The sequence below is a fragment of the Arachis hypogaea genome, chromosome 17 (genome assembly GCF_003086295.3).
Source record: "Arachis hypogaea cultivar Tifrunner chromosome 17, arahy.Tifrunner.gnm2.J5K5, whole genome shotgun sequence".
Taxonomy (NCBI): Eukaryota; Viridiplantae; Streptophyta; class Magnoliopsida; order Fabales; family Fabaceae; genus Arachis; species Arachis hypogaea.
In genome coordinates, this window is record NC_092052.1 from 28,222,919 (window position 1) to 28,295,007 (window position 72,089).

General features: G+C 38.0%; 2 protein-coding genes and 1 long non-coding RNA gene across 3 annotated transcripts in view; all 3 read right to left on the reverse strand.

The window, feature by feature from the left end:
* Nucleotides 1-3,115: 3,115 nt before the first annotated feature.
* Nucleotides 3,116-3,631, reverse strand: LOC140180548 (uncharacterized). Its single transcript, XM_072221771.1, has one exon. It carries the CDS (start codon nt 3,629-3,631, stop codon nt 3,116-3,118), a length of 516 nt encoding a protein of 171 aa, XP_072077872.1.
* A 24,170-nt stretch (nt 3,632-27,801) lies between these two features.
* On the reverse strand, nt 27,802-44,042 carry LOC112765985 (uncharacterized). The gene is made up of 7 exons (XR_011875094.1): nt 43,882-44,042; nt 43,732-43,786; nt 43,497-43,654; nt 36,570-36,739; nt 36,420-36,474; nt 36,185-36,342; nt 27,802-28,201 (listed from the first exon to the last, which is right to left on the reverse strand). It is a non-coding gene; the product is annotated as an uncharacterized lncRNA (long non-coding RNA).
* Nucleotides 44,043-69,423: 25,381 nt separating this feature from the next.
* The window catches only part of LOC112765564 (uncharacterized), a 9,464-nt gene continuing 6,798 nt past the window's right edge, over nt 69,424-72,089 (reverse strand). The window contains exon 3 of the mRNA XM_072222657.1: nt 69,424-71,092. The gene's annotated coding sequence lies outside the window, so the exon portion shown is untranslated. The remainder of the gene's footprint in view (nt 71,093-72,089) is intronic.

Sequence of the window (72,089 nt, forward strand, 5' to 3'; positions counted from 1 at the left end):
TAACTTTTGCTTGACAATCCTGTCGTATGTCGGCCAATATAATCCAGCTCTGAGGATTTTTGAAGACACACTTCGGGCTCCGAGGTGTGTACCACAGATCCCTTCATGCACATCAGCAAGTGCAAGCTCGCCTTCTGTCTGCAAAGACATTTAAGTAATGGACGAGAGAAGCCTCGTCTATATAGGTGATTATTATAAATTGTAAAAAAGGAGGCTTGCCGGCGGAAAGTGTCGAGTATTTTCGACATCGCCTGGCAAGATCCCTGTCCGGAGATACTCTATTCTCCAATCTGCTTCTTGTGTTACACTTAAGATTTGTGTTATTTCAATGCTTGGCTTGAGCAATGTTGACTGATAAAGTGATGGCCTGTTTGGTTGAGTGTTGGCGAGTTTAGACAGAATGTCAGCTCGGCCATTACTCTCCCTTGGTATGTGCTGCTGGACGATAAGTAAGGAGTCGCAATATACCTTAAGTTCGGTGATGTTTAGGTCGACAGCGAGTCTAAGGCCAGCAATTAGTGCTTCATGCTCACTTTGATTGTTGCTTGCTTTAAATGAAAAATTGAGGTAATGTTTGATGACGTTGCCGTGGTTATCATCGAGAATGATACCTGCTCCACACCCTTGTGGGTTCGAGGACCCATCGACGTATAAGGACCATTCGGTGTAGTCTTCAGTTGTACTTGGTACCGAGAATTCGGCAATAAAGTCAGCCAAGAACTAGGATTTGATGGATGCTCGGCCTTCGTACTTGATATCAAATTCTGATAGCTCCACCGACCATTTAACTAGTCGGCCAGCCAGCTCAGGTTTCTGTAGGACTTGCCGCAAAGGATGATCTGTCCGAACATGGATTTCATGGCTCTGAAAATATAGTCGAAGTCTTCTGGCGGAGAAGACCAGGGCTAGGGCCAGCTTCTCAATGCTCGGATATCGAAGCTTGGCATTTTGTAATGTTTTGCTAGTAAAATAGATCGGAACCTGTTTCTTTTTCCTTTCTGCAACAAGAGCGGAACTTATAGACCAGTTAGTGACAGATAAATATAAGAATAATGGTTCCCCTTGTAGGAGGGGTTTGTAAAATTGATGGTTTTGAAAGAGTTTCTTTGAAGTTGTGAATGCTTGTTCACATTCATCAGTCCATTGGAAAGCTTTTATCTTTTTTAAAGTTTGGAAAAAACATAAAGATTTAGAAGCTAGGCAAGGTAAGAATCTAGAGAGTGCAGCAAGTCTCCCTGTTAACCGCTGGACTTCCTTGATGGTGTGTGGACCTGTCATGTCTAAAATAGCTCGGCATTTTTCTGGATTTGCCTCAATACCTCGGCTAGTGAGTAGGAAGCCGAGAAATTTGCCCCTCTGGACCCCAAATGCACACTTCTCGGGGTTTAACCGCATGTTGTATTTTCTTAGTTGTCCGAAGATTTCTGCGAGGTCATCAAGGTGATTGTTGCCGATCTTTGTCTTGGCGACCATATCGTCAACGTAGATCTCGATGTTTCTGCCGATTTGTTTAGTGAAGACTTTGTCCATTAGACGTTGATATGTCGCACCTGCATTCTTAAGGCCAAATGGCATGACCTTATAACAATAGTTTCTATATTCAGTAATAAAGGCTGTCTTATTTTGATTAGAGGGATGCATTTGGATCTGGTTATAACCAGAATATGCATCCATAAAGCTGAGTTTTTCAAAATCAGATGCATTATCAACTAAGCAATCAATAGAAGGCAAAGGGTAGGAATCTTTGGGACATGCTTTGTTGAGATCGGTGAAATCAACACACATGCGCCATTTAACGTTATGTTTTTTAACCATGACGACATTCGCCAGCCATGTTGTGAATCTGATTTCTTGGATGAAGCCCACGTTGATGATCTTCTTGGTTTCTTCCAGGCAGTGACGGATCCAGAAAATTTTGGTAATTGGGGCAAGATTTATATAACATGATAATAATTTTTATAATAAAAATAATATGTGTATATAAAAAATTAAATATTAAATTATCTATTAACCACTATATATCTACGTATAAATACATGTATTGTTTAACTTATTTTCAATGTGTATTTTATATTTTAATATATATTTTATACAGATAATTATTTTTTATGTACATATAGCATGATTATTGTTATGACTATATTTTGTTATTGTAAAATATGATTACCCTTCAAAATATCTAATATACAAATTAAAACACTAAAATAGTAATTTAAATAATAATATATAATTTAAAATTCTATTCTTTTAGGTTTTATATTTTTAAAAAGTTAAGTAATTTTTCTCTTAACACTACCATCAAAATTTCTCTCTTTCCATATATATTACTAAACAACTATATAAAAATTCACTTCCCAACACAATTAGAAGTCGATTCTTATTGATATTCATAGTTAAAAAAGTTCTTTTAATTAATATAGTTGCTACACAAAAATTAAAGCTAATTTGAAGAGAAGATAAATAATATTCTTTTGAGTTGATTTTTAAAAAAGAACACTAATTTCGTTTAAATGAGAATTGATCATTCTAAATTTCTAATGAATATCTAATATAAAATTTTTAAATTGACGATTAAGTACCAAAAGTTGAATAAAAAATTATCGTGGCGTCAAATTTAATAATCTACTAGGGGCAAATAAATATTATTATCATATACTACTAAAAAAATTTCAAATTGTAGTGGGGGCACTTGCCCCCACACCAATGCACTTGGATCCGTCCCTGCTTCCAGGGAGGCTTGTTTTCGGTCATGGCCGAGATTCTTCTTTTTCTGTGTTACTGGTCGGACAGATGGGTCTAATGCCAACTTGTGCGATATGATAGATGGATCAATGCCTGGCATATCAGCTGGAGTCCAAGCGAACAGGTCGGCATTTTGCTGTAAGAATACTCGAAATGAGGATTTTTCTTCTGAGGATAATGTTGAACCGATGTATGTGAATTTGTCCGTGCTTTCTGTGAAATAGATTTTATGCAGGTCTTCTGTTGGGGTTGGCCTTTCCAGTGTTCCCGCTCTGGGATCAAGGTCGGCCAGCATTTGTTGGTCGTTCATGTTGCCGATGTTGTGAACATGGGCTTTTGTGTTTCGGTTAGGTCTTTTGAGACTATTGTTGTATCACTCCCTAGCTTCTCGGGCATCACTGTGAATGGTTGCAATTGTGTTATCCTGCAAAGGGAACTTAACACAAAGATGAATTGTAGATACTATAGCGCCGAACCTATTTAAGAAAGGTCGGCCAAGTATTAAATTGTAAGGACTGAAGCAATCAACAACTAAGTATTGAATGTCTGAAGTTTTTGACGAGGGAAACTCACCGAGTGTGGCTTGTAACCACACAGAGCCCATAACCGGGACTCGCTCACCTGAGAAACCTACCAGGTCTCCAGTAAAAGGTTGGAGGATGTTGCTGCTCAATTTCATCTTCTGGAATGTGGAGTAAAATAGGACATCGACACTGCTCCTAGGGTCCAGCAACACCTTTTTTACTAGGAGATCTCCGAGTTGCAGGGAGATTACGACCGGGTCATCGAGATTTGCTGTACTGTTGTTATGATCGGCTGTCTGGAATGTTATCTGCGGGGAGTGTGGTAGTGTCTGCTGTTGAATTTGATCGGCATTGATGGAAAGCATAGCTCAGTAAGATCTTTTTCTTGCCGAGCTTGTGCCTCCTCCACCTGCAAAACTTCCAGAAATACAGTTAATTATATGTGTTGGTTGTTTGGGATGGTTGTTGTTCGGTCGATTTTTATCTCGGCCATGTTGTGTGGCCAAGCTTTGGTCTCCAGAGGGGGGTGCTCGCCGCTGTATGTGGCCGCCAATGTATTTGTCCAGGTGACCTTGCCGAGCTAGTCGCTCCAGTAGGTCTTTGGCGATAACACAGTCGTTGGTAGTGTGTCCGTGCTTCTGGTGGAAAGAGCAGTATTTTGATCGGTTTGCGCCTTTTGAATCTGGGTAACTGCCGGCTATTCTTGGTGGCTGGATTAATTTTGAATTCAAGATTTCCTTGATGATATCATCGCGCTTAGTGTTGAATTGAGTGTAGGACTCATATCGCGAAGTCAGTTTGAAGTTCTTCTTTTTGTCTCGAGTTCTGTCGTCATCTTTGTAATGAGACTTTTCTGTTTTTCGAGCTTGCCAGTGTTCCTCGATGTGGATCTAACCTTTTGCCTTTTCGTGGAACTCGGCCATAGTCTTAGGTTTGGCTACAGCAATAGTTTCCTGGAATTTTTTTGGTCGCAATCCACTTTTTATGGCGTGTAGTTCCACTTCAGGGTGGAGGTTGGGTATACTTATGGCTATATTTGTGAAGCGCGTCATGTAGTCCTTGAGGCTTTCGTGCTGGCCTTGCTTGATTGTGTTCAGGTAATCGGAGTCATGTAGGTAGATGGCCGATCCAGCAAAGTGCTCCTCAAAGAGCTTTGATATGTCTTGAAATCGAGAAATAGAACCTGCAGGTAAAGAACAAAACCAATCAAGTGTAAGACCATCTAAGTAAGATGGAAAGCAACGAAATAAAACTTTATCATATGCACCGTTTACTATCATATGGAGGTGAACTTCTTGATGTATTTCTTCGGATCACCTAACCCATCATAGGGTGTTAGGGTGGTCGGCAGAGTAAACCTCCGGGGTAGCACGAAGTTCATCACCTTGGCCATGAATGATCCAGGGGAGCTTTCCTGATCGTCATTCTCATTGTCTTGCCGAGCTTCCTCATCATGCTCGGGTTGCTTCTCTTCCTGCCGAGCAGTGTCTGAGACGTGTGTTGGCCCTGACTGTTGCTCGGCTTTTTCTGTTCGTTCTTGCCGATCATTGTTGTTTTCGATTCGAGTGTTATTCAAGTTGGCAATTTGCTGTGCCATTCTTTGGTTCTCCTCAGTCATGCGCTGGTTGGCTTGCTGTAACTCGGTCACCATCTGAAGGAGTTCGGATGGTGTTCATACTCTGGGTCGAGCTACCCGACTTGGGATGATTGGCGACAAAGTGACCGACCTCTTCAGGTCAGGCTACCCGACCTCTTCTCAAAGAGGTCGGTCAAATCAATAGGAGAGCCCAATAAAGGGCCCAAATAGAGGAACACGACCCAAATCCACAGGCCGTCCGAGCCTATAGAGATAAGGGCGGTTCCCTTGAAGATAAGCTGACCTCAACTCAAAAGATAAAGATAAGATAAGATAACTAACTTATCTTATCTAAAAAGGTCACTATCACACCATTATAAATACACTGGAGCACCCAGGTATAACTCATACTCTGATTCTACTAAAAACCTGCTTAATACCCGTGCTAACTTAAGCATCGGAGTCTCTTGCAGGTACCCCCACCCTCCGGTGACCAAGGATCAGCAGTGCAGCAAGTCCAACAAGTCGGACACAACAGCTCTGGCCGCCACCAGCCAGCCGGACACGCCATCTCCAGTACAGAAGATCTCATCCGAGATCGACCTCCAGTTTCGGGTAACCCTCGGAACATTGGCGTCGTTGCCGGGGAACCTGGAAGTCATCCTAACACCATGGCGGACAGTCATGACAACGACCACGATTCAGATCTGGAAAATAGAACACCGCACAAGAACGCGGACACTATGCTAAAGGACACTCCGGAATCCAATGGGGACAAAAACTCATCAAATCCGGGGTAATAGAAGCACTTCAAGACCGCTTAAAGCAACTTGAAAAAGAAACCCAACAACAACGAGAGGTCAGGAAGGATCTACAAAGAGAGGTACGGCGGCGTCGAGAATTGGAAGATAAACTACTGCAATTAGAAGCCGATCTCAAATCAAAAGCTCCTCGGACCACTCCTGAGGAAAATTCACGCAAAGAACAAGATCCATTCACCAGGGAAATCATGAAAACCAAAATTCTAAAAGACTTCAAACTCCCGGATATGATTTTGTATGATGGCACCACAGATCCCAACCATCATCTCAGCAATTTCAGAAGCAGAATGTACCTCACCGACGCCTTAGATGCCATTCGCTGCAAAGCTTTTCCAACAACTCTCACGAAGACAGCAATTAGATGGTTCGACAACCTACTTTCAAAGTCCATTTCAAACTTTGATGACCTGGCCAAAAAATTCCTAGCCAGATTCTCCATCCAGAAAGATAAGGCCAAGCACGCCCCCAGTTTACTGGGGATCAAGCAAGGAGATCGGGAGAGCCTCCGCAACTACATGGAAAGATTCAACAAAACATGCATGGACATACAAAGCTTACCAACAGAGGCCGCCATCATGGGACTCATCAATGGCCTACAAGAGGGACCTTTTAGCCAATCTATATCAAAGAAGTACCCTACCTCCTTAGACGAAGTACACGAGCGAGCAGAAAAATATATCAACATGGAAGAAAACGCTCGGTTGGGAGAAACCTCAAAATCCGGGACCCCCTACCGAGATAAAGACAAGGAATCCAAAAGAAAAGAAGATCGACAAGGGGAGAAAATAAAAAATACCATAATTACACCCCTCTCAGGGCATCCCTGGTCGACGTATATAAAGAAGTCTGCCATACAGAGAAAATCCCCCCAGCGCGGCCACTCAAAGGCAAAAGGGGAGGAGGAAACCGGAAGGAATACTGTGAATACCATCGAGTCTGAGGGCACTCCACCAACGAGTGCTTCGACTTAAAAAATATCATAGAAAAGTTGGTAAGAGAAGGAAAATTAGATCGATTTCTGGCCACCCGAGATGATGACCAAAGAAAGAGACGAAGGGACGAAGATACCGGACGAACTGAACGATCACCGTAGACACCAGAGAGACACGTCTACATGATACAAGGCGGATTCACAGGAGGTGGGATCTCCAAATTATCTCGCAAAAGATATCTCAAAGAAGTATATCATGTCGAGGGAAAGGAGGAAGCACCCGACATCCCTGCGATAACATTCACTAAAGAGGACGCATCCGGCATCATCCGGGGACACGATGATCCCATGGTCGTCACTATCATACTGGCAAATGCTAATCTACATCGCACATTAATAGACCAAGGGGGCTCCACCGACATCTTATTCAAAACCGCCTTCGACAAGCTCGGCTTGGAAGAAAGGGAGCTTAAGGCATACCCAAACAGCTTGTTCGGACTGGGAGATACCTCAGTACAACCACTGGGATACGTATCACTACACACAACCTTCGGAAAAGGGAACCAATCCAAGACACTCAAGATAGACTACATTGTGGTCGACATGAGTTCAGCCTACAATTCCCTAATAGGTCGGGCCACATTAAATCAACTTGGCGCAATAGTCTCGACCCCGCATCTATGCATGAAATTCCCAACTACAGAAGGGATAGCTACAATAAAAGCAGATCAAAAGATGGCGCGCCGCTGTTATAACGAAATTCTAAACCTCAGAGGCAGAGGAGAAGAGTTTCATACAATTGAGCTTGGCGGAGTTCAGCGACGAGAAGAACTCCGTCCGCAGCCAGAAGGCGAGATAGAGAAGGTTCAGATTGGAGACACCTCGGACAAAACAACTAATATCGGAACGATCCTAAGAGGAGACTCAAAAGAATTACTGATACAATTCTTACGCGATAATGTCGATCTCTTCACATGGAAAGCCGCAGACATGCCAGGCATAGACCCCAAGCTAATGTGTCACAAGTTGGCGGTCTATCCAGGATCTCGGCCGGTACAGCAGAGACGAAGAAAACTTGGACCAGAACGATCCCAAGCTGTAGAAGAACAGGTACAGGCACTACTGGAGGCAGGATTCATAAGAGAAGTTAAGTATCCGCTATGGCTAGCCAATGTCGTCTTGGTGAAAAAATCAAATGGGAAGTGGCGAATGTGTACCGATTACACCGATCTCAACAAAGCCTGCCCAAAAGATCCCTACCCACTTCCAAGTATCGACGCTCTGGTAGATGCTTCTTCCGGATATAGATACCTCTCGTTTATGGACACATACTCGGGATACAACCAAATCCCCATGTATCCACCAGATCAAGAAAAGACCTCGTTTTTAATGCCGAAAGCAAATTACTGCTACATCGTGATGCCCTTTGGTCTCAAGAACGTAGGAGCTACTTATCAAAGGCTGATGAATAAAGTCTTCTCAGACCACATCGGAAAAATCATGGAAGTCTATGTGGACGACATGTTGATAAAGACACAAAACGAAGAGACATTATTGTCCGACCTAACTCAAGTGTTCGACACTATAAGGAAGCACGACATGCGACTCAATCCTGCAAAATGCACCTTTGCGGTAGAAGCAGGCAAATTCCTAGGTTTCATGCTCACACAAAGAGGAATTGAAGCAAACCCGGATAAAAGCCCCACCTGCATCAAAGAAGTGCAGTAACTCAACGGGAGATTGGCCGCCCTATCCAGATTTTTAGCAGGGGCAGCGATAAGATCTCTCCCCTTCTATGCTACTTTAAGGAAGGGAAAGCAGTTCGAATGGATGACAGAATGTGAACAAGCCTTCCAAGACTTCAAGGAGTTCTTAGGACGGCCGCCTATCTTATCTCGACCACGAGAAGGAGAACCGCTCATATTATATCTCGCAGTAGGAAGCCGGGCAATAGCCTCAGCACTAGTCAGAGAAGACGAAAGTGGGCAACAACCCGTCTACTTCATTAGCAAAGTGCTATAGGGATCCGAGCTGAACTACCAGAAAATAGAAAAGTTTGCCTATACTCTCATACTAACATCTCGACGACTTCGCCCGTACTTCCAGGCTCACACCATTAAGGTTCGAACCAACCAGCCCATAAAAGGAATATTGCAGAAAATAGATTTAGCAGGCAGAATTTTACAATGGGTAGTCGAGCTATCAGAATTCGACCTCCAATATGAAGCTCGGACGGCCATTAAATCACAGTATCTGGCCGACTTTATCGCAGAATTCACAGATGCCCTGGAAATTCCCAAAGAATGGAATCTCTATGTGGACGGTTCTTCAAATAAGACTGGAAGCGGCGCAGGTGTGATAATAGAAAGCAACCAAGGAACCCAAGTTGAGCTCTCCCTTAAGTTCAGGTTCCCGGCTTCAAACAACCAGGCAGAATATGAAGCGTTATTAGCTGGTTTGAAGCTGGCTAAAGAGGTTGGAGCTCAAAAACTCAACATCTACAGTGATTCACAAGTAGTCACCTCACAGATAACGGGGAGCTACCAAGCCAAAGATCCCACCATGAAAAAATATTTGGATAAAACCAAAGAATAGCTCGGACTCCTCGGGGAATATAAGATCTGCCACATACCCCACGAGCAAAACGTCCGAGCCGACACACTCTCAAAACTAGCCAGCACCAAACCAGGGGGCAACAATAGAAGCCTCATCCAAGAAATGCTACAGAACCCTTCAATCTCGGAAGAGAAAAAAGTCCTAGCCATAATAAGTCAGGACCAAGGATGGATGACCCCCATAATTAACTACCTCAAAACAGAAACACTCCCCACAGAAGAAAAGGAGGCAAAGAGATTAAAAAGGGAGGCACAGTACTGCACTATTATAAACAACATCCTGTACAAAAGAGGGATCTCAATACCACTGCTAAAATGTGTGCCGACCAACAACATAAAGGAAGTGCTAGAAGAAGTACACGCGGCATGTGCGGCAACCATCTCGGAGCACGAGCTCTTGCCAAAAAAGTACTCCGAGCGGGATTTTATTGGCCAACCTTACAAAAAGAAGCTATAGATTTTGTAAAGACATGTCCACCATGTCAGAAACATGCCAACTTCCACATTGCCCCGCCAGAAGAGCTCATCAGTGTAACATCACCCTGGCCATTTGCAAAATGGGGACTTGATCTTCTCGGACCCTTTCCCCAGAGATCAGGACAAGTAAAATTCCTCATAGTCGAAGTAGACTATTTTACAAAATGGATCGAGGCAGAGCCCCTAGCCAATGCCACCGCTCAAAGAAGCCGGAAATTCCTATACAGGAACATTGTCACGAGGTTCGGGGTTCCATACTCCATCACCACAGACAATGGCACTCAATTCACAGATGCAGGCTTCAGGAGACTAGTTGCCGACTTGAATATAAAACATCAGTTCACCTCCGTCGAACACCCTCAAGCCAATGGACAGGCCAAAGCTGCCAACAAAGTCATATTGGCTGGATTGAAATGGAGACTACAAGATGCAAAGGGAGCTTGGGCCGAAGAACTTCCACAAGTTCTATGGGCATATCGAACAACGCCACACTCCACGACAAACGAATCACCCTTTCGACTAGCATATGGAGTGGAGGCAATGATCCCAGTAGAGATCGAGGAAGGGTCATCCAGAGTAGTCCACTACAATGAAGAGGCCAACTCTCAACTTCAGAGGGAAGAACTCGACTTACTACCTGAAATCCAGGAAAGAGCTCGGATCAGGGAAGAAGCACTAAAACGTCGAATGGCTTCCAGATATAATCAAAGGGTAGTGCCGAGAAGTTTCACGGAGAACGATCTCATCCTAATCCGAAATGATATTGGAACAACTCGACCAGGAGAAGGAAAGTTGGCAGCAAACTGAAAAGGACCCTACCGAGTTGTAAAAGTACTTGGGAAGGGTTACTACAGACTGTCCGAACTCGATGGACGAGAGCTTCCCAGATCATGGCACGCCTGCAACCTAAGAAGGTACTACAGCTAGAAAAAGTAAAAGATCTCACTATTGGATGCACTCTTTTTCCTGAAAAGATTTTTTAATGAGGCACCAAATTGAGACTCAAACACTATTCGACATAAAGGGATGAAAAATTCCCACATGTATATATTTGCACTTTCCTTTGAATAAAATATATTTTAGATATTCTACAATTTTTCAAGACGCATTAATCTGAAGCATTCATCGTCCGATTATAAAGCAACAGATCGGCAGAAAGTAAATAACAATTTCACTGCACGATCACGATAAAGACAATCGTCCGATAAAGGTGAAAACGCGATTCACCCAAAAGACGATCTAAAGATAGCAACCACCTTCTACAAATCGGCAAAGATGAACACAGAATAATGTAAGAAGTTATCGAAAGTGATCCGAAAAAGAACCTGACGAGGTCTTATGGATTGCTAAATAATAACTTAAAGACTGGCCGACATTAAGAAGTCGGACCAAGTCAACCCAAGTTATAAGTAAACCCTGGAAAGAGGTATGGCCAACCCTATTAAAGAGGATTACTTTAACTTAGAAGGGCCCGGCATGACAAAGTCAGCCCAAAATAAAAAGTTATAAAAGCAGTCCCTGAAAGAGACCTGACAAAGGTCCAAAAAAGAGGACTACAAAAATAACTTAGAAAGAGATCGACCTAAAGAAGTCGACCTCCTACAAACAAGTTATAGAAGTAATCCCTGAAAGAGACCTGACAAAGGTCCAAGAAAGAGGATTACAAAAATGACTTAGAAGAGATCGACCTAAAGAAGTCGACCTCCTACAAACAAGTTATAGAAGTAATCCCTGAAAGAGACCTGACAAAGGTCCAAGAAAGAGGATTACAAAAAATAACTTAGAAAAGATCGACCTAACGAAGTCGGCCTCCTACAAAAACCAAGTTATAAAAGTAATCCATGAAAGAGACCAGACAATGGTCCAAAAAAGAGGATTACAGAAATAACTGGAAAGAGGACCAACGCAAAGAAATCGGTTATGAAGTACTAAAAATACAAGCAAGAGCGAGAAAACCGAAAAAGTAAGTTGGACCCACAACCTCAAAGGATCCAAGCTATAAAGTACCAAGCAATCCAAAGAGGTCAAGCCGCAAAATTCCAACACCCTCAGAAAACAGAAGAGATACCAAGTCAGGCGCAAAAAAGCATGATAAATCTACAAAGTTATAAAGCTTCAGAGGCCACCAAAATTTACCTAAAAAGGCTAGCAAGCTACTTTTGTTTTTCAAAGTAAAAGTTGCTATGCAAGCAACTAAAAAATGTCAGCAATTAACAAAACAAAGTTTAAAAGCCCACAAGCTGGGCCAACTGCATAAATATCCAGAAAGAGATCAGCAAACATCAGGAGCCTTTTTGGTAGCATCAGGACAAGGAGAAGGAGGGCGAGTTTGAATAGGCACAGCATCTACAGTCTCATCCTCCCAGTTCAGAATCTGGCAATTCGGATCAGACACAACCGGAGGAACAGAGGAGGTCGACACCTTGGCAGAGGACACAGGGGGAGGATCAACATCATCATCACCCTCGTCATCAGGGACAATCTTGCCATCCCTGACAACATTATCCAGGCTGAAGAGAGCAAGGTCGGCCTCGGGAGCAATGACCCGAACTTGCTCCTTCAGGTTCTCGTAAGCAGCAGTCACGCTGCGAACGAGATGACCTTGAAGCTCAGAATAATCTTCCCGGGCACTCTCCAGCTCCCCCCTCAGGCGCATCACCTCTCGATAAGACGTAACGTAACTATCCTTATGCATCATAGCCGTATCCTCGGCCAGCCTCATAGAAGCCGCCAGGGAAAGGGAACTCGCCTTCTCAGTCTCCAAATCCTTCTTCAACTTGGTAACCTTTACCTCAAGCTCCTCCTTAAGGCCCTTCATCCGATCGAACTCTTGCTTGCCTCCTCCATAAATTCTTTGGTGGCATGGAGAGGAAGATTCTGGGCAGTTCGGTACAGAGCAGCTCCCATATACGCCATCTTAATGCTGTTTTGGGTCATAAATTCTAGATGGCGAAGGATGGACACATCATCCATGGGAAGGGCACCATAGGGGCCAATTTGCTGATCCACGAATTCAATTGCATTAAAGTCGGGAGCATCAAGGTTAAAAGGCTCGGCTGTTTTCTGTTTCTTATTAGGAGGAACGCCAGAAGGAGCGACAGAGGTCAGGGGAGGATCAGCCAGACGAACTCGGGGAGTGGGGATCACCTTCCTCGCCCCAGGAGAACTCGGCATGGACGGCCTCACGCGTACTTGGGAAGACCCCTCCCAAGCCGCTTTGGTCGAGATGTTTTTGGCAGCAGTCGCCCTCTGTGCTTTTTTAAAAGCCTTCATAGACTCATTATTCTTCATTGCCTCTGCAAATAAAATACAACAGTAAGAAATTAAGCTGCAAGTCGGAAAGGCACTTACAAGCAATATAAACAGATAATAAAGGGAACGCAAAATACCCAGCTCAGTTTGAATAAGAGAGGGATTAGTTAAAAATTTCTTTGTATCAAGATAGTGAGGTTGACCCCAGTGTTCTTCCAAGACAGTCACAAAAGCCCGCTCAGCCTCATCCAACATATCCCACGTGTATCTGGACACTCTCACATCTTTTTGCCATTCCAAGGGAAAGGTGGGCTCATCATTTTCATCCAGAAAAAAAGGCCGAGCTCCTTCAACAGCTCGGACCTTGAAAAAGTAGTTTTTAAAATCACGAAATGATTCGTCAAACATGGAAAAGACCTTCTTTCCCTGGGAAGATCGAAAGGAGACCCAAGCCGCCTTCTTTTTTACCACTCCAGGCTTCGTCAAGATAAACAGATAGAAGAAGAGAGATTGCGAGGCGGGAATACCAAAACCATGACACAACAATTGAAAATTTTTTATGAAACCCCAGGAATTAGGGTGAAGTTGAGAGGGAGTAACATTACAGGACCATAATAGGTCGGTCTCAAAATCCATAAAAGGAAGGGTGATACCCAGCTGACTAAATAACAAGTCATAAGCATAGAAAAAAGGGTGATCTCTAACAACCCGAGTAGAGAAACAAACTCTCTCTTCAGAAGAGAGAGGGACAAGTTCATAATTCTTCTCATCACCAGGGTTACTACAGACCCTATGAAACTGCCTAAGCTGCGCGTAAAACTCGGAATCAACCAAAGAGACACACATAAGAACCATTGAGTCCACCCAATCGGTCATGCCCTCGGGAACCTGGGAAGACATTTCTACAACGTTATTGCGAGAAGACATGAGGCCAACTAAATCCTACAATAAGAAAAGAAGATTGGATTACTAAAAAACATCTCGGACGAGGGGCAAAACAACTCGACAGGCGAACAAACAGAAAAGAAAAACCCCAAGACTCAAACCAAAGTCCTGGGGAATCCTTTGGAGGCAGAGCAAGGTTTCAGAAAAAAGCTACAGCTTACGTCCCGACATTTCTCAAACAAGAAAAGAAGACCCCAAATAGCAAACATCTCAAAAAGAAAAAACACAAAGTCATCACTATCCTCCTACAGTCTATCAGTAAGGAGCATCACCAACATCAAACATGCCAAAGCAGAAATCGTCAAAGACGCAACCTTTTTCTCAGAAATCAAACAAAATCATCACTACAAAGCTTCAAAATCAAAAGCACAAACAGAAACGGTGATAAACGTGCAAACATCAAATAAAGAGGAAAGACGAAAAGGTTCATGCAAAAGACAAAGAAACTCCCAGAACACACATTACAACAGCAATCTGGCACAACAAAAGCAGAAAGATCCAAACTTTCTCCAAGCAAAATTAAAACTTCCTCAAAACCAGACATATAAAGAAACAGAGGAAGAAAAATCGAAAGAATAGAAGAAAACCTCGAAAGAAAGTTGAAGAGCAGAAGCAACAAAACCACCCCTCGAAGCGGAAAACTACGAAGATGGAAGGAGAAATCTGGAAATCATCCCTCTTCAACAGAAAGCAGTAGCAGAACAGACGATGCGGGACGAAACTACGAACTCCAGGCAAGAAACAGAACATGAGAGAGTAAAGGGAGAAGTTACGAAGAAGAGCGAAGAAGAGAAACCTTTTTTGATTGAGAAATTCAAAATAAAAAACCAAGAGAAAATGGGGAAATTAATACCAATTAATGAAGGTGTTAAACCCTCTCACGTTTCCAAGAACAAAGCGCTATCATAAAAGCGCGCATTTTTAGAAGAAAACGTTCCACATTCAAAAGATTCTACAAAAGGAAGAAATCGACAAAATGCTTGAGTTCGGCTTCGCCAGAGAAGGACCGAAGTCAAAGACTCGACCTCAACAAAAAGACCGAGCTCAAGCAGGAGCACTGTTCATACCCTGGGTAGAGCTACCCGACCTAGGATGATTGGCGACAAAGCGACCGACCTCTTCAGGTCAGGCTACCCGACCTCTTCTCAAAGAGGTCGGTCAAATCAATAGGAGAGCCCAATAAAGGGCCCAAATAGAGGAACACGACCCAAATCCACAGGCCGTCCGAGCCTATAGAGATAAGGGCGGTTCCCTTGAAGATAAGCTGACCTCAACTCAAAAGATAAAGATAAGATAAGATAACTAACTTATCTTATCTAAAAAGGTCACTATCACACCATTATAAATACACTAGAGCACCCAGGTATAACTCATACTCTGATTCTACTAAAAACCTGCTTAATACCCGTGCTAACTTAAGCATCGGAGTCTCTTGCAGGTACCCTCCACCCTCCAGTGACCAAGGATCAGTAGTGCAGCAAGTCCAACAAGTCGGACACAACAGTTCCGGCCGCCACCAGCCAGCCGGACACGCCATCTCCAGTACAGAAGATCTCATCCGAGATCGACCTCCAGTTTCAGGTAACCCTCGGAATAGATGGTGTGGGTGGAAGTTGTTCAGCCATGACTCAGGCGAGAACCTCAAGGCCGATGATATATAGAAGGATTATATTCTTGGCCCCACGGTGGGCGCCAATTGTTCTTGTATGGATACCTGGAGGGAGAGCTTGGTCTCGAAGAATCGACACCGGGTTGTTATCTTCGGTGACGACCTTTGAGCTTTGTGGTAATCCGAGCTTTACTCCAAGAGGCTGTCCAATCGCGTAGAGCTTTGAGCAAGAAACAGGGGGAGTGTACCTGCAAAGGCACTCCGAAGTTTAAGTCAGTATTGAGAATTCAATGTCTCCTTTTAGAATGGAAGATCATACCTTTTATGGGTGGAAATGTGCAAGTCAGTTATGCTTCTGCTTTATTGCCTGTATTAAAGTGCAATAATAAGGGTGAAATGTTAGGTTGGACGTTTCACTTTTGGGAAGCAGTCCGTTAAGCTGAGTTGTAATGTACGTTGCCGATTAATGGCGTTTATTACCGATTAATGACTGTAATGCCAAACTATAACGCCAGCTTTCTGAATAATAACGTGAATAATGCCGAGTTATGAATAACAATGCCGATTTATGAATGTTAAATTTGTAACGGCCGGATCAATTCTTATTGTGAATATGCTCTCTAATAGATTGATATTTTACTTCAATGCATTTTATTTTAGAGTGCAAAACGAAATTCTAAAAATGTTAATGACGCTCATGTTGTCACACATTAAAGAAATATTGAAGACATTCAACTTATAGTCAACTAATTGAGTTTTTTAACCAAAGAAGTTGAGAGTAACAAATAGAAGCAGTAGTATACTCAACATCAGCCATAGACAACACCACTATTTGTTGTTTCTTGCTGGTCCACACGCTTAAAGTGTTTCCAATGGTATAGCAAATACCATTGGTGCTTCTTCTATCTAAACTATCACCTACAAAATTACCATATGAATATCCAACTAAATTAAAAAATTCAGATTTAGAATACCATAACCCATAATTTGTAGTGCTAAGAACGTAGGGAATAATTTTCTTTACAGCATGTAACTGAGGACTTTTTTATGTTGGAATTGAAATCTCGAATACAGCCTCATGTTGAAGTTTATATCAGGTCTTGAGGCAATTAGGTACATCTGTGAGCCTATCATTATTCAATATTTTGTCTCATCAGTATCCTTTGCATTTTTATCTTTATTTAGCTTTATAGAAAGATGCATAGGGGGTGCTCATTGGCTTAGCAAGCTCTATTCCAAACTTGTTTACCAACTCTTTGGTATATTTTTCTTGATGAAAAAAAAAATTCTATCCTTTATTTGTTTTATTTGAAGCCTGAGAAAGAAAGCAAGTTCACCCAGAAAACTCATATAAATTCATTTGTCATTAAATTTGTAAACTCTACAGAAAGAGTTTCATTAGCAGATTCAAAGACAGTATCATCAAGATATACTTGTATTAAAATAAAATTGTCATTGAAATTCTTTATAAATAGAGTAGGGTCAGTTATACCCTTTTGCAAATTATTTTTAACTTAAAAGGACCAAGTCTCACATACCAAACTCTAGGAGCTTGTCTCAAACTATAAAGAGCTTTAGATAGTTTGAAAACAGAAAAACTTTTATTTTCAAATTTTGGGGGTTGTTCGGCATAAATCTCTATCTATAATTCCATTTAAAAATGCACATTTTATGTTCATTTGAAAATAGCTTGAATCTTTGGTGTGTAGCGTAGGCAAATAGCAATTTGATAGCTTCTATTACCAGAGTAAAAGACTCATCAAAATCAATTTTTTTTTCTTGGACAAACCCCTGAACTACTAGTTGGGCTTTATTCTTTGCTATAGTGTTATTTTCTCCCAATTTGTTGCTAAAAATCCACCTAGTTTTGGCTACTTTCTTTCCAATTGGCCTAGGCACTAGCATCCACATCTTTTTTTTTTAATTATTGCAACTCTTCTTCCATTGCTTTCACCTGAAATGGATTATCAAGAGCTTTTTCAATGTTATTAGACTCAATAGTTGAAATAAAATGCCATATTGTTTGAATTCAGAATTTCTAGTGATGATCTTATAATTCTTTCCATTGATGGATCTCCAATAATAAATTTATGAGGATAATTCTGATGAGATTTCTATTCTTTAGGTTTAGTTTGAGTACTAATTATTTCAGAATCAGATACTTCATTATTTGTTTAGTCTCTCACACTAACAGAAGATAGAAAAGAAAAGAATAGATAGAGCGACACCAGCATGTATCCTGATTTAACCTCGAAGTGCTATAAGGTCTACATCCAGTCTCCACCACAATAATAGTAGAATTTTACTATATCAATTTCAAGATTATAATCACTAATATCAAGAGCAAGACAAAGACAAACAAACTAAACCATTTCTATGCCAAGACGAATGAAGCAACAATTTCTTGCTTCACAAACAAACGCCAAGACAAATCAAATCACTAAGACCAAACAAAAACATCAATGACAAATCATCGAAAGGAGCATATGCTAGGCTTCCACTGTGACTGCCATTGGATTGAAAACTTATAACATGGCGGTGATGAAAGGGCAGGAACAAGTAGTAAAGTTACATGGTCCCTTCTAGTTACTACAGTTGTGGTTGTGGGCATTTGAAAGAGTTAAGGACATTAGTCCGCCACCTCATTCTAAACCCTTGAAGGTTTTTCCAGGTCTGAAGGAGTATCTTATGTAAGATTCTTACACAAGGGATGAGAGCGAAGAAAGCACATATGTCTCCCTTCTCGACCAGACAAAGGAGATATGAATTCCATTCAAGCGGGTAAGGACTTTACTCTATCTTCTCTCCAGATCGGGCCCTCTCCTTTGCATTGGGAAAGACTGGAAAAGTTCATCATTCAGTGGTGGGGTCGGTCTTTATAGAAAAGTGGGCGTCACCCAACAAGTGGCAAATTTGGATGGAGTCTCGCTCATAGATAGAGGAAGAGTACGTGCGCTAGCGTGCTACAGTTTACGCAGTTGTCAAGGAAGTGACTTGTTGATAGGGGAGCCGACAATTGAAGCCCCGGTGAACGGCGGCAGCAACTCTAACTATCCTAAAGTAGCGAAATTTCTTCTAACTATTTTACTTTTTCTTTTTAATTTATGACTTTTCACTCATAGGCTTTTCAAATAATCTCTTATGAAACCATATGCCTTTTTCTCTTTATTAGGAAGACTCAAACAAAAAATTGAATATATCAAAATAAGATCAAAATGGAAAAAAATGATATATATCAAACATGTAGTGTATGATTTTGGAATTTTCTTCTCGTCTTTCCCTGAAGGCTCATCTTCTTTTATAGCAAAACTAAAGCTTTATGATTCACACTAGCTGTTGCTGTCCATTAACTAATAATTTTTGTGATTGTTTACTTTTTTATTTGGCAGCAACAATCTCTTCCATATTCTTTTCATATCTTGCTCTTAATGGTTAATTCTTTTTAAATATAATCAAATCAATATTTATACCAATAAAAATCCTAAAACTTTATTACACAAATAATCAAACCATAAATTAGAATCAATTATCAATAAATCAACTAAATATTTGTCATCACAATAAATAAAAGTACCATAAAAGTACTTTATGGACTTAAAATCATGATACTTTTACGTGTTTTAGGTTCAAATTTCTGAACTCTATGATACACATATTAGTACAACGATTTATAGAAGATTAAAACTTGGTCAAACTCCACGATTTACATAATAGATGGGAGCGCAAAATTGTAGTGCATTGATTTTAGGACAATATGATAGATTTGTAACTAATTTCGATTAAATAAATAAATTATCCTAAAATATATGGTATATGATATCTAAAACTTTAAGAATGATTCTACTAGTTTAGTGGTTGAAAGAATGTATTTTATACTCTTAAACTCAGTTTCAAATCCCATTTTATCCATGTTAAATTTATTTTGTTCGATGAACTTTTTTTGTTGTTCTTTCTCATTTTTATTTGTTTTTAATTTTTACATCTATTATTATATAAAAGTACTTTCATTTTTATAATAATTTGAAACTGATGAAAAGTATTAGAGAAACAAATTTATATTTTATACTATATTTTTTATAATAAAAATAAAAATTAGAATTTTGTGCAAAAAAAAATTTGATATAAATAATTTTTTTAAAATTACTTTTAGTTATAAATAATATTAAAATATAAAATTATTTTTAAGAGAAATTTTAATTTTAATATGGCACTTGAAATTTTTTATTAAAAACTAATAAAAAAATTATTATCACCAAATATATGATACAATATTTAACTATATAAATTTTTTGTTTTCGACTCTCTATTTATAAGATTTCTAAATCTGCCACTCTGCAAGTGATCATATTGGTCCAAGCTGACCAGTAGGTTAAAACCAGTTATTTTTAGGTCAATTCTATGGTGCCTATGAGTTCGTGCCTAAATTTTGTCTAACTTACCTTTTGTAGTAAATTTTGATTTTTTAAAAATTATTTATTTTTATATCTTTTAAATTAAATATTAATTTTGAACTTTTTTTAATAAATAGACATTACCCTTTAGGCACCATAGTATTCACCTTATTTTTATATAAACGGTTAAAATCAATTTCTTATATATTAAACACTGATATAAACCAATTTAAATTGGTTTTAAGAATTAAAACGGGTTTTAAATTTTGTAAATTAATTTAAACTAGTGCATTGTATCATAAAATAATTTAAAATTAATTTACTTTCTAGAAAAATAATTTGGTGCAGTTTTTAAATTATTTAAAATTGTTTAGAAAATTAAAAGATGGAAGAGATGAATAAGAAAGAAGGAAGGAGGAAAAGAGGGTTTTAGGTTTTGTTGTTGGAAAGAAATAAAAGAAAATGAAAGAAGGAAGGAGGAGGAGGGGATCTTCGACGGATGGGGGAGAGGGAAAGAAAATTTAAGTGGGGCATGTGCCCCCCACATGCTTTCCTTCTTTTTTTTTTTTTTTCGGTTATTACATTTTCTCCTCCTTAAGAAATTCGGTCCTCGAATTTTAAACTTATATGATAATTACCTTTAGTTTCAAACAAATACGGATACTTGTCACACATGGCATCCTCAACCTCTCAAGTTGCTTCTTCTTCTTAATGGTTTTTCCAAACAACTTTCACCGATGTTATCTCTTTAGAACGTAGTTTCTTTACTTGGCGATCAACTATAGTCACGGGTTCCTCTTCAAATGATAAATCCTCCTTTAGCTCTATGACTTGTGGTGCAAGCACATGAGATGGGTCAGAAAGGTATCTGCGCAACATTGATACGTAAAAAACTGGATGAATCATAGACAACTCAGACGGTAGTGCTAAGCGATAAGCGACTGTACCTATTCTATCCAATATCTCAAATGGGCCAATATAATGAGGACTAAGCTTCCCCCTTTTTCGAAACCTCATCACTTCCTTCATAGGCGACACCTTAAGAAACACTTGATCACCCACTGAAAACTCTAAGTTATGTCTCTTATTATCAACATAAGCTTTTTGTCTACTTTGAGCTGCTAATAAACGTTCTCTTATTAAACGAACTTTCTCAACTGCATCTTGTACCAAATTTGGTCCCAAAAGCTTAACCTCACCAACTTCAAATCACCCAATAGGTGATCTGTATCTTCTCCCATAAAGAGCCTCAAATGGTGTCATTTGAATGCTGGCTTGATAACTTTTATTATAAGAGAACTCGATCAAAGGTAGATAGGTGTCCCAATTTTCACCAAAATCTAGAACACAACACCTTATTAAATTATTTAAAACAAATTTTTTAAAGTTACTGACGTGTCACTCTATGATTGGTTGTTTATTAAAAATTGGTTAATAAAATCTGTTTTTAAACCAAATGCTTTAAATCCGGTTCGACCCGTCTTGTTTAAATAAACCGATCCGGATCTTTTTTTTTTTTTTCTTAAATCCATGAAACTATGTCGTTTCACAATACCTTCTCCTCCCTCAACATCATTGTCACAGAAGCTCTCTCATCTCTCACGTGTCAGTGACGCGAACCCAAGTTTTCTCCCTCTATCAGCATCGGTCTCTCTCACTGTCTCCGACAAGCTCGTCGTCGGTCTCCTGCGGTCTCCGATCTCGCGTGCCTTCCCTGCCTTCGTCGTCATTGGCGGCAGTAGCAGCAGCTCCCAGAACTAGACGTCGTCGCCGCTCCGTGTCTTGTCACCGCCTTGCAGTCAGTCTCGCACCGTCGTTACGCCCGTCGACGCCAAAGACAAAAGCAGCAGGTCCCTGACTTCCTTCTCGCCTTCAGCAACTCCTTGGCTTCCTTCTTACAACCTGGTCCAATTTGGTGAGTTCCAACAAATTTTTCTGTTCGTCTCTTTTGTGTTTGGTTGCTGTGTTTGATTTTTTTGCCGAAAATAATCACATCGAGTGAAGATCACCAATATAGACACATGGGTATTCATAAAAAGATGAACTGTATGAATGATTGAAGCTAAAATTGTATAATTGTATAATTGGAATCAAACAAAATTAAATGGATTACGCAAAAAGCTGGTAACTAAAATTAATATGGACTTTAAAATAAGAAGTAGTGATGAAAGGAAAATAGTAATATAAAAAAATATAATTGCAGAGTTGCGAATTGCAAAGAGAATATATAGTTATATATATGATAAGGTCTTAATATTCTGGTATTTCATTGTTGAATTCTTTGTCTTTTGTATACGTATTAAAGGTTTTCTATGTCCTTTCGTCCTACTTTTTCATTGACAAAACATTAGAAGGGACAAATCCCGAATTGGAAAATTAGAGAACCAATAGAACCATAGGAACATATATATGAGTATAAAGGTTCTTTAATTTCTACTAGACTGTATCAAGGGATGAAAACAACTTTTCTACACGTATTCTATCTCAAAGTTTAAGATCCACGCACATCCAATCATGAAAGTGAACATTTGCAATGGCCATTTTTAATGGTTAGACTTGAGATCTTATCAATATATATATATATATATATATATATATATATATATATATATAAATATATTTTTTTTTTTATGGTGATTACGATAATTATAAAGTGTTATTAAAATTAAAATGTATATTTACTTTTATTAATAATTGTATAATTCTACTGATGAAAGGAAAATACCCTCTATATATTGAGCCACAAGTTAATGCTTGCCATAATATTATCATTCTAATGCATACTCTTGAATCTTCATAGCTTGATCTATTGCTGAAAAATCATTGAGATGAATTTGGCATTGTAACATTCATTGAAATTCAAGCTTGTTTTTGTTCTACTCAAATAATTTTGATAGTTAAATCTTTTTATTGCTGAAAATCATTATTGAATTGAATTTTTTAGTGATTGAACCTTGAATTTGTTACTTCTAGGCCCCTTGGATTACAATTCATCTTTGTATGTTGTGTTTTCTCTTTATAACTTGGTTTTAATTTATCAATTTTTTATTTAAAGTTTGAGTTACATACAGAGTTCTTGTTAACTTCCATTTTAGTCTATTTTTTAGTTTATGTTAAGATGTCTTATGAAGCTATCTCCTACTTCTATCTGTTCTTGTTTATAGGGTAAAATTTCACTTTTTTACATATATAGAATTAGAAAAAAAATGAGTCTGGGTGCAATGGATGTTGATTCGGAACTACTCAATTCACAAGACAATGTTAAAGATTGCATGATGACTGGTGTGGAAGAGAATATAAATTGCACTTTTGATTGTGGTGGCAACAGTAGTAAGTGTGTTGTTGCGACGACCGATGATATTATAAACCAGATATTTGAAACATCGGATGTAGCTTATAACTTGTATGTGCATTGTGCAAGGTGAGTTGGGTTCATAATTGAGAGATCTGAAAAATGGATAGAGGGGGAAGGAAAAGAGAAAAATGTAGAAGCAGAAATGAAAAAGCGTAATAGGGTTTCATAATTGAACAAAGTAACTAAAGTATTTTTTATTTATATATTTATTTTAAAATTAAATCAAGATAACTCTATTATAATTTAGAATTAAATACTAATGAATAGATATAATGATAATAGAAGGAAAATAGAACATTTAAAACTTATAATTTTAAATAAATCAAATTATATAGTTAATATCAAATAAATTAAATTAAATAGTCTTGTCCTATCTATCAACTATGCTACCAATTAATATATTAATATTAAATAATTAATATTATATTAAATTATTTGATATTTAGATATCTAAACAAATTAATTATTGGATATGATATTCTTTTGATTTTCTTTCTAATTTTGTAATTTTAATATGGGTACAAGATAGTTAGACCCTTATATTATTCGAAAAAAGATAATATTCTAATTTATTACTAATTATACTAAATATAAATTATACTATAATTATACAAATAATTTACTCTTCATTTATTAGGTGTGTGAATATGTGGATCTGTAGATCAGATATGCGGATACATATCCGCGACTGATCGGTTTAGATAATCAAACATAACAATTAATATTTTCTTAATTATAATTTAGAATTAAATACTAATAAATAAATATAGCGAATAAATACTAATGAATAAAGTATTTTTTATTCAAAATTTATATCCAAATTCTATATTTTTATTTATTATTTTTAGAGAATTATGAAAAGAACTCAATTCAATTATAACATACTAATTATGTCTGTCATTGTAAAATCTTATAATCAAATCAACTTAAAAATATGTATAAATCCTTACAAAAAAAATTGGCAACATTAACTTAAAATATGTATAAATAATAATAATAATAATAATAATAATAATAATAATAATAATAATAATAATAATAATAATAATAATAATAATAAAAGGGATAAGTATTATTTTGGTCCCTAATGTTGAGGGTCAGAATCGAAATCGTTCTTGATGTAATTTTTTATTTAAAATCGTTCTAAACATTTTATTTCGTATTAAAATCGTCATTTTTAATAAAAATTTTTATTTTATTACTAAATTATCCTTATTTTAATAAAAAATTATAAAATTTTAAAAAAAATAAAAGAAAGAATGCGTGGGGGGGGGGGGGAGAAAGGAAAAAGGGTACGCAAGGGGGAGGGGAAAGGGGAAAGGGGAAAGGAAGAGGGGGAAGGGGGGAAGGGGAAGAGGGGAGGGGAGACGGAAGCCACGACAACACGGTGACCACTCACCACCACCGTCGCGTCTTCTCCATCTTCGCGGGCTCCCTCTTCTCTCTGTCTCTCTCTCTCTTCGGCAGCGACGGGACGACCTCCCCCTCGCGGCGGGACGAGGCTGAGCAGCGGCTGGGCGCAACACATTTCTCACCTCGACGGCGACGCGTGTAACGACGGCGACTCCTCCCCCTTGGTCACTGGCTTGCGTCCTCTCTCTCTCCCCCTAGGTGCGACACGATGGCGACGGTGACACGTGTAACGGCGGCGATTCCTCCCCTTTGGTCACTGACTCGCCGTCATCTCTTCTTCCCCCTCTCTTTTTTCTGTTTGAGCTTCTCCTTCTTCGGCTTTTGTCTTTACTTCTAATTCAAATTTTTATTTGTTATTTTCTGATTTCATTATTATTGTGTGTTGATTTTGTTATTGAATTTGATGTTGTTTAATCTAATTTGGCATTCTTGAATCTGATTTGGTGTATTTGGTGGTGGTAAAGATGTTGATGGTGGTGGTAAAAGTGTTGGTGGTAAAAGTGTTGGTGGTGACGGGGTATTTTTGTCCATAAAAATTTAAAAGAACGATTTTAATACAAAATAAAACGTTTAGGACAATTCTAAATAAAAAATTACATCAGGGACGGTTTCGATTCTGACTCTCATCATTAGGGACCAAAACAATACTTATCCCTAATAATAATAATAATAATAATAATAATAATAATAATAATAATAATAATAATAATAATAAAAAATATAAAGTGGGCTATAGATTACATATACATTTGAAATTTTAAAAAATGAATGTTTATAAATATTATAAAAATTAATCTTCCTTAATAATTTTTATATTAAAGGTCTTTTTTAATAATTAAATATTTCTGATAGTCTTTTACAATATTTTTTTAAATTAAATCTTACAAAATTTTTGAATTCAGTGATAGAAATGGACAAAAACTCTAACTTCAGTCATACAGTAAAGAAATAAAAATCTTGAATAGTTATACTTTGAACATGTATTGATGTCATTAAGGTATAATACAGAGGATGCTAACAAGTAAAATCATAATTATAGAAACCAAAAACAAACCTATTACCTTTTTTTAAAAGAATATAATATTATAACTATTAATAATATTTTTTTATTTTTTTATTTTTTATATATTAATCTTTTTTGTAAAAAATTATATTTTTAGGTTATTTTTTATTTATTTATTTCTTTTAAACCTATTTTTTCTCTATTTTTCTATCATATTCAAGAGACAAATATATTTTTAGAGTATTGATAAAATGGTCTTTCTAAATTGGTATCCATCCTAAACTAATGAAAAATTTGTCGCATCCTACAACCACACCGATCCTTTTAGAGTGTGGATCTTATCCGATGCGGTGACAGTACGGATCAGATAATATTCGTCGTTGTTTTTGTCGGCGCTTATGTTAGGTAGCATTTGGAAGAGCGACAGAGACTAAGAAACTGAGATTGAGAGACAGAGACTGAGAGACTGAAATTGAGAGACAGAGGCTGAGAGACCAAGACTGAAATAAGTCTCAGTATTATATTTGGTGTAAAGTGGAAGACAGAGACTAAAATAAGAATAAAACTCTATTTAATTTGTACACAGAGTAAACTGAGAATTAATTAATTAATTGAAATGATGATAATTTTGGTGAAAAGTGTTATTAAAGTTTCAGTTTTCGTCCCACCAAATTTCAGTCCCATGTCCCCACTTTTTGGAGATACTTCTGAAATTTTGGGAACAGATACTATAATTTTAGTACTAGTCTCTGAACTAACAAACATGATACTGAGTCTTAGTCTCTTATGATCTGTCTCAGATATTGAAATTTTGTTTTCTCCTTTTCTTACTTTGGTTATCTTTTATGTTATAAAAAAGATCCTAATTTCCTTTCAGTACCATATTAAATTCACATAAATATATAAGTTCAAATTAAAGTTCAAAATCTAGCATCAACATCATCACTTTAACTTATCAAACTGTTAACGAAATAAGTTTGAGTTGGCTATCGTTCTTCCTTGACTTAGTTATAAATCTATAAACAAATCAAATTCATGATCTCACTATATTAATATAACAATAGTTTATCATTATTTTATTTTAATACTTGATTAAATTCACATTAATTGCTAGTGTTTTATTTTAAACTTGCTCTTGAATAAATTTTATTTTCATTTGCTGTTGTTACAAAAATAATTCTAATGAATATACTCTAATTAAGTGAATTAAGTTATTAAACATAATTTTTAGATTGAATTTTGAGAATAGAATAATAATATTTTAAGCTTTATTCATGCATCAAAATCGTGTGATTAATGTAATTTATATAGTTGTACTGATATTTTGTTTCCTAATGTGTTAGATATGATATGATTTTATTTTTAATTCTTTATTATTGTATTAATTAATAATTTTTTTTAATCTTAAAAAACTTTATACTTACATTAAAATAAAAATTTTCACTTATAGTCGGATATTGGTCATTGCATCAATAAGTTTCCTTTAAAAATAAATGACTAGGTAGGTTTTTGTATTGTTCGAGTGTACATCTAGTTAGGTAACAACAGAAATATTCAAAACTGATGCGGTCGCTCTATAATTTCCAGTTATTATGAAAACTAGTTGTATTTTAATCTTGAGTTTTACACTTTTACTTTCGTATAAAATAAAGTAATCTCTAATTTTATTAGCGCTCTTTTTTTTTTAAACACGATTCTTGGGTAAACATCAATACACCGTACACCTTTTTGTTTAATCACACTTGAAATCTTATGACTGACTAAATTGAATTTCCTTTACATGATTTAACAAATTAAAAGATTCAAAGCTTTACATTAGAGCTTTAGACCAGAGGCTAACATTAACTACGAGATGTAACCAAATAACTATGCTTGGATTGAATGGAGGCACTTTTGTCATATTTCGTTAAATCGCCATATTTCGTTAATGGAGGCCAATAAAATTCTTTGTTATAGATAACTCTATACTTCATAAATACAACATATCATCAGCTGCAACTGAGTTATATCTCAGAAAAATGAGAATATATATTTTTAGAGAGAAAAAATAGAACAAATTTACAACAATAATTCCTCCATATATGTTATAGCAGTCATGTGATACCAATCATATTTTTTATTAATTTCTTTTGAAAACGAAAAACAAAAACTGAAAAACAAGAACTAGATTAAGGTAACTCAAATGTCGTTTCAGTTCTGCCAAGTCTATACACAAAGAACTAGATATTCGATTACAAAAGCATGATTACATTTTCTCACAAAAATACTAATTAACTAAAGATAGCACCAAGGGACTAAAAAAACAGTGTCTAAAACAATAACCATCTCTCTTGCGGCTTCCTATCCACATTCCAAAGGAATCAAAGAACAATATGAATGCATTCACCTCAAGCGCAGTGGAACATCGTCGTTAACCGCACGCTCAGCAGAATTAACAGCACGATTTGGAACCGCAGCCCAACCGCAGCCCAGCCTCATGGGCCGCAATAGGAACATCAGGAACAAGCTCCTGGTCTGCACGGTGATTATTATTCAGATCTGGTGTAACTGTAAATAGAGTTAGTAATCTTGGATATACGTCAGGACCGGGTACCCCAATTTGAAGAATGTTAACAAAAAAAAATAGAGATAAGAAAATAAAGAATATGTATTAAAGTTGTTGTTTACATGATAAAGGGTTATGTTCAGGACGGACCCAAGCACAACAATGAGGGGGCACTTGCCCCCACTTTAAATTTTAATTTTTGTTTTAAAAAATATAGTTATATATAATATGCTTCCATTTTAAATTTTAAATGACTCCATTATAAATAAAATAAATTCAATTAGTTAAAGTTTTAAATTTATTTTTTTATTTTTTTATTATTTTGACTATTATTTAACCTAATCAAATTTAATTATTGTATAGTCACTTCTTTATTATTCTCTTAAACCCTCTTCTTATTTTTATATTTTCAATCTTCTTTTTCTATTCTTTGTCTAATGGTCATCTTCTCTTCATCAAAAAGTAAATTTTAAATTCTCCAATTTTTTTATATAGCTCTCCATGACTCTATGTATATTTCAATTTCATTATTTCTCTTTTTGATATTTTCAATTGAAATTTTTAATTCAAACAATTATAGTTTAGGTATTAATCTAATATTTTATTTTTTTTCGTGACTTTATATATTTTATTTTATTCTCGATTTATTCATCCTTATTAATTATTTTTTATTTTTTGTTCTATTATATGTACCTATGTTGCATATAAAATTTTAAAATGAACTGATTAATTTATTAATTTAAAATTATTTTTATTTTTAAAAATAATGATAAAAATATTTTAATTACAATATATAATTAAACAGATACATAAAATCTTTTATCTAATATTATATCAAAATTAAATTAAAAAATATATAATAAATTTTATTATTTTAAAAAGAAATAAAAAAATTATAAATTATGTTTTTATTATTTTATATAAACATACTTTTCATATAAAGATTTAATTTTTTTAGTATTTATATATAATTTTAATTTCAAATTATAAATACTGATGTATCATTAGGCACTAATATGCCAGTTAATTCGGTTTTTTATTATTAAATGTGTATAAAAAGATTAGTTAGGATAATAAGTTATCTATAATTTAATTTAAATATTTTAATTTTAAATTTTAGAAATAAAAAAATATTTTTTTATAAATTATATATAATGAATAATATTTTAAGAATAAAAATGTTTACTGAATCTTTTTAATTTTTATATCTTCATATAATTAATAATATTTAACAAAATTTTTTTAATATATATATTTTTGCCCCCACTTCTAAAATTTTCTGGGTCTGTCACTGGTCATGTTATTTATAAGGATAACCTCTTAAATATTTAGCTACTAACTACTAACTCTCAACTACTTATTATTACTCTAACATAACTACTTATTATTGTTCTAATATGCCCCCACAAGTTGGAAGATGAAAAATATCAAGAACTCCTATTTTTGAGAGATTAAATGAAAGAGATGAGCGGACAATGACTTAATAAAGATGTCAACCCAATGGTAATGATTTAGGCCCAATGGGAAGGAAAATGGGTTGTTCGTTGGTGTTTCATGAAATTGTTTTGTTTAGACATGTGTGGGTTTGGTATGTTTAAAACAAATTTAGTACTAGTGACAAAAGATATTACCATTTCATAGAAAACAATGTTTATGAACATTTCAAATTTTTTATTTTTCAAAGTGTAAACAACATACTCTTTAATTCCATTTTTAAAATCAAGAAAAATAGCTTTCTTTGTCCTTAGATCAAATTTAGAACGATTAGTCATGACAGTTGATACATAGCATAAGCAACCAAAAACTTTTATATCATTATAATCAGGAGATTTATTAAATAAAATTTCAAAAGAAGTTTTAAAATTATTTATAGAAGAAAGAATTCGGTTAATTAGATAAACTGCATGATTGATAGTATAGGACCAAAATGATAGAGGTAAATTAGATTGAAACATGAGAGCACGAGCCACATTTAAAATATGTTGGTGCTTACGTTCCACTCTCCCATTCTGTTCGGGTGTTTCAACACAACTACGTTGATTAATTATGCCCTTTGAAAAAAAATCATGTAAGAGAAATTCCGGTCCATTGTCGGAACATATATACTTAACTTTGGAGTTAAATTGCGTTTCGACCAATGCAATAAAATTCTTGACATGATTTTATACTTCGCTTTTCGATTGCAATAAAACTACCCAAGTAAAACGGCTGAAATCACCAACAATAGTTAAAAAATATTTATGATTATGGATTAAATTTTGTCAAAACGGTCCCATATATCAAAATGCAATAATTCAAAAATTACATTAGCTTTATTAAAACTGGGAGAGAATGAAAGTTTCTTTTGCTTGAAAAAATGACAAACATCACAAGGCTAATCATGAGGCATAGAAATAAAAGAAAAATTGTCTATGTAAAAATTTTAACCTTTGTCATAAATTGAAAGGTGTAATAGATGTTAAATGAGTGGTATTTATTATATGAGTAGGAAATGGATTATTTGTTGTGATGGAGGTTTTAAGGACATACAACCCTTCTCTCATGCTACCCAAACCAATTATCTTCAAATTGTTGTCCTATAAGAAACAAGAAGAGTGTGAAAAAGTAAGTTGATAATTGATCATTGAAGTTATTTTTGAAATAGAAATAATATTAAAATTGAAGTGAGGTAGGTAAAGAACATCATGAAGAGACCTAATTAAAAATTTTGCAAAACTATAGAGACCGACAGAGTAATTAAACCTTATTAGAAATAATAGTTAAATCAAGTAGTTTTTATTTTCTAATTAAAAGTTAACAAGATAATTTTTCAAAAAAAATTAATTAATTGACATAAATATAAATACTTATTGCCATTATATCTCTTTTTATTTTGTTTTAAATTCAATTATCTCATTTAATTATTCTAATAATTTTATTTTAGTTGTAAAACGTGTATGAAAAAAACTAAATGGTACTTAATTTTTTTTATCTAAAAATAAATTTAAAAACCTTTTCAGGTCTTTATTTGCGTGCCATGAAAATTTAAGTTTACGTCTTTAAATATGATGCGAATTTCACAAACTATAAATTTAAGTTGCTTTTGAAAAAATAGCTTAAATAATAAATATTTATATTAAAAGTAACTTATAAATAAATTATTTTGTATTTAATTTTTTAATTCTAAAAATACTTATTTTAAGAGAAGAGTGATAAAAAACTTTTTATTATGAAAGAAGTCGTTTTTTTTAACTTCTCCATAAGCACTAAAATAACTTTTTAAAAAGTTGTAATTTGGCTTTGAAAATTGCACCAGACATTAATAGTATACCTTTTCACGGTCCAGGCATGCAAAGGAGATGGACAGAAATACTAGGTACTTCCACAATCTAGCTTCAGCACGGAGGCGGAACAATCAGATTGGTTGATAAACCCATATTTTATGATATATTTTGTGCTCAAATCAAGTGATTTATACAATCCTTCATCCACTTATTCATGTAAATTGCATAGTTTTACTTTCCCTTCCTTATTATGTGAAGTATGTGAAAAACATGTTTCCTATGCTTTAAAAATATTTATTTTAATTACCTTTTATTACCATTCGATGTCGTGATCTGTGTGTTAAGTATTTTCAGATCTCCTAAGGCAGGAATGATTTAAAGGATGGAAAGGAAACATACAAAAATGGAAGAAAAGCACAAAATAGATTTTTTGAAGAAACTGGCAGCGACGCGAACGCATGGACGACGCGGCCGCAGGCCTAGCGCGAAAAGGCAGCGATGCGAACGCGTGACCCACGCGGACGCGTGCCTTGAGCAGAATGTAAATAACGCGTACGCGTGATCGAAGCGAACGCGTGACAAGGAAAACTCCCAGATAACGCAATCGCGTGACCCACGCGGACGCGTGACAGACGCCACGTGCAGAAATTGCAGAAAACGCCCCCAGCGATTTCTGAAGCTCTTTTGGCCCAGATCCAAGTCCAGAAAGCACAGATTAGAGGTTATAAAGTGGGGGAATGCATCCATTCAGGAGAGGCCTTCCATTATTCACTTTTCATAGTTTAGATGTAGTTTTTAGAGAGAGAGGTTCTCTCCTCTCTCTTAGGTTTTAGGATTAGGATTCCTCTTAAAGGATTTAGGATTTCAACTCTTCATCAGGTTCAATATTCCTTTTACTTTATATTTCTCTTTACTTTTAGATACTTTAATGCTTTTATTTAATTACTTATGTTACCAATTTGGTTTATGAACTCTTTATGTTAGATTGATGTTCTCTTATTAATGCAATTGAGGTATTTCAGATTTATGACTCTTATTTAGCTTTTTGTTATATTCTTGGCTTTAATTGATTAACTGGAGGCTCTTGAGTTATTAAACTTATCGTGATTGTTGATTAATTCCTCTAATTGACTGGAATTCCACTAACTCTAGTCTTTCCTTAGGAGTTGGCTAGGACTTGGGAATCTAACTAATTAGTCTACTTGACTTTCCCTTGGTTTCGTAAGGGTTAACTAAGTGGGGTTAAACTCAATTCTCATAAGAATAACTAGGATAGGACTTCCGAATTTTCATACCCTGCCAAGAGTTTATTTTATAGTTATTTATTTATTTTATTTGTCATTTAAATTACTTGTTCTTTACTTTCAAAACTCCCAATTTACAAAACTCATAACCAATAATAAGAACATCTCCCTGTAATTCCTTGAGAGACGACCCGATGTTTAAATACTTTGGTTATCAATTTATTTAGGGGTTTGTTACTTGTGACAACCAAAACGTTTGCACGAAGGGATTTCTATTGGTTTAGAAACTATATCTACAACGCGACTATTTTTATAAAATTCTTTACTAGCAAAAATCCTAACGTCAAAATGGCGCCGTTGCCGAGGAATTGCAAACGTGTGCCTTACTATTGGTTATTGTAAATATTTTTCTTTTACTTGTTTATTTGTTTTTGTTTTCTTTTATTTCTATTAGCTACTATGAATTCTCACCCCTCTCGCTTTGAGTTTGGTTCTAAATTTGTTGAAAGGAGTGGAAGCTATAACAGGAATATACATCAAGGTCTAAGCAATCAAGGATGGATGGAGCCAAGAGGATCTAATCAACCCTTTAGGCAACGTAACCCTCCGAGATATCATGGCAAGGACCACTCTACAATGCATACCAAGCTGGCAGATATGGTGGACCACCTTGTAATTACCAACAAGCCCCACCCTGTACTTATAGACCACCCTCTCAACGTAGCTTTGAACCACTACACTCACAAGTTCTTTTTCACCATTCACCACCGTATGATGTAACACCCTACCATACTTAATCTTATGCTTAAGTCATAAGACTGAGATAGTAAGGTATTACGACCTCTAAAAATAGTAATATATATATATATATAATAATAGAGAAAAGATACTTAACTAGGAGCCTTGAAAAATGGGTAAAACAAAATCGCAAAACAAAAAGCGCAACGCTCAGGAAAGGATTACTTGCGTGCTAAGAAACCTAATAGGAACATGATAAAGTTAAGCAAAAGAATAAAGGAAAGCCAAGGAAACAGCATAACTAGCCCCTGACTTAGCCTGCGAAGCTAAGGCTGGCCAGAGGATATATATATATATATATACATATGAACATACATAGGTATTTCCAAAATATACCAAAATACCAAAATAAACTCCTATCTCTCCCTCAACCTCTAAGAGGAGCAGCATACATAAGTTACTTGGAGAGTAAGCTAAATACATATATATATATATATATATATATATATATATATATATACAAATAGAAAACCAAAATATACCCAAGGACTACTTCGCTTCCCAGGATCTAGACGCCTAGCGAGGAGCCTCTCGACCTACATCTGAAAAACAACAATACAATATGGAATGAGAACCTCCGGTTCTCAGCATGGTAAAAGTGCCACGCGCATAATAAATAAGGTCCTGAGAATGCCATAGGCAATCCTAGAACTCCGTTATACAATTATCCAACTTAATTACTAAACAGAAGCTATAACAGGGGTAGGTATTCTAAATCTACCTAACTCACTCAATTTCAATCCTAATCTAACACCAAACCATTTCTCCTTTTCCTCCATCCCTCCATTATCCACAATGCAACAGAAACAAGCAACCAAACAAGGTCACGCACAAGTAATGAGCAGATAGTACAAATAGCAAGTATAACAGATAGCAGGTGATATATATCAATTAGGCATACCCAGAAAATGCATAGCAATCAATACAAACAAATGCATATGATGCATGCCTGTCCTATGGCTGATGGGGCCCATCTGTCGGTTATCCAGCCAACCCGACAAGTTCGAAAACCTTAGACTGTCCCCCGTCGTGCATCCCCAAGAGTCTATGCATAGAGTTCACATTCATATTTCATAAAATCACTCAATGGGGGCTATCCATACCCGGGAATTTATACGTGCCCGGTCACCCTTACGACGTAGGGTAAACAGAGTATCGAGATTCAACCTGGAACACGTGATGGCGAGCCACGGCTCTTACCCAGGGAACTCGTATCTCAGATAGCATTATTCATAAGCCATTTCATAGTCATAATCATTATTTAATCATTCATCAAGCCATGGCATATTAACTCCTTTTATTAACAACCTCCCTTTCACATTTTTCATCGTCATTCCCTTATAATTCATCTTGATTACCCTTTCCGGGTCCTGACCAAACTTTTTATCAAAATCTTTTCATCCTTCTTAATATCGAATACTCTTAAAATCAACCCAACTCTAACATTAAATCAATCACATCACACGAGGATTGAACTTTAACTTCTCGAACTCATGACTATCACTAAGACATCCTCGACACTCTATTTTCTTTTCTGTTTCTAATATAGCAAATGAACTCGGAATCGCACAAACTTTATGTCCAGGCGTTCATATTGAAATAAGCTTTCTAACAAACTAAATATCATAATTTTCTGATTTTTCTAGCTTCAAAAATAAAGGAAAAATCGTGACTGCTCTGCAGTGCATAAAACCAGAAAAACAGCAGCAGCATGTGATATTCAAAATTCAATATAAAATCCAAGTTAAATCCAATGAATTTTGAAAATTAATGTAGTTAAACTTTAATCATCCAAGTTTCTTTCTCAATTGGTTCTGAGTCAATACCATTTTTAATGAAAAAGTTACATTACCTGTAAGTTAAGTAAAAATGAGACAAAATCTGTTTTAAAAACTAACAAGCTTAGTACCTTTCAATTGGAATAACTTTTATTACAAAACTCCAATTAAGCTAAATTTTGATTTGAGAACCTTTAGCTCATCCAGAAACAAGTGTGTCTTGGTTGCAACCCAATTTCTATTTAATTCTAAGAGTTACAAGCATTGGAAGTTGATGCATAGCTTGCTGAAATTTGTTTCTTTTCAGTTTTGACCACCAATATTCAAAATTCACAGCTCCCAATCCTCAACTCTTAAAATTCTGAAATTTTAGAGAAATAAAGAAAGTTAATCAAATTTTATATTAAAATTAGTTTCGCTCCAAAACTCAACTCGTAGAAGTCGCAGCAAGACAAACAAGTTGCTGCCCTGTTTGATCTTTTCTGCTGCTGGACAGATTTAACAACCTAACTTTAAAAATTTGCTATAAATTGTATATTTAACAAAAAGGTCCCAAATTTTCCAGTTTAGTTCCTTATATTCCCAAGTTTAGTCCAAACTTGGTCTCATGCAATTCTGATCATTACATAATTAGTTACAGCATATACAATACCACCACAACACAACTCTACATCCTTATTAACAAACACCAATTCTAATCCATCATAAATAAATATAAGAGCACACCATTAATAACTTTCACACCTCATAATTCTAATATATAAATTCACTAACAAATCTATTCTAACAACATTACAAGGCTAATCATTAAATACAACAAACAATCCAACTTATTCTATGGTTCCTCTAACCTAAGTTTTCACAACACCGTAAATATTAAACGTGCGAAACTTAAACCATACCTTGGCCGATTACTTAGTTCACCCAAGGAAGCCTCACAACTCGAAATTACAGCCACTCCAAGCTCAATCAAACAGTCCCAAAACAAGCCTTGGTCATCAACAAACCACCAAGTAATCCCAATTCAATTCCAATGCTTATATACCCACTTAATCTACACCTAATACATATACATGTTCCAATTTCAGATTTCTCATCATAAATACAAGATTGGACTATGGTTTAGGTTGTCCTTACCATGCCCACACGCATAACAACTCGAGCTCAATAAGCTCCGCAAGCTAAATTAAACCTAAAACACCAAATTATACAAAATCTCAACACCAAAGCCCAATAAATTCAGAACTGGAAATGAGAAAATTGAGGAAGAAAGCATGGCTTCCTTACCTTACAATGTTATGGGCTTTGTAGAGCTCAACGCCGCGGTCGCGTGGCTGCAAACGGATCGTCAATCGGAGCTCGGAGCGAGAAGTTATATGGATTTGAATGAAATCAAGGGTTTTGGAATCTTCAACATGTTCTTCCCCATTTTGGCTCTGCCCAGCGTGTTCTGCATGCTGAATGGAAATGAAATAAATGAGCTTCAGCTCATTATATATAGTGAGTTGGTTGGGCCCACGGGCCCGGTTTGGGTCCGGTTCGACCGGTTCGGCTCGTTTAGCCCAATTTTGGGCCAAATTTTTCGAAAGTGATATCAAAATTCTCGTTTTGTCGAGCTCTATCCTATTTTGATATTAGTTTTGCATATTTAATTTTCCAATTGAAAATTCAATTTATTAACTAATTATATACCGATTTTAGCGGGGTTTATATCCTACCCACCTAATTAGGAATTTTGTCCTCAAAATTCAGAGTGCGTTACCTGAATGGAGGTGTGGGTAGTCCTTCCGCATCTCTATCTCAAGCTCCTATGTATATTCTTCAATACCAGCCCAACACCAAGTTACTTTCACTAAGAAAGTCTCTTTCCCGTGTAAACGCTTAATGCTGGTATCATCAATTCTAACGAGAGTTATTGGAAACGTCAGATCTTCTCTCACTTGAACTAATTCCGGCTTTAGGGCATGACTATGATCAAAATTGTATTTACGAAGCTGCGATATGTGAAACACGTCATGCAGGTTCGAACAATGTGGTAGTAAAGCGATCCTATACGCCACTTGTCCGATGTGATAGGCATTTAGTTTTTTAGTTTTTGATTGATCATCCGATTCTAGTTCATTGAAGTGATCTTCAGAAATAGGTATCCCCTTCCTTCCAACTTGAGAAGTCTTCTTCTTAGATCCACCTAACTCTTTTGTCGGCTTTCATAGTGAGAATTCTAACTTAGATTTGCGTAACTCTTCCCCTGTTGTTTCGGCTGTCAAATTCAGGAACTAAGACGTTTGATATTCCAGTTTTCAGTTAATTCAAAGGTGTTTAGCATACTGTGAAGTCTCACCTTCTCCCTGATGTATAGTCTCTTTGATATCCCCAATAAGTGGTTTACTCCGATGGGCAAAACGGGCCTGGTCGCTTGATCTACAGTTCCCTAACAGTATCACCTTTTGTCCTAGTCTTTGGTAACCTATTATGAAATCAATGGCTATTCATTTTTATCTTTAATGTAGAACCTTCGACGGTTGTGGCATTTCAAACAGTTTCTGGTGGCCTTTCATTTCTTTCTCATACGTCAAACTTGTAATCACATAGATTTCCACCTCGTTCTTCATTTCTGTCTGGTCAAAATATCTTCTTTGATTCGTGGTAGGTTTTAGAAATCTCAAGGTAACTTCGAAAATTTTCTCTTGTAAGCTTCGAACAACAGTTTCTTATTTCAACTTCCGACCTCAACACATAACCCTCTCTTGGTGTCTTCTGGATTCAACCGGTTTCAGTACTCTTAGTAGCCCCTTATCACCGTTATTGCACTCCTCAAGTCTTTGACTTTACGATCTCTATTTCGACATTAAACATATAAATCTTTTCTTAGTTCCCTTTTGTTTGCCAGACTTCGACATCCTCGGTAGGTCTTTATCGTCCCCTTACGCTTCCTGCATTTCATCTTTGCTATGTTTTAAAACTGCAATAGATTTAGTTTGACTCCTTTATCTATACCCTTAATATCCAATTTAAAGTTCCAACTTATCTAGCCTTCCATTCTCCGAAATTTATATCCAAGCATTTCCCCAAAAACTTCTTACTCAGGGCATCTGTTACCACTTCACGATGTTGTATTTACACGTATCCTAAACCCCTCTGGTAATGTATCGCACTAATTCTGAGTTGTTAAATAAGTTCGGGTATTCTAATTACTGGATTTGGGGTTAATCCTTCTCTTGGAGTTTGAAAGCTCTCTTCATATTCGGGTATCTATGTAACCGGTGTATTTCTAGCGCATTAAATTAATCATAGGCTTTGTGGTCGACAAGAATTTAAAGCTCCAAAACTCTTTTTGACGGCGCACGCTTACCTGCTTCATCTTCCGTATCCAAAAGTCATGCTCTTAAGGAATCAACATCTCCACAGTCACAACTATATTTTATACGTGATACTAATATAGGCTCGAGTTGATTTTCAAAAGGACATTAAGCTCGAAAAATGAATGAGTAATACAAACGGTGTTCGTAATGAGTCAAAAAGAAAATTTTGTACACGGTTGATCAGGATTATACCGAAATGATGGAATGCACAAGGAGAGGAACCTAGGTGCATCTCAAGAAAAGAGTTCAAATTAGAGACCTTTGGTAGGAAGAACAGAGCGTACAGAGTCAAAGAAGTCTCAGCTGATTCTGAAGAACATGGTTTGCGAATAGGGGCAACTCTAGTCATAGCGAGCATACAAGATTCAAGGATTACGCGCTTATACCAAGACAAGCTCAGGCTTATCCTGGAAGAAATAATATTCATGCGCACAAGGAGTAAAGTTAGAAAGGTAGTCAAGCTATTTAGGAAGAGCTCCGGATCGAATGTCAATGTAGGTTTCAAAAGAAGGATTAGATCGAGTCGCGAAGGTTCGTTAGCACACTCTCTCTGCATAAGATTTCCTACCGTTCTCTTCCTTCTTCTCCAGCATAACCGATGCTCCCCACAAAGAAATAGTTGGTTAGGTGATTCCCTCTTCTAGTACTCCCTTCCACTCAATCCTAAATTCTACGGTTATAATGATGTCTTCACTTGTGGTGCAATTGAAGTTAATTCGGTTTCCGGTACTAAGCCTATCGCAAACTCGCTTTCTCTCTGGAATGGAAGTTTTGACACACCTTCAAGAATTGTCTTAGAAATTCTCTCGTATAGAGATTTGGTTTCATCTCCACTTATCTCTGAACAATTAACATCTAAAGGTTGTGTTCACTCTACTCCTCTTCCTCAAAGTTTCACCGTCACTAAATTCCAAACAATAACTTCGCATAACCCTCAACACTCCTGATTCCTTAGATATGGTCCAACCTGCTTCCACTACGTCACTTAATCCTTAACCTTCAAAAGTCTAACCACCCTGATTCTACTGCATCATTCTGACTCTCATCCTTTAAGAACTTAGTCACTCATCTAAGTTAGTTAAGTATCACTCCATCTTAATAACTAGTAGTCTTCGACTAACCATCGGTTCGGACTCCGCAATCATCAAAACTTGTCGTGCTTCACAAATGGATCATACATATATTAATGATACGCAAGGTAGTTAAAAACTCAACTGCTAGCTTATGATTACCTCGGGTCTGAAGATCGGATTCGACTGCATCCTGGCGTTTCTTGTGTGGACAGTCTCGAGCTATATGCCCCGACTTCTCGTACTTGTAACATACGCCTAATCTGGTCCTGCACGGTCTGTTTGGATGATACTTCTTGCACCTTGGGCACCTTAAATCATCCAGTTGAGTACTAGTTTTCCCTTTAGCATTCGGATCCGGACGGTTATCGTTCCTTCGGTCATTGCTCCAGTGCTGAGAATGTGAAGCGACCAAGCGATTCTTTTTGAAAGTTTGGCTCCTCGGTGTAATCTTTCCCTTTTTCTTTGTGAAGGGTTCTCGATGATCACTTCTTGCTACCTCAGCCCTCCTTGAGCTTTCTCCCATTGCCTGACCCACATTAACCTGCTCCAGATAACTCAGTGGTACCCCTGTATTCGGAGCATTATGTCCACCTTCATATTCATTATCATCATTGTTGCCAGTTCCAGCTTGTGGTTCCATTCCATCCATTACTCGGATGGTCGCGGCAGCAACAGTACCAATGGCAGCAGCAACACTCGTCATTGCGGTCACGATATCGGTCAAACTATCTATTGGTATGGTTACCTCATTAGCTCTCCGTCCTTGATCCCGATTACGCTCACGACTGCGCCCATGAGATGCCATTTGGTTCCTGTTCACACCAAACAAGTGATATCAAGGTGATCAGTCTCAATATCTCTAGTTTAGTATTTCAAAGTCCCAAATGCATGCTCATGAGCATTCATGCCTCATATATCAGTTAGATACCCTAAATAGCATGTATAGACACCCAGAGTATGCCCAGAGACATAATCAGTCCGTCCCTCAGGCTCTATAGGAACAAACTGCTCTGATACCATAATGTAACACCCTACCATACTTAATCTTATGCTTAAGTCATAAGACTGAGATAGTAAGGTATTACGACCTCTAAAAATAGTAATATATATATATATATATATATATAATAATAATAATAATAATAATAATAATAATAATAATAATAATAATAATAATAATAATAGATAAAAGATACTTAACTAGGAGCCTTGAAAAATGGGTAAAACAAAATCGCAAAACAAAAAGCGCAACGCTCAGGAAAGGATTACTTGCGTGCTAAGAAACCTAATAGGAACATGATAAAGTTAAGCAAAAGAATAAAGGAAAGCCAAGGAAACAGCATAACTAGCCCCTGACTTAGCCTGCGAAGCTAAGGCTGGCCAGAGGATATAATATATATATATATATATATATATATATATATATACATATGAACATACATAGGTATCCCCAAAATATACCAAAATACCAAAATAAACTCCTATCTCTCCCTCAACCTCTAAGAGGAGCAGCATACATAAGTTACTTGGAGAGTAAGCTAAATACATATATACACATATACAAATAGAAAACCAAAATACACCCAAGGACTACTTCGCTTCCCAGGATCCAGACGCCTAGCGAGGAGCCTCTCGACCTGCATCTGAAAAACAACAATACAATATGGAATGAGAACCTCCGGTTCTCAGCATGGTAAAAGTGTCACGCGCATAATAAATAAGGTCCTGAGAATGCCATAGGCAATCCTAGAACTCCGTTATACAATTATCCAACTTAATTACTAAACAGAAGCTATAATAGGGGTAGGTATTCTAAATCTACCTAACTCACTCAATTTCAATCCTAATCTAACACCAAACCATTTCTCCTTTTCCTCCATCCCTCCATCATCCACAATGCAACAGAAACAAGCAACCAAACAAGGTCACGCACAAGTAATGAGCAGATAGTACAAATAGCAAGTATAACAGATAGCAGGTGATATATATCAATTAGGCATACCCAGAAAATGCATAGCAATCAATACAAATAAATGCATATGATGCATGCCTGTCCTATGGCTGATGGGGCCCATCTGTCGGTTATCCAGCCAACCCGACAAGTCCGAAAACCTTAGACTGTCCCCCGTCGCGCATCCCCAAGAGTCTATGCATAGAGTTCACATTCATATTTCATAAAATCACTCAATGGGGGCTATCCATACCCGGGAATTTATACGTGCCCGGTCACCCTTACGACGTAGGGTAAACAGAGTATCGAGATTCAACCTGGAACACGTGATGGCGAGCCACGGCTCTTACCCAGGGAACTCGTATCTCAGATAGCATTATTCATAAGCCATTTCATAGTCATAATCATTATTTAATCATTCATCAAGCCATGGCATATTAACTCCTTTTATTAACAACCTCCCTTTCACATTTTTCATCGTCATTCCCTTATAATTCATCTTGATTACCCTTTCCGCGTCCTGACCAAACTTTTTATCAAACTCTTTTCATCCTTCTTAATATCGAATAATCTTAAAATCAACCCAACTCTAACATTAAATCAATCACATCACACGAGGATTGAACTTTAACTTCTCGAACTCATGATTATCACTAAGACATCCTCGACACTCTATTTTCTTTTCTGTTTCTAATATAGCAAATGAACTCGGAATCGCACAAACTTTATGTCCAGGCGTTCATATTGAAATAAGCTTTCTAAAAAACTAAATATCATAATTTTCGGATTTTTCTAGTCTCAGGAATAAAGGAAAAACCGTGACTGCTCTGCAGTGCATAAAACCAGAAAAACAGCAGCAGCATGTGATATTCAAAATTCAATATAAAATCCAAGTTAAATCCAATGACTTTGAAAATTAATGTAATTAAACTTTACTCATCCAGGTTTCTTTCTCAATTGGTTCTGAGTCAATACCATTTTTAATGAAAAAGTTACATTACCTGGAAGTTAAGTAAAAATGAGACAAAATCTGTTTTAAAAACCAACAAGCTTAGTACCTTTCAATTGGAATAACTTTTATTACAAAACTCCAATTAAGCTAAATTTTGATTTGAGAACCCCTAGCTCATCCAGAAACAAGTGTGGCTTGGTTGCAACCCAATTTCTATTTAATTCTAATAGTTACAAGCATTGGAAGTTGATGCATAGTTTGCTGAAATCTGTTTCTTTTCAGTTTTGACCACCAATATTGAAAATTCACAGCTCCCAATCCTCAACTCTTAAAATTCTGAAATTTTAGAGAAATAAAGCAAGTTAATCAATTTTATAACAAAATTAGTTTCGCTCCAAAACTCAACTCGTAGAAGTCGCAGCAAGACAAACACATTGCTGCCCTGTTTGATCTTTTCTGCTGCTGGACAGATTTAACAACCTAACTTTAAAAATTTGCCATAAATTGTATATTTAACAAAAAGGTCCCAAATTTTCCAGTTTAGTTCCTTATATTCCCAAATTTAGCCCAAACTTGGTATCATGCAATTCTGATCATTACATAATTAGTTACAGCATATACAATACCACTACAACACAACTCTACATCCTTATTAACAAACACCAATTCTAATCCATCATAAATAAATATAAGAGCACACCATTAATAACTTTCACACCTCATAATTCTAATATATAAATTCACTAACAAATCTATTCTAACAACATTACAAGGCTAATCATTAAATACAACAAATAATCCAACTTATTCTATGGTTCCTCTAACCTAAGTTTTCACAACACCGTAAATATTAAACGTGCGAAACTTAAACCATACCTTGGCCGATTACTTAGTTCACCCAAGGCAGCCTCACAACTCGAAATTACAGCCCCTCCAAGCTCAATCAAACAGTCCCAAAACAAGCCTTGGTCATCAACAAACCTCCAAGTAATCCCAATTCAATTCCAATGCTTATATACCCACTTAATCTACACCTAATACATATACATGTTCCAATTTCAGATTTCTCATCATAAATACAAGATTGGACTATGGTTTAGGTTGTCCTTACCGTGCCCACACGCATAACAACTCGAGCTCAATAAGCTCCGCAAGCTAAATTAAACCTAAAACACCAAATTATACAAAATCTCAACACCAAAGCCCAATAAATTCAGAACTGGAAATGAGAAAATTGAGGAAGAAAGCATGGCTTCCTTACCTTGCAATGTTATGGGCTTTGTAGAGCTCAACGCTGCGGTCGCGTGGCTGCAAACGGATCGTCAATCAGAGCTCGGAGCGAGAAGTTATGTGGATTTGAATGAAATCAAGGGTTTTGGAATCTTCAACATGTTCTTCCCCATTTTGGCTCTGCCTAGCGTGTTCTGCATGCTGAATGGAAATGAAATAAATGAGCTTCAGCTCATTATATATAGTGAGTTGGTTGGGCCCACGGGCCCGGTTTGGGTCCGGTTCGACCGGTTCGGCTCGTTTGGCCCAATTTTGGGCCAAATTTTTCGAAAGTGATATCAAAATTCTCGTTTTGCCGAGCTCTATCCTATTTTGATATTAGTTTTGCATATTTAATTTTCCTATTGAAAATTTAATTTATTGACTAATTATATACCGATTTTAGCGTGGTTTACATATGACCCTTATCCACCACAATTCCAATCCAATTACTCCCAAGAACCACCACACTCTTATTATGAACCCTCTCTCCCCACCAATGAACCCTCGTACCCACCCCAACCTTTAGTGAATGACAAACTTCGTGTTCTTCTTCAAGGGCAAGCAAAGATACAAAGGGGTGTACTGGAACTCACTATTGCCTTAACCGAGGTAGTAAATATAATAGTTTCCCGACATCTGAGCACTCAAAGTACCCCCATGGTTACATGTGGAGAATCAAATGATGAGCGTAGCATGAAGGAGACCCTAGAAACTCCGGTGGACAATGAGGAGCATGACTTTATATTGGAACAAGTGGGGGAAGCCATGATAGTCGTAGATGAAGAAGTGGTTGAAGATTTAGGAGATGCTGAACCTCCATGGGAATCGAGAACTGTAAAGGATTCCGCTGAGAAATTCGAATCTGATACCAGAGAGGATAGTGCACAACCTCCAAAGCATATACCTTGTGAACAACTGGACGGAACAGACCAAGAAGTTGATTCCATGGGCAGTGACGATCATGAACCAAGCTCTCCTAGTCATGAACTCACATCCGCAACTGAATTCCTTGAGCCTGAAGAACCTTGTCTAAGTGAATACGAAGATGACGTCGAGGTAGATTTCTCTCAACCTCTAACGTATGACTTGAGTGACGATGAAGACATAGAAGACTTTGATCAGGACACAGTTGCAGTTGAAGAATTTCGCAAAGAAGTGGAGGAGTTCACAGAAGGATACAAGGGAGTAGAGCTTACAGAACCACTGGAAACACCTATCCCAAGACCATTACCACCTAATACAAGCTTCAAGTGGTTACAATCCTTAACATTTATCTTTACTTTTCCACTTGAATATGGTTTACTTGAAACAGATGGCCAGCTTAGAACTCTCTGCGGCTTTAAGAGTAAGAGGGAAATGGCTCGTACTTAGAGCTGGTGTACAAGATTCAATAAGGTTCCACGCTTCAATTCGAAGTGCACGGATTGGTATCATGTTCAATTGAATGGGTCTCGGAAGACGTTTGGTCATCTTGGTGAGAATACAATTTCTAAACTGCCCGGATTGAAGAATATAGATCAAGACGAAGGCGGATTCAAAAGCAAAGTTTGGGATCCTGGAATCTGTTCTGACATTCGTCACCTCGGGAGCCTGAAAATCTGTTTAAAGCTGCTAAAAAGCTTTACATGCCTAGTTTGGGATCCCGGAGGCTGTTGGCATTCCAAACATTGGTGGAGATTTCTGGATGAATTTAAGCACAAGCCACCATAACAGGAAGCTCATCAAATGTCCAACTTATGGACTTTAACTAAAAGTGCTAGGTGGGAGACAACCCACCATGGTATGATCGTTCCTGTTTCAATTTTATTCAATTTTGTTTTTTTTTATATTATATTATTTTCATTGAACCTGAATATTATTCATAGCATTTGCATCAGCATTGCATACTGCATAATTACATACAAAAAAAATGCACGCAACGCGTAAGCGTCGCTGACGCGACCACGTCACAAGTGCATTAGGAAGCAAAGGAAAGTGAACACAAAGTCACGCGAAAGCGTGGCTGGAGGCGTGCCTTTGGCATAAATTGTTCCACACGACCGCATCGCTAAAGCGTTCGCGTCAGTTGCGAAAACTACCTCCCACGCGTCCGAGTCAATCACGCGGACGCGTGATCTGGAAATCAGCGTAAAAATCCAACGCCCAGAAATCTGGGCTGGAATTGTGCGGCTGGTGTGCGTTTAGCACAAAACGGCCCATGCGTCCGCGTCCCTGACGTGAACGCGTCACTTTTAAAACACCCATCCCACGCGAAAGCGTGAGCGACGCGTCCGCGTCACATGGATATCATGGGCCCCTAAATGGAGACAGAGAGATGCGCTGAAATGACGCTGGAAGTGTGCGTCTAGCACAATTTCCAGCGACGTGGCCGCGTGCCTCACGCGTCCGCGTCATCCATCTTTTATACATTCCACACGTTTGCGTGAATTCAAACTCACTAACCCCCTATCACGCGAAACCCTACCTGTCGTGCCCCCATACCCCCCTTCTTCTTCCTCTCGTCTCTGCAACCCTCCCTCCTCCACCACCCAACCACCAACACTTCCAGCCACCACCGCCGACCACCGCACCACCCCCACCACCACACCCCATTGCCGAAAACCACCCCCTCTCTCCTTCTCTTATTTCTTTTCTTCCTCCACCACTGCCCCTCCTCCACCGCGCCGGCCAGCCTCCACCACCACGCCACCAGCGCCGCCTCCCATTCCAACCCCCTCTAACCCACAACCCTCGCCGCCCCTCCCACCATCACAACCCCTCAACCAACCCAAACCCCACCCTCCAACCCAACCTGCTCCACCACCGCGCCGCCCTGTTACACCACCGCGCCGCCGTGCCCCCTCCCAGCACCGCCACTTCACCACCGCCATCTCTCTGATCCCTACCTTAGTTCATACGCATACCAGGTTCCGCCGAACGCCACTTTCTTTCATTCGTAGTTAGTTGCATATTTTTCAGTTTATGTTCAAAATTAGGATAGTTAGAGATGCATGTTTGTAGTGGATTCTAGGTAGTTAGGTAGCTAGGATGTGGTTAGTAGATTTAGGCCTGATAATTGCGCCGTACTTGTTGCTTGTTTTACCTATTCTGCAATTCTGTTCTACCTGTGATGTTAATCCTGTCCATATGTTGTTCTTTACTGTTTCATGCTGCTGTTGCACTGCTCTTTCATGTTCATATTACTTGTGTGTATTTGCAATTTTATTTTAAGTTATATGAACTGTTCTGCTTGCTGTTTATTACCCGGGAACATCAAATTTTAGCCAGAATGCTGCCTAATTTTCTGCAAATTATTTTATTTTCATTCATGTTCTGGTTTTGGCAATTTTGAATTTTGCATTACTTCGCTATACCCAAACCATTTCATGAACGCACAGGCCCGCATTCTTGTTCCTTTCGATTTCCTGGTTAATATATTGCATTATTGATTATTAGATTTTAATTTTTGCTACTCATGCATCTATATGATTATCATCAATAACCTGATTTTCTTGCTTGAATATGAGTTGACTGTTATTTAAAATTGTGAAATTCTTGTTACTAGGAAATATTTATCAATGCCACTCACTTTATTTTTCTTTCTCCTAAGTCACTGATTTCCACTTTCTAACCTCTTTTTCAATCCTAACCGATCTAACTTTCAAACTTCTCTTTTTGGTTTTTAACTATTTACTTTACCTTTCTAACTTAAGGCATGGTTATTATTTTTTCTAATTAACATGAATTCTACTTATATTACATTTTGGATTGTGATTTTTCATCTCAGATTTCTAACTCAAATACAATCCATAATGCACATAAACTTAACTCATTTCATAATTCTACTGCTCGTTTGCCTTCATGCTTACATTGATACATCCTATTTGCCTACTTGTTTTCCTGCTTTTATTTTATCCTGAAATTTTTGCTTTTCAGGATGTCTGACCCTCAGCGCAAAGGAAAGGGCAAAGCGACCACTGGTAAACGGAAAAGAGGCGAATCCTCTATGTCTATCCTGGACATTCTGCATGATGACTCCTGGCGGGAAAAGCACTTTACCCCGCAGGAGTAGGCTGACCAGCTTCTCCCCGCCACTAATCAAGTCAAATTTGCAAACAGATACTGTGAGCTGAAGTATCCCGTGTTTGCCACCTCCAGAAACCTGTACCTGGAGATAACTCTGAAAATTCCAGAAGAACTAAAGCAGTACACCTTCGATCAGATCAAACAGAGAGGCTGGTTCTTCTTGGAAAGGAACTTGACAGAGGTCAATGCTTCCTGGGTCCGAGAGTTTTACTGCAACTATTTCAAGACTACCCTGGATGCAGTGCACCTCAGAGGGAAACAGATATTGATCACTGAGGAAGCCATTGAGGACATTCTACAGCTTCAGCCTAAGTCAGATCAGCCTGATGATTACAAAAAGGCTGAGGAGGATATGCGCTATATGAGATTTGACTGGGATGCTGTCAAGCAGAGGATAGCCCTTGATCCGACTGTCCCATGGGTCATGGGTAAGAACACAGCAATGCCTAAGGGAATCAAGCTGATGTATCTGAATGATGAGGCTCGGCTCTGGCACCAGATCCTGAGCAACTTTGTTATGCCGAGTACTCATGAGACAGAGCTGCCCGCTGCTATGATCACCCTCATCTGGTGTGTGATGGAGGGTAAGGACCTGTATCTTCCACGCTTCATCCGGTACTATATGGCCAGGGTCCATGTCAGAGGCACTCTCCCCTTCCCTTATCTGATCACCCAGCTCGGCCGTCGAACTGACGTGCCTTGGGAGCCTACTGATGAGAAGCCACCTGCTGCAGACTGCAAGAAGATTATCTCTCACAGCAGGAAGTTTCAGGCTTTGGGCTACAGACCTCCATTCCTCACCGCATCTGGTGAGGCAGCCACATCTTCAGCTGCCCTTTCTGCATCCACTGCCCTATCCCCGTCCACTGCACATCCACCTGCTCCTGAGCCCATTTATCATTTGGTGCATCGACTCTTCGCCCTTCTGGATTGCATGGAGCGTCGCAACAAGCGACGCTATGAGCACCTCAAGTTGTTGATCCGATCCGACAACGACATTCCCTCCGAGCCTGACACCCCTTCTTATACATCTGAGGTGGATGAGGATGATCGTGAGGAGGAGGCACCTACCAAGGCAGAGTAGGGAGGACCACAGCAGGCTCCGCCACATCCTGAGGAGCCACATCAGATTCAGGCCGTAGACCCATAGATTCCTCTACAGTCAGTGCCTCCACTGCAGCAGACCGATCCCGCTACCCTCATAGAGACTGCAGACCCTCCGGCCACCACAAAGACACCAGCAGCCCATCCTTCCGGTGATGACACTCTTTTACACCCAACTTGAGTGAGCATCGAGGACGATGCTATATTTTAAGTGTGGGGAGGTAGCCATCCCTAGCATATCTTTTTGGTAAACTACTACAGACTCTTTTATCTTATTTTGTCTATTTTTCTGTATTTTTATTTTTCAGTACTTATACATTATTCTTCTGCTGTATTTTTACTTTATTTCCGTATTTTGCACTTTAGTTTATATCTTAGCCATTTAATTTAGTTTGCAATTCTAAACTTATTAGTTATAGAATATGTGGATTAATTAGTATAGTTTACCCTTTTAGCATATAATAGTTTGGTTTAATTAAAAATAAAAGAAGTAATCTAGAGACTTTTGTAAATCAAAACAATCTACACACCTTGTATATGTAACATTACATGTTAGTTAGTTAACAACATTTCTTCAAGGAGGAACACTAAAACTTTAAAGCTACCCTAAAATTTACGTTGAGAATAATGGGAACTCTTAATTTTTACTTGCATAACATGTATAACTGATATATGCTTTTTGAGCTGGAGAACACACAGCCCGTGAGTTTTGAGCTTAATTGTATGGTTACATTCAAACCATAAATTTTATTCCTGTGTGTTTTGCCCTTCTTTTTCATTCTAGTGTTCTTTACTTTGTTTTAATCTATATGTCCAATTATAGAATATAGATACATACCAAGAGATGATTGAGGCCATCATTTGAATTTTTCCTTACTTATCCCAAATTAGCCTACCTTTTACATCACCCATGTTAGCCCCTTGAGCTTTTTAATCCCCCCTTGTTCTATAAACCATTTACTAGCCTTAAGTAGAAAAATAAATTAAAAATCCAAAGTTGAATCCTTGGTTAGCTTAAGATAGAAATTGTGTACAATTTAAGTGTGGGGAATTTTATGAGAACATAGGATGATAGAAACAAAGTAGGAATTTAAAAAGAATAAGATGTTTCAAAATAAAAATTTGAGAAGCGTGCTCATGTGAAATCAAAACAACTGAATTACCAAGTGCATTGATTCAAGTAAAAAAAATTTTCAATATTTAAATAAAGGGGATACACAAAAATTCTCCAAATTGAAAAATAAAAAAATCAATGCACATGGAACAAAAAGCTCAAAATTAAAATTAATGCATGAGTTTGTAATCCAAAAGGGAAAATTTTGGGCAAATAGGTTATGGAACCTTAAAATTATATAAAGTATGTATGTTAGGTGAGACCTTAGACTAATCAAGGATTCACTTATTAGCTCACTTAGCCTTATACATATACCCTTACCTTTACCTTGGCCCCATTACAACCTTTAATAAGACCTCATGATTTTTGTATGTCTATATTCCATATTTGTTGATTAGATGAAGAACAAAGTTATAGAAAGTAAGGATAGAAAAAGAATAGAGTGATTAACCCAATAAACACTGAGTGACTAGAGAGTAAACACAAAATCCAGTGAGGGTTCAATAGCTCATCACCATATATCTTTGCTTAATTGTTAATTGTCTTGCAAGTTTGTAAAATATTTTTACCCATCTCAATTGTAAAGGTGCTTTAACATTATCTAGGGTATGGCTATGCATATATGATTCCTTGAGGATATGAATTAATTTGACTACATGTAAGCTTTATATACAAGTGAATAATAATTAGAATTGCATGATTCATTTAGGTAGTTGCATTTAGAATAGAATGCATTGCATGAGATTCCACCACTTTACCTTACTCTTTATCTTGGATGTAGCATGAGGACATGCTATTGTTTAAGTGTGGGGAGGTTAATAAACCCATATTTTATGATGTATTTTGTGCTCAAATCAAGTGATTTATACAATCCTTCACCCACTTATTCATGTAAATTGCATGGTTTTATTTTCCCTTCCTTATTATGTGAAGTATGTGAAAAACATGTTTCCTATGCTTTAAAAATATTTATTTTAATTACCTTTTATTACCATTCGATGCCGTGATTTGTGTGTTAAGTATTTTCAGATCTCCTAAGGCAGGAATGATTTAAAGGATGGAAAGGAAACATACAAAAATGGAAGGAAAGCACAAAATGGAGTTTTTGAAGAAACTGGCAGCGACGCGAACGCATGGACGACGCGGCCGTAGGCCTAGCGCGAAAAGGCAGCAACGCGAACACGTGACCCACGCGGACGCGTGCCTTGAGCAGAACGTAAATGACGTGTACGCGTGACCGAAGCGAACGCGTGACAAGGAAAATTCCCAGATGACGTGACCGTGTGACCCATGCGGACGCGTGACAGACGCCACGTGCAGAAATTGCAGAAAACGCCCCTAGCGATTTCTGAAGCTCTTTTGGCCCAGATCCAAGTCCAGAAAGCACAGATTAGAGGTTATAAAGTGGGGGAATGCACCCATTCAAGGGAGGCTTCCATTATTCACTTTTCATAGTTTAGATGTAGTTTTTAGAGATAGGTTCTCTCCTCTCTCTTAGGTTTTAGGATTAGGATTCCTCTTAAAGGATTTAAGATTTCAACTCTTCATCTGGTTCAATATTCCTTTTACTTTATATTTCTCTTTACTTTTAGATACTTTAATGCTTTTATTTAATTACTTATGTTGCCAATTTGGTTTATGAACTCTTTATGTTAGATTGATTTTCTCTTATTAATGCAATTGAGGTATTTCAGATTTATGACTCTTATTTAGCTTTTTGTTATATTCTTGGCTTTAATTGATTAACTGGAGGCTCTTAAGTTATTAAACTTATCGTGATTGTTGATTAATTCCTCTAATTGACTGGAATTCCACTAACTCTAGTCTTTCCTTAGGAGTTGGCTAGGACTTGGGAATCTAACTAATTAGTCCACTTGACTTTCCCTTGGTTTCGTAAGGGTTAACTAAGGTGGGTTAAACTCAATTCTCATAAGAATAACTAGGATATGACTTCCGAATTTTCATACCCTGCCAAGAGTTTATTTTATAGTTATTTATTTATTTTATTTGTCATTTAAATTACTTGTTCTTTACTTTCAAAACCCCCAATTTACAAAACTCATAACCAATAATAAGAACATCTCCCTGCAATTTCTTGAGAGACGACCCGAGGTTTAAATACTTCGGTTATCAATTTATTTAGGGGTTTGTTACTTGTGACAACCAAAACGTTTGCATGAAGGGATTTCTGTTGATTTAGAAACTATATCTACAACGCGACTATTTTTATAAAATTCTTTACTAGCAAAAATCCTAACGTCATTGATGCCTTAATGATTAATGGAAGGTTAGTAAGGAATCAAGCCAGGATCAAAGTTTCTATTCGCGGGTTCTACAAGAGCTTGTACCATCAGGAGACGTCGCCTATTATAGGATTCCGTGATAGGCTGGTAAAACAGTTAAGTGAAGCAGAGGCAACAGAGCTAGAGTCGTTGCCCTCGGTTGAAGAATTAAAGGATGCAATATGGGACTGTGGGTCAACGAAGGCACCGGGCAGTGATGGGTATAATATGAATTTCATCAAGAAGTGTTGGGGAGAAGTAGGAAGGGAGTTCACTGAAGCTGTGATGGGATTTTTTCAATTAGCTACTCTACCGAGGGATTCAAATGTTACTTGGGTGGCGTTGGTGCCGAAGTTTGTGGCCGCAAAAGAAATAAAAGATCTTCGGCCGATTAGTATGGTCGGTTGTGTATACAAGGTCATCTCTAAGGTGCTGATTCGAAGGATGCGGAAGGTGATACCTGGCTTAGTAGGGGAGACTCAGAGTGCCTTTGTGAAGGGCAGAAAAATTCATGATGGGACACCGATTGCTTGCGAAACTGTACATTGGCTGAAGGCAAGAAAAAAGAGCTCAGCAATTATTAAATTGGATTTTCAGAAGGCTTATGATAGAGTGAAGTGGAGTTTTGTGGATATTGTGTTGCATAAGATGGGGTTTGGACTCAGGTGGAGAGAATGGATCAAGGAATGTGTATGCTCTGCATCAATGTCGGTTCTTATAAACGGGTCCCCCTCTAAACCGTTCAAAATGGAAAGGGGTCTTCGACAAGGCGACCCTCTGTCTCCCTTTTCTGTTTGTACTGGTTGTTGACGTTCTTCATAGAATGATAGCTGAGGTGGTGAGGAATGGCCATATAGCGCCTCTTTTGGTTGGCCGGGATGACATTGAGCTGTTCCACTTGTAGTTTGCCGATGATACTATCCTGTTCTGTCCTCTTGAGGAGGCCACTATCAGAAACTACAAACGATTATTGCGTTGCTTCGAGGTGATGTTTGGGTTGAGTATTAACTTTGAGAAATCGAGCTTTATTCCAGTCAACTGTGAGCAAGGTTGGACAAGGAGGATGTGTAGTTTGCTGGACTGTAAGGAGGCATCGCTACCAGTCAGGTACCTGGGCATCTCTCTGGGAGCAAACCCAAGGCTTGTGAAGACATGGAAACCAGTTATTGATAAGGTGGAAGAAAAGCTTAGTCTGTGGAAAGCAAAGACACTCAATAAAGCGGGTAAGCTGGTTCTCATTAAGTCTGTTCTCAATAGTCTACTAATCTACTATCTCAGCTTATACAATATGCCTAAGGCAGTGGCGGAGAAGCTGATTTCACTACAAAGACGGTTCTTGTGGAGTAAAGAGGATGGGAGGCATGGGATGCTGCTCGTGAAATGGGATCTAGTGATGGCTCCAAGAAAGGAAGGTGGGCTGGGGGTCAGGAATGTGGTGGCTCGCAATGCAGCTTTATTGTTCAAGTGGTGGTGGAGATTTTCAAAGGAGGACTGTCCCTTATGGAAGAAAGTAGTGTGCTCGTGTAATCACATGAATCCATCTGAGATGCTTAGTGTCTAGCGTATGCCTATGCGAGGAGGTCCATGGAAGGATATTTGCAGTTTACAAATTTTGGAGCCACAGGTGAGGGAGACGATGATCAGCGGCTTGTCTATGGAGCTGGGAAATGGCAGAACAGCCCGGTTCTGGGAGGATAGATGGTTACCTAGTGGAGCGTTGAAGGATGAGTTCCCAAGACTGTTCTCGGTTTCAAACCTTAATGGATCTGTTATAGGGGATTGTGGGTTTTGGGATGGGTGAAGTTAGGATTTTTGCTAGTAAAGAATTTTATAAAAATAGTTGCGTTGTAGATATAGTTTCTAAACCAAACATAAATCCCTTCGTACAAACGTTTTGGTTGTCACAAGTAACAAACCCCTAAATAAATTGATAACCGAAGTATTTAAACCTCGGGTCGTCTTCTCAAGGAACTGCAGGGAGGTATGTTCTTATTATTGGTTATGAGCTTGTAAATTGGGGTTTTGGAAGTAAGGGGCAAGTAATTCAAATGACAATTAAAATAAATAAATAACTATAAAATAAACTTTTGGCAAGGTATGAGAAATTGGAAGTCCTATCCTAGTTATCCTTATCAATGGTGATGAGAATTGAATCTAAATCCCACATAGTTAGCCTTTACTAAAGCAAGGGAAGATCAAGTGGATTAATTAGTCTGATCTTCAGGTTCTAGTCAATTCCTAAGAAAGGACTGGAATTATTGAAGTTCAATTCAATTAGCAAGAATAACAATTATCAATCACGCTGAGTTTGATAACTCCCGAGTTACTGATTTCTTAGCCAAGACCAAAAGGGGAAAAGTAAATTTACTCGAATAAAAATGTCTTCAGATTGGGAGCAATAGTAAGATAAATAAAAGAGAGAGCAATTATAAACTGAAATACCTCAAGATATATTAAATAGAAAATCAATTATAACATGGAAAAGTTCATGAGTTAAATTGAGAAAATAATAAAAAGGAATATTGAACCTGATGAAAAGGGATAATCATGAAAGCGAGAAAAATCCTAAATCCTAATCCTAAAAGAGAGAGGAGAGAACCTCTCTCTCTCTCTAAAAACTACATCTAAATCATGAAAAGTAACTAATTGGAGACTCTCTTTTTGAATGGATGCATTCTCCCACTTTATAACCTCTAATCTGTGCTTTCTGTACTTGGATCTGGGCCAAAAAGGGCTTCAGAAATTGCTGGGAGCATTTTCTGCAATTTCTGGTGCGTGGCGTCTGTCACGCGGCCGCGTGGGTCACGCGGTCGCGTCATCTGGAGCTTTCCTTGTCACGCATTCACTTTGGTCATGCATCCGCGTCATCTGTGTTCTACTTAAGGTGCGCGGTCGCAGTCACGCGTTCGCGTCGCACCCTCTTTGCGCTGAGCATGCGGCCGCGTCGTCCATGCGTTCGCGTCGCTGCCAGTTTCTTCAAAAACTCCATTTCGTGCTTTCCTTCCATTTTTGTGTGTTTCTTTTCCACCCTTTAAGTCATTCCTGCCTTTAGAATATCTGAAACTACTTAACACACAAATCATGGCATTGAATGGTAATAAAGGGTATTTAAAATAGTTATTTTTAAAGCATAGGAAACATGTATTTCACATATATTACATAATAAGGAAGGGAAAGTGAAACCATGCAATTTACATGACTAAGTGGGTGAAGGATTGAATAAATCTCTTGAATTGAGTACAATATATATCATAAAATATGGGTTTATCAACCTCCCCACACTTAAACAATAGCATGTCCTCATGCTAAATCCAAGATAAAGAGTAAGGTAAAGTGGTGGGATCTCATGTAATGCAATCTATCCTAAATGCAACTACCTAAATGAATCATGCAATTCTAATTTTTATTGACTTGTATATAAAACTTACATGTAGTCAAATTAATTCACATTCTCAAGGAATCATATATGCATAGCCAATCTTAGATAATGTTAAAGTACTTTTACAATTGAGATGGGCAAAAAGAAATATTTTTCAAACTTGCAAGACAATTAACAATTCAAGCAGAGATATATGGTGATGAGTGGTGCACGAATTGTGAATCACACTTTTCACACTCGTACCACTAACCAGCAAGTGCACTGGGTCGTCCAAGTAATACCTTACGTGAATAAGGGTCGAATCCCACGGAGATTGTTGGTTTGAAGTAATCTATGGTTATCTTGCAATTCTTAGTCAGGAAGTCAATTATATTTATCAGTTGAATTGCGAATAAACAAGAGAGCATGGATTAAAGGTTACTTGTTATGCAGTAATGGAGAATATGTTGGAGTTTTAGAGATGCTTTGTCTTCAGAATCTCTGCTTTTCTCTGTCTTCTGATTCACGCATGCACGTCCTCCTATGGCAAGCTGTGTGTAGGTGGATCACCGTTGTCAATGGCTACCATCCATCCTTCCAGTGAAAAGGGTCCAGGTGCGCTGTCACCGCACGGCTAATCATCTGTAGGTTCTCAGTCGTACCGGAATAGGATTTACTATCCTTTTGCGTCTGTCACTATGCCCAGCACTCGCGAGTTTGAAGTTCGTCACAGCCATCCAATCTCAGAATCCTACTCGGAATACCACAGACAAGGTTTAGACTTTCCGGATTCTCATGAATGCCGCCATCAATCTAGCTTATACCACGGATATTCTGATTAAGGAATCTAAGAGATATTCATTCAATCTGATGTAGAACGGAGGTGATTGTCAGACACACGTTCATGTATTGAGGAAGGTGATGAGTGTCACTGATCATCACCTTCTCCATAGTTAGGCGCGAATGGATATCTTAGATAGGAACACGTATGTTTGAATGGAAAACAGAAGTACTTGCATTAATTCATCGAGACACAGCAGAGCTCCTCACCCCCAACAATGGAGTTTAGAGACTTATGCCGTCAAAGAGTACAAAGTTCAGATCTAAAAATGTCATGAGATGCAAAATAATTCTCTAAAAGTTGTTTAAATACTAAACTAGTAACTTAGGTTTACAGAAAATGAGTAAACTATAACAGATAGTGTAGAAATCCACTTCTGGGGCCCACTTGGTGTGTGCTGGGGCTGAGACTAAAGCTTCTCACGTGCCTGGGGCTGTTTTGGGCGTTCAACGCCAGCTTTGGATCCTTTTCTGGCGTTGAACTCCAACTTGCAACTTGTTTCTGGCGCTGGACGCCAGAATTGGGCAGAGAGCTGGCGTTGAACGCCAATTTACGTCGTTTATCCTTGAGCAAAGTATGGAGTATTATATATTTCTGGAAAGCCCTGGATGTCTACTTTCCAACACACTTGGAAGCACGCCATTTGGAGTTCTTTAGCTCCAGAAAATTCATTTTGAGTGCAGGGAGGTCAGAATCCAACAACATCAGCAGTCCTTTTTCAGCCTGAATCATATTTTTGCTCAGCTCCCTCAATTTCAGCCAGAAAATACCCGAAATTACAGAAAAACACAAAAACTCATAGTAAAGTCCAGAAATGTGGATTTTGCCTAGAAACTAATGAAAATAAACTAAAAACCAACTAAAACATACTAAAATCTATATGAAATTAACCCCAAAAAGCGTATAAAATATCCGCTCATCACAACACCAAACTTGAACTGTTGCTTGTCCTCAAGCAACTAGACAAATAAAATAGAAGACTAATAAGTCAAGAAGTAATAATATCTCAGAGTTTTTGAGTGAAGCTCAGATTCTAATTAGATAAGCGGGACTAGTAGCTTTTTGCTTCCGAACAGTTTTGGCATCTCACTTTATCCATTGAAGCTCAGAGTGATTGGCATCTATAGGAACTTAGAATTCAGATAGTGTTATTGATTCTCCTATTTCAGTATGATGATTCTTGAACACAGCTACTTTATGAGTCTTGGCCGTGACCCTAAGCACTTTGTTTTCCAGTATTACCACCGGATACATAAATGCCACAGACACATAATTGGGTGAACCTTTTCAGATTGTGACGCAGCTTTGCTAAAGTCCCCAATTAGAGGTGTCCAGGGTTCTTAAGCACACTCTTCTTTTTGCTTTGGACCTTGACTTTAACCGCTCAGTCTCAAGTTTTCACTTGACACCCTCACGCCAGAAGCACATGGCTGGGGACAGCTTGGTTTAGCCGCTTAGGCCAGGATTTTATTCCTTTAGGCCCTCCTATCCACTGATGCTCAAAGCCTTGGGATCCTTTTTATTACCCTTGCCTTTTGGTTTTAAGGGCTATTGGCTTTTTCTGCTTGCTTTCTCTTTTTTTTTTCTGCAAGCTTTGTTCTTTGCTGCTTTTTCTTGCTTCAAGAATCATTTTTATGATTTTTCAAATAACATGTCTCATGTTCATAATTCTTTCAAGAGCCAACATATTTAACAGTCTTAAACAACAAATTCAAAAGACATATGCACTGTTCAAGCATTCATTCAGAAGACAGAAAGCATTGCCACCACATGTTACTAATTAGAATTTTTCTTATTAAAAAACTCGAATTTTATTGCCTCTTATTCAAAAGATCTACTATTTTATTCATATTTGCTAATGATGAGAAAAATAGACTATAACTTAATTGAAGGTAAAATCAAAATAGACACTAATTACTACTATATGACTCCTAAGGTAAACTCCTATAACGACAACTATCACAGAGTTGAAGCAGAAATTGGAATTTAACAACCTTTGTTCTGGGAAGTGGATGTTCCTCGGATTTGTAGGGTGCTTTGTCCTTCAAGAGATAACTTCTGGCGCTTCAATTCCCTCAAGTCACGCCCTTGCTCCTCTTGTTCTTTAATCAAATAGCAAAGAATTTGACTTTGTTCCTTCTGTTCCTTTATTATTTGTTCCATAGCTTCTCGCATCTTGGTAACTGATGTTTCAAGATACTCCCAATATTCAGATTGAGGGATTTCTGGGAGAAATTCCTGTGTTTTCTTCTTGATGGGGTCATCCTGTGCTTGTTGTTTTTCCATTGATACTTTGGTGATTGGTTTCTCAATTGAGATATACTCAGTTATTCCCATCCTTAGTCCAGCGTCCTTGCAGAGCAGAGAAATCAAGCTTGGGTAAGCCAACCTGGCCTCTTTAGAATTTTTATTAGCAATTTTGTAGAATTCAGTTGAAATCAGTTGATGAACTTCCACTTCTTTTCCCATCATGATGCAATGGATCATCACTGCTCTTTTAACAGTGACTTCAGAACGGTTGCTAGTGGGCAGCAGAGAATGCCCAATGAAGTCCAGCCATCCTCTGGCGACTGGTTTGAGATCTTCTCTTTTGAGTTGATTTGGGACACCCTTCGTGCTGGTGGTCCACCTGGCTCCAGGGATACATATATCCTCTAGAATCTTATCCAGGCCCTTGTCTGTTCTCATCATTCTCCTGTTGAAAGAGTCTGGATCATCTTTCAGCTGAGGTAGCTTTAAGATCTTCCTGATCTTGTCAGGGTTGGTATGAACAATCTTTCCTCTGACCACGGTTCGATATTCATAGAAAGCAGTTCCAGATAGTTTTTGCTTGTCTGTCTGCCACATGTTAGCATAGAACTCCTGGACCATATTCCTTCCCACTTTCGTCTCAAGATTAGCTAGGACCTCCCAGTTCCTGATTCGAATTTGCTCCTGGATCTCCGGATATTCGTCTTCTTTCAGATCGAATCTAACTTCCCAGATCACTGATCTTAGACCCATTATTTTGTAATAATGGTCTGAATGTTCTTTAGATAAGAACTTCCCTTGATTCCAAAGTGGTTTTGGAACGCTCTCTTTCTTGCCTCTTGAAGTGGGTTGTTTTCCCTTAGGAGTCATGATCTTAGTGATCACGGATAAACACACCAAACTTAGAGGTTTGCTTGTCCTCAAGCAAAAGAAAAGAAATGAGAGGGATAGAAAGAGAGCTAGGTGCAATTGTTGATGGAGGGGGGAGGCCGAACCCATATTTAAAGGGAGGGGGTGGGTTCGAAAATTTAGAAAAGATATGATAAAAAAAGATTGATTTAGAAAAGATAAGATAGAAGATATGATAAGAGAGGATATAGTTTAAAATTGAAAAGATATGAAAAATTTTTGAAAAAGATAAATCTAGATTTTGAAAAAGATAATATGGAGATTTGAAAAAGATATTGATGAGTTGAAAAGATTTTTGGAAAAGAGTTGAATTGGATTGAAAAAGTGGATTTGTGCTTATGGATTAAGATATATTTGATATTTTTAAAGTAGGATTTTTAGAAATTAAGGATTTTAGAAATCAGGGTTCTTAACATGTGTATGCAAGAAATCATGATTTGAAACATGGAAATTAAAATTAGAATGAAAAATATGAAGAAGAAACGAATTTACCTCCTCCCCATCATCCTGGCGTTTGAACGCCCAAACGCTGCCTGTTTTGGGCGTTCAATGCCCAAATGCTGCTCTCCTGGGCGTTCAACGCCCAGTTGTTGCCCTTTTCTGGCGTTGAACACCAGATAGCTATCCTTACTGGCGTTCAGCGCCCACTGGATGCCTCTTTTGGGCACTGAACGCCCAAAACAGGCTCTTACTGGCGTTTTCTTGCCAGTGAGCTCCTTTTTTCTGTTTTGTGTGCAGATTCCTTCTGTAACCCTGTGAACTTATGTAATTGATTCTTTACCTTGGTATCAATAAACTTTATATAAAAAAATAAAAATAAAAATAGGGCAAAATGCTTAGAGGATTGATGCCCCATGGCTGGGTTGCCTCCCAGCAAGCGCTTCTTTATTGTCTTTAGCTGGACCTTACTAAGCTTTTAATCTAGCTTCAGCCTTGAGCACTCTTGCTCAACATTGCCTTCAAGATAGTGCTTGATTCTCTGTCCGTTGACAATGAACTTCTTATCAGAATCAATATCTTGAAGCTCCACATAACCATATGGTGATACACTTGTAATCACATATGGTCCCCTCCACCGGGATTTCAGTTTCCCGGGGAATAGCCTGAGTCTAGAGTTAAACAGCAGAACCTTCTGTCCTGGTTCAAAGATTCTAGATGACAGCTTTCTATCATGCCACTTTTTTTATTTCTCTTTATAAAGCTTGGCATTTTCGAAAGCAGTGAATCTGAATTCCTCTAGCTCATTTAGCTGGAGCAATCTTTTTTCTCCTGCTAATTTGGCATCAAAGTTTAGGAATCTGGTTGCCCAGTAGGCTTTATGTTCCAGTTCCACGGGCAGGTGACATGCCTTACCATACACAAGTTGGTATGGAGAGGTCCCTATAGGGGTCTTGAATGCTGTTCTGTAAGCCCACAGAGCATCATCCAAGTTCCGTGCCCAATCCTTTCTACGGGTACTTACTGTCCGTTCTAGGATTCTCTTTAATTCTCTGTTAGAGACTTCAGCTTGCCCATTAGTTTGTGGATGATATGGAGTAGCTATCTTGTGGCGAATCCCATACCGAACCATGGCAGAGTAAAGCTGTTTGTTGCAGAAGTGAGTGCCCCCATCACTGATCAGTACTCTAGGGACACCAAACCTGCTAAAGATATGTTTCTGGAGGAACTTCAACACTGTTTTAGTATCATTGGTGGGTGTGGCAATGGCCTCAACCCATTTTGATACATAGTCAACTGCCACCAGAATATAAGTGTTTGAGAATGATGGTGGGAAAGGTCCCATGAAGTCAATTCCCCATACGTCAAACAACTCAATCTCCAAGATTCCTTGTTGAGGCATGGCGTAACCATGGGGCAGATTACCAGCTCTTTGGCAACTGTCACAGTTACGTACAAACTCTCGGGAATCTCTATAGAGTGTGGGCCAATAGAAGCCACATTGGAGGACCTTGGTGGCTATTCGCTCACTCCCGAAATGGCCTCCATATTGAGATCCATGGCAATGCCATAGGATCCTCTGCGCTTCTTCTCTAGGAACACACCTACGGATTATTCCGTCTGCACATCTCTTAAAGAGATAGGGTTCATCCCACAAGTAGTACTTTGCATCAGTGATTAATTTTTTCTTTTGTTGCCTGTTGTACTCTTTGGGTATGAACCTTGCAGCTTTATAGTTTGCAATATCGGCAAACCATGGTATTTCCTGAATGGCAAATAAATGCTCATCCGGAAAAATCTCAGAGATCTCAAGAGAGGGGAGGGACGTCCCTTCTACTGGCTCTATCCGGGACAGATGATCAGCCACTTGGTTTTCTGTCCCTTTTCTGTCTCTTATTTCTATATCAAACTCTTGCAGAAGTAACACCCATCTGATGAGCCTGGGTTTTGAATCCTGCTTTGTGAGTAGATATTTAAGAGCAGCATGGTCAGTATACACAATCACTTTTGATCCTACTAAGTATGATCTGAACTTGTCAATGGCATAAACCACTGCAAGTAATTCTTTTTCTGTGGTTGTGTAATTTTTCTGGGCATCATTTAAAACGCGACTAGCATAATAAATGACATGCAGAAGCTTGTCATGCCTCTATCCCAATACTGCACCAATGGCGTGATCACTGGCATCACACATTAGCTCAAATGGTAATGTCCAGTCTGGTACAGAAATAACTGGTGCTGTGACCAGCTTAGCTTTCAGCGTTTCAAACGCCTGCAGACACTCTGTGTCAAACACAAATGGCGTGTCAGCAGCTAGCAGATTGCTTAGAGGTTTTGCGATTTTTGAAAAATCCTTTATAAACCTCCTATAGAATCCTGCATGCCCCAGAAAGCTTCTGATTGCCTTAACATTGGCAGGTGGTGGTAATTTTTTAATTACCTCTATTTTTGCTTGATCCACCTCTATTCCCTTGTTTGAGATTTTATGCCCAAGGACAATTCCTTCAGTCACCATGAAGTGACATTTTTCCCAGTTTAAGACTAGGTTGGTCTCTTGGCATCTCTTCAGGACAAGTTTCAGGTGATCAAGACAGGAACTGAATGAGTCTCCATATACTGAGAAGTCATCCATGAAGACTTCCAGAAATTTTTCCACCATATAAGAGAAAATAGAGAGCATGCATCTTTGGAAGGTTGCAGGCGCATTACACAGCCCAAATGGCATCCTTCTATAAGCAAACACTCCAGATGGACATGTGAATGTTGTTTTCTCTTGATCTTGGGGATCTACTGCAATCTGGTTATAGCCTGAGTAGCCATCCAAAAAGCAGTAATAATCATGACCTGCCAGTCTTTCTAGCATCTGGTCTATGAATGGTAAAGGAAAATGATCCTTTCTGGTGGCTGTATTGAGCCTTCTGTAGTCAATACACATGCGCCACCCTGTAACTGTTCTTGTAGGAACCAGTTCATTTTTTTCATTATGAATCACTGTCATGCCTCCCTTTTTTGGGACGACTTGGACAGGGCTCACCCAGGGGCTATCAGAAATAGGATAGATAATCCCATCCTCTAGTAATTTGGTGACCTCTTTCTGCACCACTTCCTTCATGGCTGGATTTAGCCGCCTCTGTGGTTGAACCACTGGTTTAGCATTATCCTCCAATAAGATTTTGTGCATGCATCTAGCTGGGCTTATGCCCTTAAGGTCACCTATAGACCACCCAAGAGCTGTCTTGTGTGTCCTTAGCACTTGAATAAGTGCTTCCTCTTCCTGTGGATTTAAAGCAGAGCTTATGATCACTGGAAAAGTGTCACCTTCTCCCAGAAATACATATTTCAGGGATGGTGGTAATGGTTTGAGCTCGGGTTTAGGAGGTTTTTCCTCTTCCAGAGGAAATTTCAGAGGCTCTTTCATCTCCTCTGAATCTTCCAAATCAGGCTGAACATCTTTAAAGATGTCTTCCAACTCTGATTTGAGACTCTCAACCATGTTGATCTCTTCTACCAAAGAGTCAATAAGATCAACTTTCATGCAGTCTTTTGATGTGTCTGGATGCTGCATGGCTTTGACAGCATTCAACTTAAACTCATCATCATTGACTCTCAGGGTTATTTCCCCTTGTTGGACATCAATGAGGGTTCGTCCAGTTGCTAGGAAGGGTCTTCCTAGAATGAGAGTAGCACTCTTGTGCTCCTCCATTTCCAGCACTACAAAGTCAATGGGAAAGGCAAATGGCCCAACTCTGACAATCATGTCTTCAATCACGCCTGATGGGTATTTAATGGAGCCATCACCAAGTTGGAGACATATCTGGGTTGGTTTAACTTCTTTAGTTAAGCCAAGCTTTCTGATAGTGGATGCAGGTATTAGGTTGATGCTTGCCCCAAGATCGCACAAAGCTGTCTTGGTGCAATTACCTTCTAATATGCATGGTATCAGAAAACTCCCAGGGTCTTTAAGCTTTTCAGGAAAGCTTTTTAGAATGACTGCACTGCATTCTTCAGTGAGGAGAACTCTTTCTGTTTCTCTCCAATCCTTTTTATGACTCAAGATCTCTTTCATGAACTTGGCATAAGAAGGTATTTGCTCAAGTGCCTCTGCAAATGGAATCTTTATTTCAAGAGTCCTGAGATAATCTGCAAAGCGAGCAAATTGCTTATCCTGCTCCTCTTTCCAGAGTTTTTGAGGATAAGATATCTTGGCTTTATATTCCTCAACCTTAGTTGCTGTAGGTTTATTGCCTACAGAAGTGGTTGAAGAAGCCTTTTTAGAGGGGTTGTCATCAGCACTTGTGTGTATCTGATCTCTCACTGGCAATTGAGTGCCAGAGTTAGAAGCTGGAGTGACATGAGACGCCAACTCCTTGTCTGTTCCTGGCGTCTGAACGCCAGAACTGTGCCTATTTTGGGCGTTCAGCGCCAGATCTTGCCCATTTTGGGCGTTCAATGCCAGATCCTTGCTTGTTTCTGGTGTTGAACGCCAGTCCTTGCTTGTTATTGGCGTTGAACGCCAGTCTTGGGCATGGTCTGGGCGTTCAGCGCCAGCCTTCCACCAGATTGCTGGCGTTTTAATGCCAGAATTACTTTTCCCTGGGCTCTTACTGTCCTCAGGTGAATTTTGGGTGGTTTGCTCATTCCTTAGCTCTTTGCTGCCTTGAGGTGGGGTATTTAATGTTTTTCCACTTCTTAATTGAACTGCTTGGCATTCTTCTGTTATTTGTCTTGACAGCTGCTGCTTTGTTTGCTTCAATTGTTCTTCCATATTTATATTAGCCATCCTTGTCTCTTGTAGTTTATCCTTGAATTCGGCTAACTGCTTTGTTAGAAAGTCCAACTGCTGATTGAATTCAGCAGCTTGTTTTACAGGGCTGAGTTCAGCAGTTACTGTTTTAACCTCTTCTTTCATGGAAGGGTCACTACTTAGGTACAGATGCTGATTCCTGGCAACTGTATCAATGAGCTCTTGAGCCTCTTCAATTGTCTTTCTCATGTGGATAGATCCACCAGCTGAGTAATCTAGAGACATCTGAGCTCCTTCTGCAAGCCCATAATAGAAGATGTCTAACTGAACCCACTCTGAAAACATTTCAGAGGGGCATTTTCGTAGCATCTCTCTGTATCTCTCCCAGGCATCATAAAGAGATTCATTATCTCCTTGTTTAAAGCCTTGGATGTCCAGCCTTAGCTGTGTCATCCGTTTTGGGGGAAAGTATTGATTCAGGAATTTTTCTGTCAGCTGTTTCCATGTCCTTATGCTGGCCTTAGGTTGGTTATTTAACCACCTCTTAGCTTGATCTTTTACAGCAAACGGAAACAGTAATAGTCTGTAGACATCCTGATCTATTTCCTTATCATGTACTGTGTCAGCAATTTGTAAAAATTGTGCCAGAAACTCTGTAGGTTCTTCCTGTGGAAGACCGGAATACTGGCAACTTTGCTGCACCATGATAATGAGCTGAGGATTCAACTCAAAGCTACTGACTCTAATGGAGGGTATGCAGATACTACTCCTATATGAAGCAGTGGAGGGGTTAGCATATGACCTCAGAGTCCTCCTGGACTGTTCATTTCCTCTTAGGTCCATGATGGAAAAAGGAAGATGATGTCAAATAAACAATTTATTTTTATTTATTTATTTCTTTATTTATTTCGAAAATGAGATAAATTAAAATAAAATAAACAAAAATGGTTGAAAATTTTCAAAAAAATGAGGAGAGAGAAAGTGGTTAGGAAGTTTTGAAAAGGATATGATTATTTTTTTTTTGAAAAAGGTTTTAAAATTTTTTTTTTTAAAAAATCTGAATTTCAAAGGTAAATTTCGAAAATTTGCTTTAAAATAGAGAGAAAATATATTTTTGAATTTAAAGAGGAGAGAGAAAAACAATAAGATAGCACAAGATTTAAGATTTTTAGATCTAATGCTCCTTGTTTTTGAAAATTTTGGAGGGAAAACACCAAGGAACACCAAACTTAAAAATTTTAAGATCAAGACACAAGGAAAACTCAAGAACACTTTGAAGACTCACAAGAACACAAGAACATGAAGAAACAACACCAAACTTAAAAATTTTAGAAAACCAAACTAAAATTTTCGAAAACCAAAAGGGAAATCAACAAGAAAACACCAAACTTAAAGTTTGGCACAAAATTTAATAGAGAAATTATTATTTTTGAAAAAGATTTTAAAAAAGAGTATACTAAACTGCCACGGACTTAGACCAACGCTCTAGCCAATTGGGCAGTAAATGTAACACTTGTTTTGAAGAAGTATAAAATTTTAACCAAGAACAATAATAAGAGACTCTAAACCAAAAAGAAAAATTTTCCTAATCTAAGCAACAAAATAAACCGTCAGTTGTTCAAACACGAACAATCCCTGTCAACGGCGCCAAAAACTTGGTGCACGAATTGTGAATCACACTTTTCACACTCGTACCACTAACCAGCAAGTGCACTGGGTCGTCCAAGTAATACCTTACGTGAGTAAGGGTCGAATCCCACGGAGATTGTTGGTTTGAAGCAATCTATGGTTATCTTGCAATTCTTAGTCAGGAAGTCAATTATATTTATCAGTTGAATTGCGAATAAACAAAAGAGCATGGATTAAAGGTTACTTGTTATGCAGTAATGGAGAATATGTTGGAGTTTTGGAGATTCTTTGTCTTCAGAATCTCTGCGTTCTTCTGTCTTCTGATTCACGCATGCACGTCCTCCTATGGCAAGCTGTGTGTAGGTGGATCACCGTTGTCAATGGCTACCATCCATCCTTCCAGTGAAAAGGGTCCAGGTGCGCTGTAACCGCACGGCTAATCATCTGCAGGTTCTCAGTCGTACTGGAATAGGATTTACTATCCTTTTGCGTCTGTCACTACGCCCAGCACTCGCGAGTTTGAAGTTTGTCACAGCCATCCAATCCCAGAATCCTACTCGAAATACCACAGACAAGGTTTAGGCTTTCCGGATTCTCATGAATGCCGCCATCAATCTAGCTTATACCACGGAGATTCTGATCAAGGAATCTAAGAGATATTCATTCAATATGATGTAGAACGGAGGTGATTGTCAGACACACGTTCATGTATTGAGGAAGGTGATGAGTGTCACTGATCATCACCTTCTCCATAGTTAGGCGCGAATGGATATCTTAGATAGGAACACGCATGTTTGAATGGAAAACAGAAGTACTTGCATTAATTCATCGAGACACAGCAGAGCTCCTCACCCCCAACAATGGAGTTTAGAGACTCATGCCATCAAAGAGTACAAAGTTCAGATCTAAAAATGTCATGAGATGCAAAATAAGTCTCTAAAAGTTGTTTAAATACTAAACCAGTAACCTATGTTTACAGAAAATGAGTAAACTATAACAGATAATGCAAAAATCCACTTCTGGGGCCCACTTGATGTGTGCTGGGGCTGAAACTAAAGCTTCTCACGTGCCTGGGGCTGTTTTGGGCGTTCAACGCCAGCTTTGGATCCTTTTCTGGCGTTGAACTCCAACTTGCAACTTGTTTCTGGCGCTGGACGCCAGAATTGGGCAGAGAGCTGGTGTTGAACGCCAGTGTACGTCGTTTATCTTTGAGCAAAGTATGGACTATTATATATTGCTGGAAAGCCCTGGATGTCTACTTTCCAACACACTTGGAAGCACGCCATTTGGAGTCCTGTAGCTCTAGAAAATTCATTTTGAGTGCAGGGAGGTCAGAATCCAACAGCATCAGCAGTCCTTTTTCAGCCTGAATCAGATTTTTGCTCAGCTCCCTCAATTTCAGCCAGAAAATACCTGAAATTACAAAAAAACACACAAACTCATAGTAAAGTCCAGAAATGTGGATTTTGCCTAGAAACTAATGAAAATAAACTAAAAACCAACTAAAACATACTAAAATCTATATGAAATTAATCCCAAAAAGCGTATAAAATATCCGCTCATCAATGAGCTATTGATCCCTCACTGGATTTTGTGTTTACTCTCTAGTCACTCAGTGTTTATTGGGTTAATCACTCTATTCTTCTTTTTATCCTTACTTTCTATAACTTTGTTCTTCATCTAACCAATCAACAATTATAGAGTATAGGCATACAAAAATCATGAGGTCTTTTCTAAGGTTGTAATGGGGCCAAGGTAAAGGTAAGGGTATATGTATAAGGCTAAGTGAGCTAATAAGTGAATCCTTGATTAGTCTAAGATCTCACCTAACATACATATTTTGTAATTCAAAGCTTTCTTAACCTATTTGCCCAACTTTTCTCACTTTGTATTACAAGCTCATGCATTGACGTTAATTTTATCCCATGTGCATTGATTCTTTTTTTATTTTGTAATTGGAAAAATTTTTTTTGTATCCCCTTTATTCAAATATTTGAAAATTTTTTTTAATGCACATGGTAATTCAATTATTTTGACATGAGCATGTTTCCCAAAAATAAATTTTTATTTTGAATATTTTTATTCTTTTTAACTTTCTACCTTTGTTTCTATCATCCATGTTCCCATAAAGTTCCCCACACTTAAATTATACACAATTTCTATCTTAAACTAACCAAGGATTCAACTTGGAATTTTTATTTGTTTTTCTGCTTAAGGCTAGTAATGTGGTTTATAGAACAAGAGGGAATTAAAAGGCTCAAGGGACTAACAAGGGTGATGTAAAGGTAGGCTCATTTGGGACAGGTGAGCAAATAATTCAAACAATGGCCTCAATCACTTTCTTGGTATGTATCTATATTCTATAATCGGACATATAGATTAAAACAAAGTAAAGAACACCAGAATAAAAAGAAGGGCAAAACACACCGGAATAAAATTAATGGTTTGAATGTAACCATACAATTAAGCTCAAAACTCACAGGCTGTGTGTTCTCTAGCTCAAAAATCATATATCAGTTATACATGTCATGCAAGTAGAAATTAAGAGTTCCCATTATTCTCAATGTAAAATTTATTTTGGGTGGCTTTAAAGTTTTAGTGTTCCTCCATGATGAAATGTTGTTAACTAACTAACATGTAATGCTATATATACAAGGTGTGTGGATTGTTTATATTAAAGTCTCTAGTTTACTTCCTTTTTATTTTCAATTTAAACCAAACTATCATATACTAAAAGGGGTAAACTATACTAATTAATCCACATATTCTATAACTAATAAGTTAGAATTGCAACTAAACTAACTGGTTAAAATATGACTAAAGTGCAAAATGCAAAAATAGAGTAGAAATACATGAAAAGAGCAATGTATAAGTACTAAGAAATAAAAATAAAGATCAAAATACAGAAAAATAACAAAATAAAATAAAAAGAGTCTGTAGTGGTTCACCAAAAAAAACGCCAAAGATGGCGACCTCCTCACACTTAAAATGTAGCATCGTTCTCGATGCTCACTCAAGTAGGATGTAAAGGAGTGTCATCACTAGAAGGATAGGTGGCTGGAGTCTTTGTGGTGGTGGTCTGAGGATCTGCCTGCTGCAGAGGAGGTGCTGACTGTATAGGAACCTCTGGGTCTACAGCCTGAATCTAATGCGGCTCCTCCTGCTGTGATGCAGCCTGCTCCGGACCTGCCTGCTCAGCCTCTTTCTGTGGATGGGTCTCTGCCTCATGATCATCTGCCTCCTCCTCAGATGGCTCTGATGGTGTGTCAGGCTCGAAGGGGATGTCACCGCCAGATCGTATCAGCAGCTTTAGGTGCTCATAGCGTCGCTTGCTACGACGCTCAGATCTCTCATATCGGCGCCGGTTGTGGTGCTCCATCTAGTCTAGCTGCTGAAATAGACGGTGCACGAGGTGATAAACTGGCTCTGAGGCAGGTGGAGGTGCAGTGGTGGTAGCTGGGGTAGCAGTAGATGAAGAGGGGCCAGCTGAAGGTGTGGCTGTCTCATCATGGGGTAGTGAGGAATGGAGGTCTGTAGCCCAAAGCCTGAAGTTCCTACTGTGAGGGATAATCTTCTTGCAGTCTGCAGCAGGTGGCCTCTCATCAGCATCCTCCCAAGGCACGTCAGCTCGATGTCCGAGCTGAGTAATCAGATATGGGAAGGGGAGAGTGCCTCTGACGTGGACCCTAGCCATGTAGTACCGGATGAATCGTGGCAGGTACAGGTCCTTACCCTCCATCACACACCAGAGGAGGGTGATCATAGCGGCAGGTAGCTCCGTCTCATGAGTACTCGGCATAACAAAGTTACTCAGGATCTGGTGCCAGAGTCGAGCCTCATCATTCAAGTATATCCGCTTGATTTCCTTAGGCATGGTGGTGTTCTGACCCATGACCCATGGGACAGTCGGGTCAAGGGCTATCCTTGCCTTGACCGCATCCCAGTCAAACCTCATAAAGCGCATGTCCTCCTCAGCCTTTTGGTAACCATCAAGCTGATCGGATTTAGGATGAAGCTGCAGAATATCCTCAATGACCTCTTCAGTGATCAGTATCTACTTCCCTCTGAGGTGCATTGCATCCAGGGAAGTTTTGAAGTAATTGCAGTAAAACTCTCTTACCCAGGAAGCATTTACCTCAGTCCGGTTTCTTTCCGGGAAGAACCAGCCTCTTTGTTTGATCTGATCAGAGGTGTATTGCTGGAGTTCTTCCAGAATTTTCAGAGTCTGCTCCAGGTATAGGTTTCTGGAGGTTGCAAACACCGGATACTTCAACTCGCAGTATCGGTTTGCAAACTTGATGGGATCAGTGGCAGGGAGTAGCTGGTCAGCCTTCTTCTGCGGGGTAAAGTGTTTTTCCCGCCAGGAGTCATCATGCATGATGTCCAGAATGGACATAGAGGATTCACCTCTTTTCCGTTTGCCAGTTGTTGCTTTGCCTTTTCCTTTTCTTTGGGTGTCGGACATCCTGAAAAACAGAAATCTAGGATATAATAAAAACAGGAGAACAAGTAGGCAAATAACAAAATAAGCACATAGTGGCAAAGGAGTAGTAGAATAATGAAATGAGTTGAAGAATTGTGCATTTTGGATTGGTTCGGAAATAAAAATCTGAGATGAGAATGTTCAATCCAAAATGTAATATAAATAGAATTCATGTTAATTAGGAAAAACCATAAACATGCCTTGAGTTAATAAGTAAAAGTAAAGAGTGAGTCAACAAGCAGAGGGGGTTGTTAGAAGGTTTAAAAGTGGTTTTAAATTGAAAAAGAAGTTAGAAAGCAAAAATCAGTGAGTTAGTAAAAAGAAAGTCAGAGTAAGTGGCATGATGATTGGTTTCTAAGTAACAAGAATTTCACAATTTGAAGCAACAGACAACTCATATTCAAGCAAGGAAATCAAGTTGATGATGATTCATATAGATATATCAATAACTAAAATTTGAAATCAAATCATCAATAATGTGATTTATTAGCCGGGGAAACAAAAGGAATAAGAATGCTGGCCCGTGCATTCAGGAATTGGTTTGGTGAAAGCTAAGGAAAGCAAAATTAAAAATTCCAAAACCAATACATGAATGAAAATCAAAACGATTTACAGAAAATTGGGCAGCATTCCGGCTAGAATTGGATGTTCCCGGAAAATAAATAGCAAGCAGAATAGTTCATATAAATTAAAATAAACTGCAAATAAATATAAATAATATGAACATGAAAGAGCAATTGCAATAGCAGCATGAACAGTAAGAACAGCATATGAACAATACTTAGATCATAGCAATAGCAGAATTGCGAAAATTATAAAACAAGTAGCAAGAACAACGCAATTAATCAGGCCTAGATCCACTAACCACATCCTAGACTACCTAACCACCTAGAATCCACTACAACATGCATATCTAACTAGCCTAATTATGAACATAAACGGAAAAAAAATATGCAATTAACTACGAATTGAAATAATAG

What these genes read in the sequence shown, in the direction of transcription:
- LOC140180548 (XM_072221771.1), bottom strand. Translation starts at nt 3,631, where the DNA reads ATGCTTTCCATCAATGCCGATCAAATTCAACAGCAGACACTACCACAC.